This window comes from Oryzias latipes, chromosome 11 (genome assembly GCF_053564925.1).
Source record: "Oryzias latipes strain Hd-rR chromosome 11, Olatipes_Hd-rR_3.1".
Classification (NCBI taxonomy): Eukaryota; Metazoa; Chordata; class Actinopteri; order Beloniformes; family Adrianichthyidae; genus Oryzias; species Oryzias latipes.
In genome coordinates this window covers 27,428,563-27,500,651 of record NC_136247.1, presented here as the reverse complement: position 1 = coordinate 27,500,651, position 72,089 = coordinate 27,428,563, and the positions used below count along the sequence as shown (strand labels likewise).

The 72,089-nt window shown below is 41.8% G+C and overlaps 1 protein-coding gene and 1 long non-coding RNA gene across 5 annotated transcripts; both read left to right on the top strand.

Moving 5' to 3' along the window:
- The first annotated feature begins 36,997 nt into the window (after positions 1-36,997).
- Positions 36,998-42,863, top strand: LOC101173954 (C-type lectin domain family 1 member B). 3 transcript variants are annotated; one of them, XM_020706921.3, is made up of 8 exons: positions 36,998-37,118; positions 37,218-37,328; positions 38,645-38,713; positions 39,202-39,264; positions 39,575-39,637; positions 39,985-40,127; positions 41,870-41,988; positions 42,439-42,863. In XM_020706921.3, exons 1-8 carry the CDS (start codon positions 37,013-37,015, stop codon positions 42,557-42,559), a joined length of 795 nt encoding a protein of 264 aa, XP_020562580.2. In that variant the 5' UTR covers positions 36,998-37,012; the 3' UTR covers positions 42,560-42,863. The 3 variants fall into 3 exon arrangements, with proteins under 3 accessions (XP_020562580.2, XP_078811244.1, XP_078811245.1); XM_078955118.1 differs by having other exon boundaries at positions 36,998-37,328; XM_078955119.1 differs by lacking the exon at positions 39,575-39,637 and having other exon boundaries at positions 36,998-37,328.
- A 13,735-nt stretch (positions 42,864-56,598) lies between these two features.
- Positions 56,599-57,220, top strand: LOC144995688 (uncharacterized). Of its 2 annotated transcripts, none has more exons than XR_013659200.1 (3): positions 56,599-56,730; positions 56,836-56,976; positions 57,086-57,220. It is a non-coding gene; the product is annotated as an uncharacterized LOC144995688 (long non-coding RNA). The 2 variants fall into 2 exon arrangements; XR_013659199.1 differs by having other exon boundaries at positions 56,656-56,787; positions 56,879-56,976.
- Positions 57,221-72,089: the final 14,869 nt, after the last annotated feature.

Sequence of the window (72,089 nt, the reverse complement as noted above, 5' to 3'; positions counted from 1 at the left end):
CCCCTGAGGTTTCTTCGTTTTTTCCGGAATCCGATTTTTTAGGAGTTTTTCCTTACCGCGAAGGGGATGCCAGTATAGCTTAGTCAGTTTGTTACTTCATTTTAGTATTTTAGTATTCTTCTCCTGCTCAGCAGTATCCAGTTCCTGTTAAGAAGTTCTTGAATTACAGAACTACAAGTAAATCTGCTGCATCATTTATTTTGGAGGGAACTTGTATGTTCTGCAGTCAGAGTAAATTAATCTACAAAGACTGGAAAAACTTCAATACTGAGATACAGAGAATAGAGACTGAGACCTTTTTGAACCTCATTAGACCAGTTTTCAGCTTGAGAATGAGAACCTGGAGAACAACCAGGGACCAGAACTGGAGAAAACCCTGAAGGTGAAGGTGATAGTGGAAGTGCACTGCTGAAGTGCAATCAGCCCAAAGTTCAAGTAACTTTGAAAGAATTCAGTCTCTCTGGTCTTCCATAGCTAACTCCGTGACTTAGGGGGTGTCGGGCCTGGTCGTCGCTGTTCCTTGCCCTTCTGCCGTGGTTCGGGGTGGGGGTCGGGCCTCCGGGGGCCGGGGGGGGGCAATGGAGGCTCCGTTGGTCGGGGGGTCGGGTCCAGTGCCTGGGTGGGGCGGGCTGGGGCGCTGCGTGGTCCCTTGTGCTTGGGTGTGCGTGGTGGGGGAGGGTGAAGTGGTGGTCTGGCTTGGCTTGGGGGGTTGGTCCCTCTGCCTTTGCTGGGGGGGGGGTTGGCGGGGGGCCCTGCTCGGGGGGGGGGGGGGGGGGCAGCGGCGCTGGATGGGCTGCCCATCTAAGCCTGGGATCATCCCTTCCCTGGCTCTGGGACGGGACGGGACAACCCTCTTGGGACCCCCGGTCGCTCTTGGTGTCATCTGCTTTGGCTGCGGGGTCTGGGGTGGGGTTGGGTGGGGGGCTTGTCGGCCCTGTCCTGTGGGGGGGCGTTCTTGGGTGGAGGGCCGAGCCTGGTTGGGCCAAGTTTACAACACCCCTTGTGGGCCCCCTTTTTCCCTGGGGTGCTCCCCTCCTGGGCTGGGGCGGCTAGCCCCTGCCTTTCTCCTCCCTGGACCAACCGTGGGCCGGGTGGGTGGCTGTCTGGAGTGCGGTACGGGTCTCCCTTGGGGGGTCCTGGCTCGTACCTGGGGTTTGGGCGGGGGGATGCCCAGAAATCCTGGGTGGTGATGGGGTGCTCGTCTGGGGCTGTGGGCGCCCTTCTCGGGTGGGGCCCTGCGTTGGGCTCTCCCGGCGCGGCGGGGGGGGCTGCTCTCCTGGTTGGGCTGGGGCGGCGCTCTCTTTCCCTCCATGCCTCCCTGCTCTCTGGCTCTGGGGGCCTCGCGGCGGTCCTGCTGGCCCTGGCCTGGGTGGCAGATTTGGTCGCCTGGGGGGCGGTTTTTCCCTGCCTGGCGTTGGGGGGGCTCCGGCTTCCGATGCTGCTGCGGCGGGGGTCTGGGTGTGGGGGTGGCTGGGCGCTCCTCCTCCTTCTTTTCACATTCCACCGTCCATTTTAGAAGAACATAAACACTCACCTGAGCACAGGTGTTAGCTCACCTTTGCACTAACAGGTTGCATGATTGAATGAATGAAATATTTCACACTAGTTGGTTTAAAAGCATAAGTATGCGTGTGTGAACACTATCTGTTTTGTGTACATGTTGACATGTGGACATTTTTTTTACAGCCAGCAGGTGTGTTGACAACATTTGAGTGTGTGTGTGGACAGGCCCCACCCTTTTTTGTACTACATTTGAACCGAACCGCAATGATAAACAACCAGTAAACTTGCTGCTCTATGCTGCTTCATGGTTTTATCCCCCCCCCCCCTCATATTATCACCCTCCCACCCCCTCTCTCTCTCTTTTTTTTTTTTTTTTTTTTAACTTGTCCTGTCCAACAGCTGGGCAGACAGATGAGAGCTGAGGGCCTCTTGTGTTGGACATATTTTACTTTAACAATAGGGGTTATTAATCTTCAGACAAACCAGAGGTATGTCTGAATAAACCCCCTTTATAATTGAGGCCAAACTTTATTAATTTCAACCATGTTTGAAAATCTTGGGTGTTGGACCGGACGGTCCAACACCCAAGATTCTTTCTTGGGTGTAGAAAAGGGAGGGATGTTAGAGAGAGAGGGGGGTAGGAGGGTGCACATTTGAGCAGGAGCAAATTGGGAGCTTTTGATATTTGGAAATCAGCAAATTTAGTAGGTTTGCGTCTGTTCAGCCTGTACGAAATCCCGTACGAAAAACAATATTACTATAGGAACTAATTTTGCGCATTTTAGGATTTTCGGAAACACCAGGAAGGCGGCGACTCTTCACAAATTATTTTTTTTAACGTGTAGAGAAAGCACAGAGAGATTCACAATAAAAATGAAAGGTGCACTAGACAGAAGAAATGAGGAAACCGGTGAATTTTGTTTTGAGGACAGACTTGATGACGCTGACGACTTGCCTTGACAACAGCAGTGAAAATGACTTGAATGAGGATGAATGGAATGAAATGTATGCGATTTTGGAAAGAATGGGATGAAAAAGTGTTTGAAATCTGTGAATTTTAACTGTATTTTCCACATTTCCCTGTGTTATGTCTGCTCTACGGACGCAGCCATCTTGTTCACAGCGTGTTTACGTCACATGAACCAATGACGGGACGTTTTAGTTGCTTCGAATGTGTCGACGACTCTCATTGGGTTTGTCTGTACCACGTGGTAAGCGGGATGGAGTCCTAGCCAAAATGGCGTCGGCGGCTATGATTTGCTTTGTTTGAACCGTGTGGTTGGCAAGACGCGTCCCTGGCGACCAATATGGCGGAACGTGCTGAACTTTTTCACGATTAAATTTGAAGAGTTTGGGATGTAATTTGTGGTAAAATCATGTCGGGGATCGTCGTTATCGAGCGTGGTCATGACCTCGGTTGTAAGACGTCGTTTAAAACAAATTTCAGTGGGTTTTCGGTTCGCCGAAAAAGGTTTTTATGTAGCGCAGCGCCTCCGACGGGAGCCTCTGCCACAACGGCGAGATGGCTGCATGCATGACTGCTGCAACCGTTGTTCGAATAAAACCACTCTCGGGAGGTTCCCCAAAGCTTTTCAAAAAACATGGTAAGGTAGTATCGGTCTAATACATTTTGGGTAAAATAATTTTGCAAATTATTTCGGTTTTCTTATTTTGAATACATGTCTCTAATTTGTTTGTATGTCCTAACCGTGATTAAGTTCAGCTGTGTTCAAAGAAGTATTATTGACATTGATTAGTATTTGTTGGTTTAGATCCCGACTTTCTTAAAAAGAATCTCTACAATGTTTAATTTAGTTTGTCTGTTTGTTTTAATCTTTCCCTGATTATTTTAGGATTGTTGTGATGTTCTGGTTTTCGGTGTGAATGAGAATGAATGGCGGTTCTGTTTGTTTGAATCATAATCAGGAGTTTTTGAAAATTGTTATCAGAATGGGGAAAAGGACGAGGTAAAGAAAAGGGAAACATGGTTTTTGAGGATCTGGAAGGATGTTGCAATGTAGAGACAAGAAATGTAAGGTGAAAGTAAGTGAAGGCAGTGAAGTAAAGGAGATATGAAAGGCATGGGAAGTGAAATGGAGGGTCTGTGGACATGGAAAGGTGTGGTAAGAAGGTGCAGGGTCTGGTAGAACAGAAGAAGGGGGAACATGAATTTTAAAACGCTAGTTATGAACGATTCATTTCAGTGAAATGGTTTATTTTTTGTTTATGTGTAAGGTACCTAATTTGTTGTGTATTGTTTTTTGCAAAAACGGTTAAAAGTTATTGTCTTTGTATTGATTGTCTGTGTTTTAGAGTGTTAATTGTGCTTTTGGTTAAATAAAAAAGGAAAAGCTTAAATTGTGGGATTTTGTTGCTTTTAGCACTTCTCCAAATTCTTTTCAGAAGGGGGCTGAGTCAGGAATGTCTGACCCTCAGGTCAGCACTCCTAGTCAATTGAAGGCATGAATTTACACATGAAGAATGCAGTGGAGCGTCTGGCAGGTGATAAGATTCGATTTTAACATGCATCTGATTCATCACTGCATAGCACATTACAGGGCAGAGGGAGAAGTTGATCAACTGAAAAAAACAATAATTTCTGGATAATAAAAGTGTTACAAATTAAAGGAAAGCAAATAACATGAGAAATTTAACGTTAACACAGACTGGCAAAATTGTGTTTTTTCAGGTGTTCACTTTCCTCCCTCAATAAAAATGTACAGGTTAACTTTGCCTTCAACGACACAGTAGAGAGGAGACGGCTCATGAAGATGCAGAGGTGATGTTTAAAACGCTCTCTGATGCTTCATGGTCCACAGGTTCAGTTGATGTTGGTTCATTCTTCACCGTCCCCCCGGTGGTGATTCAGGTAACTACAGGAGCACAGGGTTTTAGATCTCAGTGCAGCTGAGTGACTGATGCAGATGAAGGGATGAAGGAAACTCAGTCTGGGCTGTGGAACTATGGTGTCATTGAATATTCGTATTCTTCATGGTGTACTTTTTTGAAACCGGTTTTAAAAAGCTGATGGATCGCGTGGCATATGATTTAAGCTAATGTTAATTTAAGTTGACGACGTCACCATTATTATAAAACCTATCCATCCTTGATCCATATTGCATGCTGTCAACTTTAACCCCACAAGGTGTGTTGTTCATTGCTATTGACTTAGCACACGTTTTCTTTTGCATTCCATTACATAAAAATAGCAGACACTTATTCACATTATAGTAAAGAGGGGTTCTTAAAATCCTTCTAGCATTTTTAATCACACATGTTGGTGCGCGCGTCCACGTCACAATCAAACATTTCGCTGTGAAACCATAGTTTCTTACAATTCACCTTTCATTTTTACAGTTTAGACCTCGGGTGCACACTTGGTCATCAGTAGTTTTAAGCATACACATACATAGAACCGCTTACTCACGGCAGCCCAGTAGCAGCTCAGCTGCAGCGGCGTCTTAGCCACGCCCCCTCCGTTGACAGCCAAACCGAGGGATTTGTTTTTTTTTGTTTATATATTGTTGTAAATCTTAGGAAACAGCTGTTCCTAATTAGGGCCCGAGCACGGAGTGCAAGGACCCTATTGTATCTGTTAGAGTTATTATTATTATTAGGGCCCGAGCACGGAGTGCAAGGACCCTATTGTATCTGTTAGAGTTATTATTAGGGCCCGAGCACGGAGTGCAAGGACCCTATTGTATCTGTTAGAGTTATTATTATTATTATTATTATTATTTTTCTTCCGACGGAAGAGTCGCCTTTTTGAGGCCTTTAACATACCCCAAAACTCACCAAATTTTGTATACACATCAGGAGTCGCGAAAAATTTCATATTTTATAGGAGAACGGCATAGGTAAACAAAAATGGCTCGATAGCGCCACCTGCAAAATTTGTTTTCGCGAGCACCTCCATATGCTTTATAGTACAAACCTGATTTTAACAGGGCATGTTCATCGGATAGAAACCTACAAAAAAGTCTCTTGGGACCAAGCTGTCAGTCGCACAGGAAGTCTGATATTTTGATGACAATATGTCATTTTTGCTGTATTTTGGTCATTCGCAGGCCTCGCTCTAGAACGAACTCCTCCTAGAGATTTGAGAGTAATGACTCCAAACTTTGGTTTTGTAAACTAGACACATGTCCGATGTTAAATTGCAAAGCTTTTAAGTTTTTATGGAAGTTTGGGACCATGGCGGCGCGTCAAAATTGGAGGTCGTTTCGAAAACACGCCATGAAAAGAAAAATGGCCATTACTCAGCCATGCATAATCCAATCTGATCCAAAATTGATGTGCATGATTGTAGTCTGACTCTGAACACATCTGCAGTGAAAAAATCTGGAAAAAGTGTAGCGCCACCTGCTGGCAAGAGGAAATGACATGTTTTACTTGGAGCATCACTACTCCGAGTAGGATGAGCCCACACACCTGAAAATGACATCCACCTGTTGAAAAGCCATTGAAGTTTACTCTGACAAAAAACCATAACTTTCAATGCGGGGGTGTGGTCGTGACAGAGCGGCAAAGTTGGGCATCTCGCTATGCACACAAAAGTTGCTCTCACGTGCACATTCCTTGTCCAATCTCACTGAAATTCAATGGATATGATGAAGCTTCTATTCTGAACCCATGGATATGACAATCTTGGACGAGCTCTATAGCGCCACCTAGTTATTGCATTGGGCACATTCTGCCCTGTATTTTCTCTTTGCTTTGTCCGATGTGCATGAAATTAAAACTGGAGATACTCAGAAGGGTCCTCTCTCATCATGTAAAGTTTCATGGGTGTACACCTGACGGTGCCTGCGTAACAGGAAGTGGTCGATTATGTGCACCCAAATAATAGAAATTTATTATAAATCAGCCGTTTGTCTCAGGAAGCTGAGATTTCAGAATTAGATGCCTTTAATAACCTCCAGCTTTGATATGTAACACTATAGGGTCTACGAGAAACTTCATCACTTGATTTTTTTAATGAAATTTTGGACTGAACAAAGATTTTTAGCATAAATTCTGTTTAGGTTATCAGCACCAAGAATTCAACTTTCATAGGCATTTATGTGCTACTGCTTCCTAAAAAAATTCAGAATGATTGAAGTTACAGGTGAACTTTTATTCAACATTTCATCCAAAAAGGTCCGAAAACGTCTTTTTAGGCAAAACTACAAACACCTATTTTTTTTCATAACTTAATCATCATATATCAACACCATTTATTTTTTTAAATGTAGGGATCTGTGTTTGCTGCCTTCCATATTTTTTTCAGAAGTCCAGGTGAAACAGATGATTTTAAAAAAATCCTGATTCATCCCAAAACCTGTGCTTTTTCCGTCTGGACTCCAAACAAGTGTGTTTTAAAATTACTTATGCTTCAAATATCCACACCAAGTTTCACACGCATATAGCTGAACATGTCTAAATGCTTATTGAATATTCTTTACAGATATAAAATGAACTGGTCAACTGTAGGATGTCATTTCCTCTTACATGCTTCAGTCTTTTCCTCATGCTGCAGCTTGTTCCTCAGCCTGCTCTGTTGCTGGAGTCAAATTCCCCCCCCCCCCCCCCCCCCCCACACACACACACACCAGCTGCCTGTTTATATGCTAACTAACCCAGAAGTGAGGTGACAATAGTTTAGACACAAGAGGGAGGGCAGACTGCTTTTTCATTTGTTTTGTATGTCTTTCATAGATTTTTATGAATAATCATTGCTTTTCTAGTCATGTAAAATGCAATTAACTTAATATTTTATCTTTTTTTTTTTACAAACAAAACATATGAATGTGCTCCAAAACAAAACCCAACTCTCAGTACAGTTCTACAGATGTAACATAAGACTTAGACAGTAAATGTCTCTTTTATCCTTTTTTAATCAATGCTGCAACTTCTTTTCCTTAATATAAATCCAATGAAATTAAACTACAAAACCAAAAAACACAACGTATAGCAAATTTCTCTAAATAAATTATGTGTATATACAATATGTAGCACTTTTAAACAAAATAATAACAAATCCTTCCAATACAGGCACAGAAAAATGGAACACAAAATTTAAAACCCAAATTTGAAATGGCAATTTTAAAAAGATAATTTTTTCAGCCTGCTAAAAGTGCACAATTGTAAAAGCTCTTTTATATAGACAACTGTTTGGTTGCTTAGAGCTCTAAATATAAAAACAATGCCTTTATGGACGTGGCACGGATGGCACGGATGTTCAGCAGGGTAAACCCCAGGAAAGCGGCGGGACCTGATGGAGTTCCCGGAAAGGTTCTGCGGGCCTGCGCCGATCAACTCTCCCAGGTCTTCACAAAAATCTTCAACCTGTCGCTAGCTCAGGCTTTCATCCCTGCTTGCCTGAAGTCATCCACTATCATCCCGATACCCAAAAAGTCCTCATCCACAGCCTTCCTCACGGACTTCCGCCCAGTTGCACTCACTGCTGTCATCACAAAGTGTCTGGAGCGGCTGCTCCTGGGACACATCAAAGACTCCCTCCCTCCAATCTTCGTCCCCCACCAGTTTGCTTACAAAGCAAACAGATCAACGGATGATGCCATTTCCATCACCCTCCACACTGCGCTGAGCCACCTGGAACACAGAGACACCTACGCCAGGATGCTCTTTGTGGACTATAGCTCAGCCTTTAACACAATCATTCCTGACATTCTGGTCAACAAACTGTCTGAACTAGGACTCCACCCACTCACCTGCTCGTGGATCAAGGACTTCCTGACAAACAGACCACAGACAGTCAAACTTGACCCCCACCTCTCCTCCACCCGGACGCTGAGCACAGGCTCCACACAGGGATGTGTGCTGAGTCCTCTGCTGTACACACTGTACACAGCAGACTGCAGACCAGCCCACACCAGCAACACCGTGGTGAAGTTTGCAGACGACACTACTGTGGTGGGGCTGATCTCTGGGGACGACGAGACGGCCTACAGAGACGAAGTCCTGAAACTCTCAAGGTGGTGTCAGGCTAATAACCTCATCCTGAACACCACCAAGACCAAGGAGATCATCCTGGACTTCAGAAAAAACAGAACAGATCCACCCCCACTCTACATCGATGGAAACTGTGTGGAGAGGGTCCACAGCTTCACCCTCCTGGGCACCACCATCTCTGCTGACCTCACATGGTCTAACAACACCATGACTGTCATCAGGAAGGCCCAGCAACGCCTGCACTTCCTGAGAAAACTTAGGAGGAACGACGTCAGCCAGGAGCTGCTGGTAACGTTCTACCGCTCAACCATTGAGAGCATTCTGTCCTATGGCATCACAGTGTGGTTTTCCCACTGCACTGAAGCAGAACGGCAGAGTCTCCAGAGAATGGTAAAGACAGCGCAGAGGATCATCGGCTGCCCCCTCCCCTCACTGAAGGACATTTACCAGTCTCGCTGCCTCAGCAGAGTGACTAGCATCACCACTAACTCCACCCATTCTGCTTTCCCTCTGTTTGAACTGCTGCCCTCTGGAAGGAGGTACAGGTCCATCTGAACCAGGACAAACAGACTAAGAAACAGCTTTTTTCCACAGACAATTATCATACGGAATGCACATACGTCCACCAACCACACCTCACTCTAATTTTACTACAATGCGTGCAATATCCTGACTGTCTAACCGGGTCACTGTGCAATAACTTGATATTTATTAAGCTGTGCTCACAGCAACTCATGTAATTCCATTCTATTTTATTCACAAATATTTAATATTTAACAGTTTCTGTCCATATTGTTCATTTTTTGTTAAGAGTTGTAAATACAGTATTTCTTTTTCTATTCTATTTTTATTTTTATTTTATGTAACTCCTTCACTCCAAGGCTGCTGCAATTTCATTGTATCCCCATGTACAATGACAATAAACGATTCTGATTCTGATTTTATCACTTAGACACAGATGGAGAACCATATCAACTGGATTGGTAACAGCAACAACCACCGACCAAGCCGGCAAGCCCTGGCAGAAAAGATCCCCACAAGAAACACTGCAGGCTGTTCCATAAAAAATATAGTTTTACCATTGCCTTGCAGATCACAGTTGAAGTGGTTTAGTTTTCCTAAAAAAATTCAGAATGATTGAAGTTACAGGTGAACTTTTAGACAACATTTGATCCAAAAAGGTCCGAAAACGTCTTTTTAGGCAAAACTGCAAACACCTATTTTTTTGCATAACTTATCTTTCAAATATCAGCACAAAAAAATTAAAAACGGTAGGGATCTGTGTTTGCTGCCTTCCATATTTTTTTCAGACTTAAAAGTGTAACAGATGATTTATAAAAAATCCTTTTTCATCCAAAAACCTGTGTTAAATCTGTCTAGACTCCAAACAAACATTTTTTTATGGTAACTTATGTTTCAACAATCGACACCAATTTTCACACACCTATAGCTGAACATGTCCCATAGCTCCCTGAATATTTTCATAGATATAAAATGAACTGGTCATTCTAACATCTAGCATTCTAACATCTAACATCTTACATGTCAAAGCCTCTCTCAGCCTGGCTCTGCTGAAGGAGTCGTGTTACAACCCCGCCCCCTCCTGCTGGGACCCCTGCTATGTAAATTAGCAAGCAGTGAACAGAGAGATGAGGAGTAAGAATGGCCATTATTCAGGCATGCATAATCCAAAGACAGCCAGTTAAACACTGAAAGACATATTTTTTCGGTATGTCTTTCATACATCTTTAGTATTAAAAACTCTCCAAGATGAATGTGCCTGACTCCAACTGAAGGTGGATCACAGACTTCCTGACGGACAGACAGCAGTATGTGAGGCTGGGGAAGCTCGTCTCAGATACTCGGACCACAAGCACCGGATCCCCCCAGGGCTGTGTCCTTTCACCCCTGTTACTCTCCCTGTACACAAACAGCTGCACAGCTGGTCACCTGTCTGTCAAACTCCTGAAGTTTGCTGACGACACCACACTCATCGGCCTCATCTCTGACGGAGATGAGTCGGCCTACAGGAGTGAAATAGCCAGGCTGGTGTCATAGTGCAGCGCTAACAACCTAGAGCTTAATGCTCTGAAGACAGTGGAGATGACAGTGGACTTCAGGAAGGCCCCAGCCCCCTCCCCCCTGTCATCCTCTGTGACTCCCCGGTGACCTCTGTGGAGTCCTTCTGCTTCCTGGGAACCATCATCAGCCAGGACCTCAAGTGGGAGCAGAACATCAGCTCCATCACTAAGAAGGTCCAGCAGAGGATGTACTTCCTGAGGCAGCTGAAGAAGTTTCACCTCCCTGAAAAGATGCTGGTAGACTTTTACACCGCCATCATCGAATCCACCCTCACGTCCTCCATCACAGTCTGGTTCGCTGCGGCCACGGCCAGAGAAAAGGCCCAGCTGCAACGCGTCATCCACTCAGCAGAGAAGGTGATCGGCTGCCACCTCCCGTCTCTCCAGGAGCTGCACATCTCCAGGACCTGGAGGCGGGCAGCCAGGATTGTAGCCAACCCCTCTCATCCAGGACATAATCTCTTTCGGCCCCTCCCTTCTGGCAAGAGGCTCCGGTCCATCAGGACCAGGACCTCGCGCCACAAGAACAGCTTCTTCCCCACTGCAGCCAGCCTGCTGAACAGAACCCCAACTCCCCCAGGTGACCCCCCCTCCCCCCCCCGCCCACCAAAGGACTGTCGGTGCCACTTACAGGCCCCACCATCCCAGCCCATCTGTGCTCCCACTTTAATTCACCTTACTCTACTGTATATAGTGTGTTGTTGTTGTTAACTTAATTTTTAACTTATTCTTAATTGCACTATACACCAAGTCAAATTCCTTTTTTTGTAAAGTGCGCTCTACTGAACCTGGCAATAAAACTTTTTCTGATTCCTGATTCTGATTCTGATTCTATTAATCATTGTTTTTTATTCATTCAAAATGCAATTAAATCAATATTTTATCTTTTTTCTTTTCCTTTTTCTTTTTTTTTATCTCTTATATCCTTTTTTATAATCAATGTTTGAACTTCTTTTCCTTTCTATTGTCATGGTTTCAGTTTGTTGTCTTGTTTTTCGCTTTAGTTCTTGTTCTGTCTTGTTTGGTTCTGTTTCCTGTTTTATTTTGAAAGGTTTCCTGTCTTGTCATGTTTCTTGAGTTTTACTTCCTTTGGTCCCCATCTGCCCTAATCGTGTTCACCTGTGTCTTGTCTGCCCCGTCTGTATATAAGTCTTGTCTCTGCCTTCCTCCTGTGCTGGTCCATTAACTTCTGCTCATGTTGATCACGTCTTCTTGTCTGGCGTCCATGTCCCTTGCCATGCCACAGTAAGTTTTTGTTTTTAGTTTTGTCATCCTGCTCTGCAGCGCTTTTTGTTAGTTAAATAAACCCACTTGCCCTGAACCCGTTTGCCTCCCGTCTCTGCGCCTGGGTCCTACCTGCTCTCGAGCCTCCCCCCCACACGACATCTATACATCCAATGAAATTAAACTACAAATCAACAAACACAACTGATAACAAATGTCTCTAAAAAATGATGTGTATATTTGCAGAACCTTAAAAACACCAAACAAATAACAAATGCTTCCCAATTAAAGCACAAAAAATGGAACACAAAATGTAAAACCCAAGTTAGAAATTGCAATTTGAAAAAGATACTTTTTTCAGCAGCTTTTCAAAATCAATCACCAATTCTACTCTTCTGTGGATGAAACAAAGAACTCCAGAACAATGAAGCCATTTCTCTAAGTCTCTCTCACCTTCAGTTTTAAACAAGGTCTGTGAAAATCCACCATACATTGGTCACATGAACTCAGAGACCTGCTAAAAGTGCACAATTGTAAAAGCTCTTTTATATAGACAACTGTTTGTTTGCTTAGAGCTCTAAATATAAAAAAAAATGCTTTTCTATCACCTAGACACAGATGGAGAACCATATCAACTGGATTAATAACAGGGTGCCATGTTTAGGTTTAAACTTACATCAATAGACAACATGAAGCTGTCCATCACATTTTTGACCTAAACATGTAAACACATCCTTGGCTCTGCGGTTAGGAAATGGTATTTGGGAATCTCTTTATACCAGGAGCCAGCCTGGCCATTGGAACATCGCCACAGTGCCCATCCAGACTGGGACAGCAACGGGGTCCACTTCAGAGCCGTGAGCTGCTGTGTTTAACTCCAGCTGTCCCAGCAAGGGAGACAACTGCAGCAACATCCACTGACCAAGCTGACAAGCCCTGGCAGAAAAGATCCCCACAAGAAAAACACTGGCTAAGGCAGGCTGGTCAAAAAAAAAATAGTTTTGCCATTGTCTTGCAGCTCGCAGATCAAGTGGTTTAGTTTTCCAGTAATGTCAGTCAAGAATGCAAGTTCAGATTCACAATGTTCATATTCACCATATTCAACAGACATCTCCTCCAATAGCACCTTAAAAATCCTGTGCTGTTTTGCTTTGCAGCTGAGGTTGTTTACGATTTTCAGAATAAGAGTCATTATATGTCCAGAGCCAATCACTTCTGCACATAAGGCCTGCTGGTGAATGACGCAGCAGTAATGCAGACATTTTGGAAAGTCTGGGTCAGCTTTACAGTGAGTGATGAAACCTGTTTGTCTATTGATCATAGCAGGAGTCCCATCTGCAGTCACTGCTACCAGCTTTTCTAATTGTACCTTTTTCTGCACAAAAACTCCTTCACCGTGTTATACATTTCAACTCCTCTTGTAGTTGTCTGTTAGGGCAGATGTGTCAGGAGTTCTTCTCTTGTGGAAACCAAAAGCTATGCTGTACTATTGCCGTCCACAGACTCATCACACTGGACGTTAACCACCTGCACTTTGCAATATCCCGGTCCAGCTAATTGGCCAAGTTATCAGACATAGCTGACACTCATCTAGACATTGTAGTGGAAATTGAATGAGTTCTATTGTTCTCATCCTTAGGGACAGTGATAGCAATTATCATCATTGCTTGAATTTTTTTCATGCTATATGCAAAAGTCTTTGTCCCTTAAGGCAACAGATTACAGCCCCCCCCCCCCCCCCCCCCCAGGCTGCTGTCGTATTAACAATAGCTTGGAGCTCCAGAATGGACAAAAAAAAACGACGAGAATGGCTCGAGCAGGGCGTTGCTCACGGGGCGGTCGCTCGTGCCATGCGGTCGCACGTGCTCGGGCCCGCTAAATGCTACTTGTAGCTTTAATTATTATTATTATTATTCTTTTTCTTCCGACGGAAGAGTCGCCTTTTTGAGGCCTTTAACATACCCCAAAACTCACCAAATTTTGTATACACATCAGGAGTCGCGAAAAATTTCATATTTTATAGGAGAACGGCATAGGTAAACAAAAATGGCTCGATAGCGCCACCTGCAAAATTTGTTTTCGCGAGCACCTCCATATGCTTTATAGTACAAACCTGATTTTAACAGGGCATGTTTATCGGATAGAAACCTACAAAAAAGTCTCTTGGGACCAAGCTGTCAGTCGCACAGGAAGTCTGATATTTTGATGACAATATGTCATTTTTGCTGTATTTTGGTCATTCGCAGGCCTCGCTCTAGAACGAACTCCTCCTAGAGATTTGAGAGTAATGACTCCAAACTTTGGTTTTGTAAACTAGACACATGTCCGATGTTAAATTGCAAAGCTTTTAAGTTTTTATGGAAGTTTGGGACCATGGCGGCGCGTCAAAATTGGAGGTCGTTTCGAAAACACGCCATGAAAAGAAAAATGGCCATTACTCAGCCATGCATAATCCAATCTGATCCAAAATTGATGTGCATGATTGTAGTCTGACTCTGAACACATCTGCAGTGAAAAAATCTGGAAAAAGTGTAGCGCCACCTGCTGGCAAGAGGAAATGACATGTTTTACTTGGAGCATCACTACTCCGAGTAGGATGAGCCCACACACCTGAAAATGACATCCACCTGTTGAAAAGCCATTGAAGTTTACTCTGACAAAAAACCATAACTTTCAATGCGGGGGTGTGGTCGTGACAGAGCGGCAAAGTTGGGCATCTCGCTATGCACACAAAAGTTGCTCTCACGTGCACATTCCTTGTCCAATCTCACTGAAATTCAATGGATATGATGAAGCTTCTATTCTGAACCCATGGATATGACAATCTTGGACGAGCTCTATAGCGCCACCTAGTTATTGCATTGGGCACATTCTGCCCTGTATTTTCTCTTTGCTTTGTCCGATGTGCATGAAATTAAAACTGGAGATACTCAGAAGGGTCCTCTCTCATCATGTAAAGTTTCATGGGTGTACACCTGACGGTGCCTGCGTAACAGGAAGTGGTCGATTATGTGCACCCAAATAATAGAAATTTATTATAAATCAGCCGTTTGTCTCAGGAAGCTGAGATTTCAGAATTAGATGCCTTTAATAACCTCCAGCTTTGATATGTAACACTATAGGGTCTACGAGAAACTTCATCACTTGATTTTTTTAATGAAATTTTGGACTGAACAAAGATTTTTAGCATAAATTCTGTTTAGGTTATCAGCACCAAGAATTCAACTTTCATAGGCATTTATGTGCTACTGCTTCCTAAAAAAATTCAGAATGATTGAAGTTACAGGTGAACTTTTATTCAACATTTCATCCAAAAAGGTCCGAAAACGTCTTTTTAGGCAAAACTACAAACACCTATTTTTTTTCATAACTTAATCATCATATATCAACACCATTTATTTTTTTAAATGTAGGGATCTGTGTTTGCTGCCTTCCATATTTTTTTCAGAAGTCCAGGTGAAACAGATGATTTTAAAAAAATCCTGATTCATCCCAAAACCTGTGCTTTTTCCGTCTGGACTCCAAACAAGTGTGTTTTAAAATTACTTATGCTTCAAATATCCACTGGTCAACTGTAGGATGTCATTTCCTCTTACATGCTTCAGTCTTTTCCTCATGCTGCAGCTTGTTCCTCAGCCTGCTCTGTTGCTGGAGTCAAATTTCCCCCCCCCCCCACACACACACACACACCAGCTGCCTGTTTATATGCTAACTAACCCAGAAGTGAGGTGACAATAGTTTAGACACAAGAGGGAGGGCAGACTGCTTTTTCATTTGTTTTGTATGTCTTTCATAGATTTTTATGAATAATCATTGCTTTTCTAGTCATGTAAAATGCAATTAACTTAATATTTTATCTTTTTTTTTTTACAAACAAAACATATGAATGTGCTCCAAAACAAAACCCAACTCTCAGTACAGTTCTACAGATGTAACATAAGACTTAGACAGTAAATGTCTCTTTTATCCTTTTTTAATCAATGCTGCAACTTCTTTTCCTTAATATAAATCCAATGAAATTAAACTACAAAACCAAAAAACACAACGTATAGCAAATTTCTCTAAATAAATTATGTGTATATACAATATGTAGCACTTTTAAACAAAATAATAACAAATCCTTCCAATACAGGCACAGAAAAATGGAACACAAAATTTAAAACCCAAATTTGAAATGGCAATTTTAAAAAGATAATTTTTTCAGCCTGCTAAAAGTGCACAATTGTAAAAGCTCTTTTATATAGACAACTGTTTGGTTGCTTAGAGCTCTAAATATAAAAACAATGCCTTTATGGACGTGGCACGGATGGCACGGATGTTCAGCAGGGTAAACCCCAGGAAAGCGGCGGGACCTGATGGAGTTCCCGGAAAGGTTCTGCGGGCCTGCGCCGATCAACTCTCCCAGGTCTTCACAAAAATCTTCAACCTGTCGCTAGCTCAGGCTTTCATCCCTGCTTGCCTGAAGTCATCCACTATCATCCCGATACCCAAAAAGTCCTCATCCACAGCCTTCCTCACGGACTTCCGCCCAGTTGCACTCACTGCTGTCATCACAAAGTGTCTGGAGCGGCTGCTCCTGGGACACATCAAAGACTCCCTCCCTCCAATCTTCGTCCCCCACCAGTTTGCTTACAAAGCAAACAGATCAACGGATGATGCCATTTCCATCACCCTCCACACTGCGCTGAGCCACCTGGAACACAGAGACACCTACGCCAGGATGCTCTTTGTGGACTATAGCTCAGCCTTTAACACAATCATTCCTGACATTCTGGTCAACAAACTGTCTGAACTAGGACTCCACCCACTCACCTGCTCGTGGATCAAGGACTTCCTGACAAACAGACCACAGACAGTCAAACTTGACCCCCACCTCTCCTCCACCCGGACGCTGAGCACAGGCTCCACACAGGGATGTGTGCTGAGTCCTCTGCTGTACACACTGTACACAGCAGACTGCAGACCAGCCCACACCAGCAACACCGTGGTGAAGTTTGCAGACGACACTACTGTGGTGGGGCTGATCTCTGGGGACGACGAGACGGCCTACAGAGACGAAGTCCTGAAACTCTCAAGGTGGTGTCAGGCTAATAACCTCATCCTGAACACCACCAAGACCAAGGAGATCATCCTGGACTTCAGAAAAAACAGAACAGATCCACCCCCACTCTACATCGATGGAAACTGTGTGGAGAGGGTCCACAGCTTCACCCTCCTGGGCACCACCATCTCTGCTGACCTCACATGGTCTAACAACACCATGACTGTCATCAGGAAGGCCCAGCAACGCCTGCACTTCCTGAGAAAACTTAGGAGGAACGACGTCAGCCAGGAGCTGCTGGTAACGTTCTACCGCTCAACCATTGAGAGCATTCTGTCCTATGGCATCACAGTGTGGTTTTCCCACTGCACTGAAGCAGAACGGCAGAGTCTCCAGAGAATGGTAAAGACAGCGCAGAGGATCATCGGCTGCCCCCTCCCCTCACTGAAGGACATTTACCAGTCTCGCTGCCTCAGCAGAGTGACTAGCATCACCACTAACTCCACCCATTCTGCTTTCCCTCTGTTTGAACTGCTGCCCTCTGGAAGGAGGTACAGGTCCATCTGAACCAGGACAAACAGACTAAGAAACAGCTTTTTTCCACAGACAATTATCATACGGAATGCACATACGTCCACCAACCACACCTCACTCTAATTTTACTACAATGCGTGCAATATCCTGACTGTCTAACCGGGTCACTGTGCAATAACTTGATATTTATTAAGCTGTGCTCACAGCAACTCATGTAATTCCATTCTATTTTATTCACAAATATTTAATATTTAACAGTTTCTGTCCATATTGTTCATTTTTTGTTAAGAGTTGTAAATACAGTATTTCTTTTTCTATTCTATTTTTATTTTTATTTTATGTAACTCCTTCACTCCAAGGCTGCTGCAATTTCATTGTATCCCCATGTACAATGACAATAAACGATTCTGATTCTGATTTTATCACTTAGACACAGATGGAGAACCATATCAACTGGATTGGTAACAGCAACAACCACCGACCAAGCCGGCAAGCCCTGGCAGAAAAGATCCCCACAAGAAACACTGCAGGCTGTTCCATAAAAAATATAGTTTTACCATTGCCTTGCAGATCACAGTTGAAGTGGTTTAGTTTTCCTAAAAAAATTCAGAATGATTGAAGTTACAGGTGAACTTTTAGACAACATTTGATCCAAAAAGGTCCGAAAACGTCTTTTTAGGCAAAACTGCAAACACCTATTTTTTTGCATAACTTATCTTTCAAATATCAGCACAAAAAAATTAAAAACGGTAGGGATCTGTGTTTGCTGCCTTCCATATTTTTTTCAGACTTAAAAGTGTAACAGATGATTTATAAAAAATCCTTTTTCATCCAAAAACCTGTGTTAAATCTGTCTAAACTTATGTTTCAACAATCGACACCAATTTTCACAGACCTATAGCTAAACATGTCCCATAGCTACCTGAATATTTTCATAGATATAAAATGAACTGGTCATTCTAACATCTGGCATTCTAACATCTAACATCTTACATGTCAAAGCCTCTCTCAGCCTGGCTCTGCTGAAGGAGTCGTGTTACAACCCCGCCCCCTCCTGCTGGGACCCCTGCTATGTAAATTAGCAAGCAGTGAACAGAGAGATGAGGAGTAAGAATGGCCATTATTCAGGCATGCATAATCCAAAGACAGCCAGTTAAACACTGAAAGACATATTTTTTCGGTATGTCTTTCATACATCTTTAGTATTAAAAACTCTCCAAGATGAATGTGCCTGACTCCACCTGCAGGTGGATCACAGACTTCCTGACGGACAGACAGCAGTATGTGAGGCTGGGGAAGCTCGTCTCAGATACTCGGACCACAAGCACCGGATCCCCCCAGGGCTGTGTCCTTTCACCCCTGTTACTCTCCCTGTACACAAACAGCTGCACAGCTGGTCACCTGTCTGTCAAACTCCTGAAGTTTGCTGACGACACCACACTCATCGGCCTCATCTCTGACGGAGATGAGTTGGCCTACAGGAGTGAAATAGCCAGGCTGGTGTCATAGTGCAGCGCTAACAACCTGGATCTTAATGCTCTGAAGACAGTGGAGATGACAGTGGACTTCAGGAAGGCCCCAGCCCCCCTCCCCCCTGTCATCCTCTGTGACTCCCCGGTGACCTCTGTGGAGTCCTTCTGCTTCCTGGGAACCATCATCAGCCAGGACCTCAAGTGGGAGCAGAACATCAGCTCCATCACTAAGAAGGTCCAGCAGAGGATGTACTTCCTGAGGCAGCTGAAGAAGTTTCACCTCCCTGAAAAGATGCTGGTAGACTTTTACACCGCCATCATCGAATCCACCCTCACGTCCTCCATCACAGTCTGGTTCGCTGCGGCCACGGCCAGAGAAAAGGCCCAGCTGCAACGCGTCATCCACTCAGCAGAGAAGGTGATCGGCTGCCACCTCCCGTCTCTCCAGGAGCTGCACATCTCCAGGACCTGGAGGCGGGCAGCCAGGATTGTAGCCAACCCCTCTCATCCAGGACATAATCTCTTTCGGCCCCTCCCTTCTGGCAAGAGGCTCCGGTCCATCAGGACCAGGACCTCGCGCCACAAGAACAGCTTCTTCCCCACTGCAGCCAGCCTGCTGAACAGAACCCCAACTCCCCCAGGTGACCCCCCCTCCCCCCCCCGCCCACCAAAGGACTGTCGGTGCCACTTACAGGCCCCACCATCCCAGCCCATCTGTGCTCCCACTTTAATTCACCTTACTCTACTGTATATAGTGTGTTGTTGTTGTTAACTTAATTTTTAACTTATTCTTAATTGCACTATACACCAAGTCAAATTCCTTTTTTTGTAAAGTGCGCTCTACTGAACCTGGCAATAAAACTTTTTCTGATTCCTGATTCTGATTCTGATTCTATTAATCATTGTTTTTTATTCATTCAAAATGCAATTAAATCAATATTTTATCTTTTTTCTTTTCCTTTTTCTTTTTTTTTATCTCTTATATCCTTTTTTATAATCAATGTTTGAACTTCTTTTCCTTTCTATTGTCATGGTTTCAGTTTGTTGTCTTGTTTTTCGCTTTAGTTCTTGTTCTGTCTTGTTTGGTTCTGTTTCCTGTTTTATTTTGAAAGGTTTCCTGTCTTGTCATGTTTCTTGAGTTTTACTTCCTTTGGTCCCCATCTGCCCTAATCGTGTTCACCTGTGTCTTGTCTGCCCCGTCTGTATATAAGTCTTGTCTCTGCCTTCCTCCTGTGCTGGTCCATTAACTTCTGCTCATGTTGATCACGTCTTCTTGTCTGGCGTCCATGTCCCTTGCCATGCCACAGTAAGTTTTTGTTTTTAGTTTTGTCATCCTGCTCTGCAGCGCTTTTTGTTAGTTAAATAAACCCACTTGCCCTGAACCCGTTTGCCTCCCGTCTCTGCGCCTGGGTCCTACCTGCTCTCGAGCCTCCCCCCCACACGACATCTATACATCCAATGAAATTAAACTACAAATCAACAAACACAACTGATAACAAATGTCTCTAAAAAATGATGTGTATATTTGCAGAACCTTAAAAACACCAAACAAATAACAAATGCTTCCCAATTAAAGCACAAAAAATGGAACACAAAATGTAAAACCCAAGTTAGAAATTGCAATTTGAAAAAGATACTTTTTTCAGCAGCTTTTCAAAATCAATCACCAATTCTACTCTTCTGTGGATGAAACAAAGAACTCCAGAACAATGAAGCCATTTCTCTAAGTCTCTCTCACCTTCAGTTTTAAACAAGGTCTGTGAAAATCCACCATACATTGGTCACATGAACTCAGAGACCTGCTAAAAGTGCACAATTGTAAAAGCTCTTTTATATAGACAACTGTTTGTTTGCTTAGAGCTCTAAATATAAAAAAAAATGCTTTTCTATCACCTAGACACAGATGGAGAACCATATCAACTGGATTAATAACAGGGTGCCATGTTTAGGTTTAAACTTACATCAATAGACAACATGAAGCTGTCCATCACATTTTTGACCTAAACATGTAAACACATCCTTGGCTCTGCGGTTAGGAAATGGTATTTGGGAATCTCTTTATACCAGGAGCCAGCCTGGCCATTGGAACATCGCCACAGTGCCCATCCAGACTGGGACAGCAACGGGGTCCACTTCAGAGCCGTGAGCTGCTGTGTTTAACTCCAGCTGTCCCAGCAAGGGAGACAACTGCAGCAACATCCACTGACCAAGCTGACAAGCCCTGGCAGAAAAGATCCCCACAAGAAAAACACTGGCTAAGGCAGGCTGGTCAAAAAAAAAAATAGTTTTGCCATTGTCTTGCAGCTCGCAGATCAAGTGGTTTAGTTTTCCAGTAATGTCAGTCAAGAATGCAAGTTCAGATTCACAATGTTCATATTCACCATATTCAACAGACATCTCCTCCAATAGCACCTTAAAAATCCTGTGCTGTTTTGCTTTGCAGCTGAGGTTGTTTACGATTTTCAGAATAAGAGTCATTATATGTCCAGAGCCAATCACTTCTGCACATAAGGCCTGCTGGTGAATGACGCAGCAGTAATGCAGACATTTTGGAAAGTCTGGGTCAGCTTTACAGTGAGTGATGAAACCTGTTTGTCTATTGATCATAGCAGGAGTCCCATCTGCAGTCACTGCTACCAGCTTTTCTAATTGTACCTTTTTCTGCACAAAAACTCCTTCACCGTGTTATACATTTCAACTCCTCTTGTAGTTGTCTGTTAGGGCAGATGTGTCAGGAGTTCTTCTCTTGTGGAAACCAAAAGCTATGCTGTACTATTGCCGTCCACAGACTCATCACACTGGACGTTAACCACCTGCACTTTGCAAGATCCCGGTCCAGCTAATTGGCCAAGTTATCAGACATAGCTGACACTCATCTAGACATTGTAGTGGAAATTGAATGAGTTCTATTGTTCTCATCCTTAGGGACAGTGATAGCAATTATCATCATTGCTTGAATTTTTTTCATGCTATATGCAAAAGTCTTTGTCCCTTAAGGCAACAGATTACAGCCCCCCCCCCCCCCCCCCCCAGGCTGCTGTCGTATTAACAATAGCTTGGAGCTCCAGAATGGACAAAAAAAAACGACGAGAATGGCTCGAGCAGGGCATTGCTCACGGGGCGGTCGCTCGTGCCATGCGGTCGCACGTGCTCGGGCCCGCTAAATGCTACTTGTAGCTTTAATTATTATTATTCTTTTTCTTCCGACGGAAGAGTCGCCTTTTTGAGGCCTTTAACATACCCCAAAACTCACCAAATTTGGCACACACATCAGGAGTCGCGAAAAATTTCGTATTTTACAGGAGATTGGCATGGGCGCACAAAAACGGCTCGACAGCGCCACCTACAGTGACATTTGTCCCGAGCCCCCGCATATGCTTTAACATACAAGCTTGATTTTTTCAGGACATGTTCATCAGATGGAAACCTACAAAAAAGTCTCTTGGTACCAAGCTGTCAGTCGCACAGGAAGTCTGCTATATTGGTGTCAATATGTCATTTTTGCTCTATTTTGGACATTTGTAGGCCTCCTTCTAGAACGAACTCCTCCTAGAGATTTATGAATAATGACTCCAAACTTTGGTTTTGTAAACTAGACCCATGTCTGATGTTAAATTGCGAAGCTTTAAAAGTATTACGGATGTTTGTGACCGTGGCGGCGCGTCGAACTTGGAGGTCATTTCGAAAACACGCCATGAAACGGAAAATGGCCATTACTCAGCCATGTATAATCCAATCTGATCCAAAATTGATATGCATGATTTTAGTCTGACTCTGAACACATCTGCAGTGAAAGAATCTGGAAAAAGTGTAGCGCCACCTGCTGGCAAGAGGAAATGACATGTTTGACTTGGAGCATCACTGCTCCAAATAGGATGAGCCGACAAACCTCAAAATGATGTCCACCTGTTGAAAAGCCATTGAAGTTTACTCTGATAAAAAGCCATAACTTTCAATGCGGGGGTGTGGTCGTGACAGAGCGGCGAAGTTGGGCGCCTCGCCGTGCACACAAAAGTTGCTCTCACGTGCACATTCCTTGTCCGATCTCACTGAAATTCGATGGAGGTGATGAGGCTTCCATTCTGAACCAATGGATATGACAATCTTGGACGAGCTCTATAGCGCCACCTAGATATTGACAAATACATTTTATGTCACATTCTGACCTGTCTTTTCTCTGTGCTTTGTCCGATGTTCATAAAATTACAACAGGAGATACTCACAAGGGTTTTCTCTCATTGTGTAAAGTTTCATGGGTGTACACCTGACGGTGCCTGCGCAAGCCACCGCCAAACAGGAAGTGGTTGATTGCGTTGCAGTCAGATAATTAAAAATTCATAAAAAATCAGCCGTTTTTCTGACGAGGCTGAGATTTCAGAATGAAATTCCCCCATACATATCTCCAACTTAGATATACAGCACTCGCACGGGTGCACAAAAACGGCTCAATAGCGCCACCTACAATGTTTGTTTTCGCGAGCCCCGCCATGTTCTTTAACATACAAGCTTGATATTTACAGGACATGTTCATCAGATGAAAACCTACAAAAAAGTCTCTTGGTACCAAGCTGTCAGTTGCACAGGAAGTCTGCTATATTGGTGTCAATATGTCAATTTGGTGTATTTTGGTCATTTGCAGGCCTCCTTCTAGAACGAACTCCTCCTAGAGATTTGTGAATAATGACTCCAAACTTTGGTTTTGTAAACTAAACAAATGTCCGATGTTAAATTGCGAAGCTTTTAAGTTTTTACGGTTGTTTGTGACCGTGGCGGCACGTCAAAATTGGAGGTCGTTTCGAAAACACGCCATGAAAAGAAGAATGGCCATAACTCAGCCATGCATAATCTAATCTGATCCAAAATTTATGTGCATGATTGTAGTCTGACTCTGAACAAATCTGCAGTGGAAAAATATGGAATAAGTGTAGCGCCACCTGTTGGCAACAGGAAATGACATGTCTTACTTGGAGCATCACTGCTCCAAGTAGGATGAGCAAACGCACCTCAAAATGACATCCACCTGTTAAAAATCCATTGAAGTTTACTCTGATAAAAAAACAAATCTTTCAAAGCGGGGGTGTGGTCGTGACAGAGCGGCGAAGTTGGGCGTCTCGCCATGCACACAAATGTTGCTCTCACGTGCACATTCCTTGTCCGATCTCACTGAAAATAAATGGATATGATGAAGCTTCAATTCTGAACCCATGGATATGACAAGTTTGGACGAGCTCTATAGCGCCACCTAGTTATTGCATGGGGCACATTCTGCCCTGTATTTTCTCAGTGCTTTGTCCGATGTTCATAAAATTACAACAGGAGATACTCACAAGGGTCTTCTCTCATCGTTTAAAGTTTCATGGGTTTACACCTGACAATGATTGCGCAAGCCACCACCAAACAGGAAGTGGTTGATTGCGTTGCAGTCAGATAATTAAAAATTCATAAAAAATCAGCCGTTTGTATCACGACGCTGAGATTTCAGAATAAGATGCCTCTTACATACCTCCATTTGAGATATAGCACTCGCATGGGTGCATAAAAACGGCTCAATAGCGCCACCTACAATGTTTGTTTTCGCGAGCCCCGCCATGTTCTTTAACATACAAGCTTGATATTTACAGGACATGTTCATCAGATGCAAAACTACAAAAAAGTCTCCTGGTACCAAGCTGTCAGTTGCACAGGAAGTCTGCTATATTGGTGTCAATATGTCATTTTTTCTGTATTTTGGTCATTTGCAGGTCTCCTTTTAGAACGAACTCCTCCTATAGATTTGTGAATAATGACTCCAAACTTTGGTTTTGTAAACTAAACACATGTCCGATGTTAAATTGCGACGCTTTTAAGTTTTTACGGTTGTTTGTGACCGTGGCGGCACGTCAAAATTGGAGGTTGTTTCGAAAACACGCCATGAAAAGAAAAATAGCCATTACTCAACCATGCATAATCTAATCTGATCCAAAATTGATGTGCATGATTGTAGTCTGACTTTGAACACATTGGCCGTGTAAGAATCCGGAAAAAGTGTAGCCCCACCAGCTGGCAACAGGAAATGACATGTTTTACTTGGAGCATCACTGCTCCAACTAGGATGAGCAAACACACCTCAAAATGACATCCACCTGTTGAAAAGCCATTGAAGTTTACTCTGATAAAAAGCCATATCTTTCAAAGCGGGGCTGTGGTCGTGACAGAGCGGCAAAGTTGGGCGTCTCGCCATGCACACAAATGTTGCTCTCACGTGCACATTCCTTGTCCGATCTCACTGAAAATAAATGGATATGATGAAGCTTCAATTCTGAACCCATGGATATGACAAGTTTGGACGAGCTCTATAGCGCCACCTAGTTATTGCATGGGGCACATTCTGCCCTGTATTTTCTCAGTGCTTTGTCCGATGTTCATAAAATTACAACAGGAGATACTCACAAGGGTCTTCTCTCATCGTTTAAAGTTTCATGGGTGTATATTTGACGGTGCCTGCGCAAGCCACCGCCAAACAGGAAGTTGTTGATTGCGTTACAGTCAGATAATTAAAAATTCATAAAAAATCAGCCGTTTGTATCACAAGGCTGAGATTTCAGAATGAGATGCCTCCTACATATCTCCAACTTAGTGTCCAGAGCCAATCACTTTTACACTTAAGGCCTACTGGTGAATGAAGCAGCAGTAATGCAGACATTTTGGAAAGTCTGGGTCAGCTTTACAGTGAGTGATGAAACCTGTTTGTCTATTGATCATAGCAGGAGCCCCGTCTGCAGTCACTGCTACCAGCTTTTCTAATGGTACCTTTTTCTGCACAAAAACTCCTTTACCGTGTTATACATTTCAACTCCTCCTATATTTGTTTGTAAGGGCAGTTCTGTCAAGAGTTCTTCTCTTGATGTAAAGAAAAACAAAAAAAACAAACAAACACACAGCTGCGCTGCACTGCTGCTGTCTAGAGAATCTTCAAACTGGATGCAAAACAACATGCGCTTTGCAAGATCCCATTCCACCTGATCAGCCAAGTTATCAAACATAGCTGACACATGTCGAGACATTGTAGTGGAAATTAGATCACTTCTATTCTTCACATCTTTAGGTACAGTGTTAGTGATTATCATCATTGCTTGATTGACAACTTTTTAATCTGAAAAGGCCTTCTGGATGAGAAAATGAGCAGGACTAAACAAAGCTTTGTTTGAATTTTTTTTCACAATATATGCAAAAATATCAGTCCTTCAAGGAAACAGATTACAGCCCCCCCCCCACCCCCACCTTCCGCCGAAAGGCTGCTGTCATGTTAAATGTAGCTTGCAACGCCAGAATGCAGAAGGAAGAACGACACAAAACGGCTCGAGCAGGGCATTGTTCATTCACTCACTCGTTCACGCTATATGCAAAAGTCTTTGTCCCTTAAGGCAACAGATTACAGTCCCCCCCTCCCACACCCCCCACAGGCTGCTTTCATATTAACATTAGCTTGGAGCTCCAGAATGGACAAGAAAGAACGACGAGAATGGCTCGAGCAGGGCGTTGCTCACGGGGCGGTCGCTCGTGCCAGGCGGTCGCACGTGCTCGGGCCCGCTAAATGCTACTTGTAGCTTTAATTTATCTTGTTTTTGTTTCTCGTTTTTTCTTTGTATAATTTAAGTTGAATTATTTGTGGCTGAAGTTAATGTGATGAAGGACATTATTTAATTATTGAAGGAAATATGAAATGTTTTGAGAATAACTTTCTTTACAATTTTCTAAGTAGAAGGCCTAATTATGTGGGAGTGGCAAGAGGTACATAAGAAGGCGCCTCACTCTCACAATGGCAGAGGAAGCCTCACTCTCATCATTGCAGAGGGACTGAGAGGTTGAGAGAGAAATGGGCAGAAGGAGTGCCATTCAAATTCACAATTGAAGGTGATATGATCTGAAGTCAGATGAATTTAGGTTGTTTTACTTTCATCCCTGCTTTATTTTTTTGTGTGTCTCCCAAAGACTCTATTAAAAAGGGTAAAAACCCTATGAAATCTCTCCTGGCTTGCCTACCAGTTTTTGTTTTTGCATTTTTTCTGAATTTCTTGAGAGAACCCCGCGACAATCGCCCAGGCCTAATACCCGCCCAAAGCCATTTTTACCCGCGAATTTAGAACCAAAACCGCCTAATTGGCAGAAAACCGCCCAATCTGGAAACACTGGCTCCTCCCTCTCCTTCTCGTGGCACGCGCCCCGCTCAGCACACACACACTCCCCAACACACCTTTCTGTGACCGACTCCATCTAGTATTGAAACTGAGAAGTGCAACAGAGTTGAGCTCAATCGCCATGTGCGGGCAATATTCATTTATATTTTCAAAATTTGCTGCGGGCCAATAAAAACAGACCCGCGGGCCGCAGTTTGCCCACGGGCCATAGTTTGGACACCCCTGCTCTAAACCATCTATACAACACAAGCCAATTTGGATAAGTGGGGGGAACCAAGCCCTTGGAGGAAACCCACGCAGACACAGGTCCGTCAGGAACCAGAACTGACCCAACAAATCAAATCACTCATGCCTCATTTTTCTAGCTTATTTTAAGAAAACAAAATACAAGACGTACAGACATGTCAAATTTAATTAAACTCCAACCCCATTTTTTCTAGACCTTTTACAACCCTGAGGCACAGTTTTTAAAAAGATCATCTACAGTCTATATTAAACAGATTTGTTTGATGTAGATTCCTTACACACACAGCATGCGCGGTCGCCATCATACACGCCCCCACTCCGCAACACAAGCAAAAAAATAAACGGCTTCTGGCCTATTCCATAGCAACGGTGTCCCGCTTGATTAGGTCTGAAGCCTGAGGCTGAAAGGTAACACGCTGACAGCAAAATCAGCACAAAAGCACCTTAATAAGTCATGTGATCTCAGTTGGTGGTGTCCTGAGTTGATGTCACTGAGGTACGACTCACATTTACTAGGGAATATCCGATTTGTCTGCTTACATGGCACACGCAAATGCACGAATCCAATTCGTATCTGATTTATTTCCACATATGAATGAGGCCTGAATCTGATCTGAGAAAATCAGAATCCATGCGCTTTTTGTCCTGCTTACACGTTCACCGGTCATATCCGATCTGTGCCACACGAGAGGGGAAAAAATCGGAATTGGGTCGTTTGAACCATGCAGTGGAAATGGTGCCTTTGACATATGGGAGTTCAAGAATTATAATTCTCAGGTCTGAGTCTTTTTGTTCTCATCTTGGTTGAGCAATACTGCCCACAAGTGAGCAGCGTTTAGAACTACATGCTGGATCCTCTTCAGTCTCGGTTGAACTTCTGAGAGCATCTTAGAAAGGAAAGGAGTCAAAATTCTTGACATCATCCAGCCGTTCAGACATGGACGGTCTGACAATATATATCTATCTATATACCAAGGCTATGTCCCACCAAGGTGGGGTAGCCTAGACAGGGCACACAACGGTCTGACAATTCAGCATGAAAACAGCTGTTTGACTGTTTTCTATTGTTTTAGTGACAAAGCATTGATGCTTTCAATTCTTTTCAAGTCTCAAGTGTCTGGGAACTAGAAAGGAAATAAAATATGAGGAAACAATATCAATCAAATACAAATAATTTTATTTTTGAGCGAGGAGTGAAAGAGGCCATCTTTGTCAAGAAGGATAAACCTTCTCTTAATAAGAATGGCGGTCTCAGGTTTATTCTACCATCTATCTACGGCAGTGTTTTGAATCTTAAACAAACCAAACCAGTTCCACCTGAGTCGTTAACAGCTGAAAGAGATGACCAGTTTGGATAGGGAGTCACTAACTCTCCAACCCCAAGCTGAGGACAAAGGACTCTTAACGACGAAACCATGTAGGCTAAGTTGACAATACCATCCAGTTTCAGGTCTGACTCCTCCCCCATGAGCGCATATATATACCAGCTCTTTTACCAGCTAATTCAGAATTAACAAAGCTTCTTGGATGAGAGGTGAAACGTCATTTAACTTTAAAACCAAGTCCAGATGACAGCCCCTAAACCTACTGCAACACCTCCTGTAATGATGATCCACATTTGTTCTTCCTCCTCTTCTGACCTGTCCTCATTGCAAAGTCTCAGCAGCTTTCAGAATGACAGAGAAGTTTCCAAAAGTACCAAAAGAAGTTGTGCTTTTCTTCACTTAAAGCAGCACAGCAAACACACAAATGAGACCAGGCACATTTCCACCTTCCTGCTTGATGCTTCTACAACACTGCAGACACAAAAATGACTAAACGACACATTTCTGCATCAAACAACGTTAGTAAAAGATGACCACATCGCTTGGAAACATTCAGATAAATGATGCATCTCTGCTGACAGCCTGAAACCCACCATGGTACAAATACATAAGAAAAGAATACATTATCAAATAAAATGTGTTTTTTAAGAAAATAGATAAATGTTTGAGTGTGACAATGAATCTGCAATGCTTTACATCAATCTAACTGCTAAAATTGTTCTTTTGGCTTAAAAGCCTGCAGAAGTTGATCCAAAATATTGACTTTAACTTTGATGGTACATGCATGCTACCCATTATATATTTAATTTTGCAAAAATATAAAACAAAAAAAAAATAAGCAGCTGTGTCAAAGATGATTCGGATGGTTCAGGACGTCCAAAAATGAAATGTGCAGTTTGGGAAATGAAAATACCCACAAGAGTCTGCATGAATTTTCAAACCTTTTGCAAAAGGGGAGAGGTGGAGAAACACGACCTGTTAGGCTCTGTGGCTGTCCACTCTCTCTGTCCTCAAGGCAAAAAGGCTTTTTTATTATTCAGTAAGGAAAGATGAAAACATACAAAATACATCATTAGAATGCTGTGTTTTTGTCTAGTCTGCATTGCAGGCGTCGTGGCTCCACATACATGCATATATATAGAATCCATCAAAAGCATAATAAAAAGAATATAGAAAATATAATAGAACCCCTGTTCACCTCCACAGTATCAGTAATTAAATACATTTTCCAAAAGTAACACAGAGAAAAAATCACGAAAAAATAAAGAAAAAAATGTTCCAAGTTGTCCAGAGTTTTTCCAAAGTTGACTTTGTGGAAGCTGTTTGTTATTTGCTACAGACCAAACCTGAGTCTGAACTGCTGCTCTAAGTTAGCTCGTTTTCATGTCATTTATTACTTTTTCCTTTTTCTCTGAGTCATTTTAACGGATATTTAAATGTGATGAAGTGGTTGATAGATGACAACTTCCTTTCTCTGAACAATTTTCCTTTGAGGTACAATGTTGTGGAAGTAAACAAAAAGCTGCTTGGGTCGAGTGCCGGGGCTGGCATGCGGAGGAGACGGGGCGCCGGCTGGGTGGTGGGCAGCTCATGGATCCTCGGGGCCCTGGCTTTGTCCTTGGCCCGCGTCTCGGTGTCTGGCTTGGGGGTCTCTCCCCCCCTTTTCCTGGTCTGGCTGGGGAGGATCTGGTTCCCCTTATGAACACACGGTTCACATTGGCCGCGTGCATGTATCTCCACCCCCATGTGCACGTGCACACTGCCACACTGCTCCGTGTTTTCATCCCCTCCTCCTAACCCACAGTGTATTGATGGACAGATGTCTTCCACTCATCTTCGTGTCAGAATTTCACCTTTGATGTAATAATTGTCGTCTCAGCAGATCTGGTATAATTGTTACACAGAGTAAAATAATGACGTTTTCAAATCGGTGCTTGATTTCTCCACCTCTCTTCCTTTTATCCCCTACCACCACCACATTTTTTTCTCTCCCCCCCCCCCCCCCCCACACACTAAATGAAATAAATAAATAAAAATAATAAAAAAACAATAAGGGGTTTATACAAATTTACACTGTGGCTTTTCGAAGCTATACAACCTCTTTTTGTGATAGTAAAACCTGTCCAACACAAAAGGCCTTCAGCTCTAATCTGTTTGCTCAGCTGTTGGACAAAACAAAAAAAAACTAAAAAGAATTAAACAAAAAGAAATAAAAGATAAAACATTTTTGTAGTTACATTACTAAACAGTTAAATCAATGCACAGGTCAGAAAAAGAAAGATTCAGAATTTTATTTCTCACAGATCCAGTTTTTGGTGTATGTTTTGTCCTTTTCTGTCCATTTCCCGTCAGCACTTAAGAACACTGCATAGTAGTAGTAGTACGGATCTTTGGAAAACATCTCATCCCAGAACCTGTGATAAAACATTCTGTTTACCTCTGCTCTAAATTCAGTTCATAAAATGGTCTGAATTATGATGTTACAAACATTTTCTGTATTTTTTAAAGGATTTCACACATTTACAATCAGGCTCAGTCATAAAGAATGAATTTAGTAACGTAGTAAAAGAAACAAAGTCTTACGTTTCTGTCAGTGGTGATCCATCCACCCATTTCCATTCATATTTCTGTTTCTGGTATGACCATCCAGCAAACAGACCGATCCAGGATTCTGCTGTTGGTTCCAATGTAGAAAGAAAATCCTAGTGAACAAAAGAAAATGTTCTTTCTTAATACATTCTCTCCATCTTGGTTTCCTTTCACACTAAATGTCCAGTAAAAAAATGTCTGGTCTTTAGGATTCATCTGTTCTGGATAATTGTCCTAAAAACTGAGAGAAAGTTCATCCGATGAACAAAATCTGACTTTCTTTGATGCAGATTTCTGTTCATTTAGTTTTTGCTTCTTGTTTTGTCTTCAGGGCCAACAGTCCATTTCTACTGAATCCCAGTTTAGCTTATTTGGAATTGAAGACATTAGAAGTGGGAAAAAGAGTTTCTGTGTTCCATCACAACGTTTCTTTGAAATGTTGCTGAAAGACAAACATGAAATCTGAGTTGTTGAGGAGAATTTCAGCTGGAATCCATCAGCATCCAGACAACAGCAGCACACATACAGGTGGAGAATCCAAGACACAAGAAGCTGGAAGGAACTAGTGTGAACACACCCACCTGTTCCTCTTTGCTGTTCACCACCACCAGATCAGATCCTACAAACTGACAGAAACTCCTGCTGTCTATCCAAGTTTTCTGCTCAGTAGATTTATAGTAGCAGCTGCTTCCAAATCTCTTCCATCCTTCAGGACACCGTTACTCTTTAAAGGAATGATATACAAAAATCCTGCAGGGTTTACTTTCTGGTTTCATCTGTATTTTCTACTAAAACCTTCAAGTTCAGTTCAAAGGTAAACATGATCCAAACAAACTGATATCATCCATTAGTTTTCAGTCTTTTCCCACCTTCAATCTGATTTTTCAGTTGTTTTATTTCATCCCAAAGAGTTTTGTTGATGCCTGAAAGACAGTAGAAATCCATTTATTATTGATTTGTACTTAAAAGAACAATCACATGGCCTTCAACAGATACCAAGCAATCTTCACTTTAGTAGGGGGGGGGGGGGGGGGGGGGGTTGGTCATGATGCAGAGGGGGAGCAGTTTAGGCAGGTTTGATTCCCAATCTGACTGCAAATGTTTTCAAGTGTCCTTTGCCAAAACACTGAGCCTCATGTTTTGCTGTCATGGTGAAGAGGACCTGGCTGCAGACATCAACGTCCAGAACCAGAAGTCCTGGACCAGAACTGGAATAACCCCCACATCACTCAAAACAACTTGATTGGAACTGGTAACCCTAACCGTTTTTATTTTTTTACCATTTTAAACTTTGCTAAACGTTTTTCTACAATTCTGAACACTTTTGGGTTATCATGAGGGTAAGTTGTATAATTTCTGCTTCCTCAAATGATGTGAGGAACCATCTTGTCTGCAGGTTCCTCTTTCCATGGGTGCTTGGAAGTGTGTGTAAATGGATGAAAGGAGTCAAATCTGTAAAAATTAGTGGTTCTAGAAGGAAACTGGAAAATCACTGACTATTAATCCAAAAAATTAAAGCCAATAATGACTGGATTAGATGAAGATTGTACAACCCACTGTTCCAAAAATGAAAAATAAAAATAAGAAACTTGAAAAAATAATCCTATTTTGTTGCTACATATTATTATGTTATTATTACATATTAAAACACAGAGCACACAAACAACAGTTTCATATAAAATGCTTCATGACTAGATTTGGTCAATAATATTGCCAGTAGTGGTGTAATCCGATTACTTTCAGCCAATCAGTAGAAATGATTCCAGGTCAGTCTGGATTTTTAATGCCTTCATGGATGTCACAGTTGTAGTTCATCTCATTGCATTAATTCAAATCTGATCTAAAAGAGACTTTTGGAAAATGATCAAGTTAGACAGGACGTTTGTATTGCAGAAAGTGTCAGGAAAGTCATTTAAACAGCTGCAGATTTGTATCCAGGCTTTTCTCAATGCATTCTGCATCTTGTCTGCACCGTATTTCATGCTGGACTTAAGCCGGATATCAACCTTAAGTAGTCTGGATAAATTCCACCTCATGCTGGAAATCAGCTAACTTTAACTGTAGTCCATTCAGGAGGATCTATGCAGGGAAAAGTTTAAAACCAAGAGTTTAAATGAAGGAAAAGGGTTCAGTATTGTGGTGTTGATGGTTCTCTAAGATTCTCATCTTAGTTTGTTCTTCAGCTCATTAACAGAATTAATCAGATATTTTTCTAGTTTAAAATAAATATTGAAATTATGTTGTTTCTTATCAAATAAAAACGTTGAAAACAAAGGTGAAACCAGCATTATTTTTGACAGAAAGGTACCCAATACATGCATGACAGTGCTTTAAGGAGTGTTTCTAAGTCCTTGAAAACATCGTATGGTCTATAAATCACCAAAACAGGAAGACTCAAAAAGTGATTTACTCATAATTATTTCTGCCCTCCCGGCCCGTGTTCGGAATTTTCAATGCTCATGTAACAGAGGCCGACGCAGTTTCTACATTTAATGTTAGCCTCAAAACATTCCTTTGTGGACAGGGTTACTGCCAGACTATCCAGTAATCAGACAACATTTAACTTAATGTTAGCATATTTCAATTAAACTTAACACAACAACTAGTTGCTAGTAGGCTGCTCCAGATCCTGCCTGCATCTCCACCCATGTACGACCTGACTCTTTTACGATGTTCTGATCCCACTGCAACCACACAAATATTTTCAAGGAACCTCCAGATCACGCCTCTACCTCTGTGCCGGTCCCAAGCCCGGTTTGAGAAGGTTGCGTCAGGAAGGGCATCCGGCGTAAAACATTGCCAAGTTTCCCATGCGACTTGTTCGCTGTGGCAACCCCTGATGGGAAAAGCCGAAAGAGAAACAAACTCCAGATCACGCCTGCAGCACTATCTGCCCACGACCGTACCCACAGACCACTGCCCCCCCCCCCCCCCCCTTTCTTAAGCCTAGCCCTGACCTAAACCCAAAGCTTGACCCTAACCAATCTGGAGAAAGAAGGGTGCTCTGGGGTTCCTTCCTCTCTCATCCACTTCTCTTCTACCTCTATCCTTGATCATTTATTTATCACTTTGTTCTCCATGCCTCTGTTTGGTGCAATGCGATTCATGTACTCTCCCTCTTTCTCTCTCCCCTCCTGGGTACCTGACCGTGTACCTCGTTTCTGGCTCGCCTCTGCTCCTGCTCCTACACCTGGCTGTAGATCCTGTCTCCGGCTTGTCTCGCGCCCCCAGCCATCCCCAAACTCCATCTGGATGAAGCTCGTCTGCTGGACTTTAAATATGTAGTTGTAGAGTTGGATAAGTTAATTCTTCCCTATGAGTTCTGGTAAATCACCTACCCGTCCTGGGGGAGGATCCCTCCTTCATGTGGGCACCCCTGAGGTTTTTTATTTTTGTTTTTCCGGAATCCATTTTTTTTGTTTTTCCTCACCGAGAAGGAGGATCGAAGGGGAGGGATGCCCAGTTTAGCTTAGTCTGTTCAGTTAAGTTTCGACATTGAATTCTATGACTTCATGTTCTTTATTATTCCGTGTTTATGAAACAGTTACTGGTATGATCCCCATTGGGATGACCATTGTTCTAATTTTGGGATATATAAATAAAAATGAATTGAATTGAATTGTGACTATTTTGGTCATACGTGCAGCTAGATTTTTCAATAAGGTGTCAACAAAAATCCCCAGCCAATCTCTGAGGGAGAAAAAAAGAGTGCACTAAAGACTTAGTTTATACGGTTTTTAAAAGGATTTCTTTGTGTTTCCTTTACTTTGTCTCAGTTTTTAAGTTGACCATTTTAGGTTATTGATGCAGATTTTTACAGCACCTAAAAAGTAGACCAAATAAAACTTCTGCAATGTCAAAAACATAGCTGCTACAGGATTTTGTGTTGGTGCATCTAAGAGGAGCATCGGTGCAACCAGTGAAAACCCGAATCTAGAGCCTGCTGGAGATAAATAAGTCCAGTTGCTACGACTCAACTTCTAGACAATGGATGAATGAGAACCTTCACCCACATATGCAGACAAAGAATCACAAAGAATGGTTACATTTGGTGATGACCACTTTCTAGAACTGTTACTGTTGGAGCAGATATGAAGAAACAGATTGTCAAAGCATCAATCCAATTAATGCAAGAATAGAGTCAAACACTTGTCATCATGTTTGAAAGAAAAATAAACTTCCTGGTTGAATGAACGTCAAAATGAAAAGAAAAAAAAATTGACACAGTGACAGAAAACTGATAATAAAGGTAAAAAAGTGAGCCTGCTATTAATAAATGGGTTATGCAGAGGATAGTGTTATAATGTATCCCTTTAAGCTTAAAGCCTCTATATTTCCACAGTTAGAAACATGTTTAACCCAGTTGGCATTAAATTAAATTAAATTAAATTGCATTATTTGGTTAAATAATGAAATTAACGTTTAGTTTAATGAGCAATAGTTAATTAAATTTGAGTTTACATTGCAGTTTGAGGTTAAACATCAATAAACATCTTTTTAATTTGGAAAATAAAAGTTTCAGCTGCTAGTTTGAAGTTTTTGAGGTGTTAGATTTCATCTTACATGAGGATAGAATGATGGATCCAGCTGACAGGACAGTACAGAGCACCAACAGACGCTATTGTTCACATCTGCAGAACCTTTTCTGGACTTTAGGACACGTCTCTGTTTGTGGAGCTATGAGAGAAAAAAAAAGAGGAATCTTGTCTTCCAGAGAAGAATCCATTGTTCTTTGATCAAACACTCCTGATCAAAATCTAAAGACCAGTTAAGAAAATGCAAAAATGTGCATTTATCACAGCTGGACCTTAACAATGTTCTAGATCGAGCTTCAAAATGCCCCCCCCCCCCCAAAAAAAGAAAAAGGAGCTGACAATTTATCAAAAATAGATTTTTATTTTTTATTTTTTATAAAAAGCTCCTGCTCAAAACGTTCAGCCTCTTGTTCCAATTGCTTCTTTTTCCATTTTTGAAGCTCTTGGGGTGTCAAACTCCAGGCCTCCTGCTGGTTTTCCAGAAATCCTGTCTTATCTGCTCCTGATGACCTGGATCAGGTGGAGGAGCTTTAATGGTAAGTTGGTTGGAAAACATGTTGGATATCGCCCCTCCAGGCCTGGATTCTGACCCCCCCCTGACTCACAACCTTGTTAAAATCTAGCCAGCTAAATGTTCATTCTTGCTGAACTGGTACTGAGATTTTGATCAGCAAGATTGAGTTCATTCTTACCTTGTTCTGGTGACTGAACCCCGGTGGTGTCCTCCACAGATTCAAATGCATCGTTGTAGATTTCCACCTCACACTCCTCCCAGTCTGATGTGTCTTCTTGCTGCTTTCTGTTGTATCTGACCTTCTTGGAATCTGCAATAAGAAAATTTGAAAATCAAAACTATGCATGATAGTCACATATTTTTTAAGACAACATAATACATATATCGCTTTACATTAGTCTAACTAAATGTGTATATTCCACTCTGACCTTTGTTCCTCATAGCCGAACAGTTGGATGTGCTGTTTACACAGAAAGCTCTAGTAAGTCATTTAATGGTTGAAAGTTGTGGTTTCAAAACAGGAAATCTGTTCTCTTGTTCACACATGTTACATCATGTTTTAACAGGTCACTTTCACCCATTTATTTAATGCAACATGTACTAAAACATTGCATCCACTGCAGCTGGTGCTTTCATTAAAGGCAAAAAAATCATGTTGATATCATTCAGAAGATTGAAAGGTAAAGCTCCAAATTGCACTAATGGTTAGCAGTAAGAACAGATGTTTGTTCACAGAAAGCACACACACTACGCCGTAAACCACGTGTTTCCTTGAAGCCGCCACTTCCTTAATCTGTTCTCTCTCAATATTCGTAGAATGTCTTCAAAAGTAGACGGATCAGACTGGGAGGAGAGAAAAGTGGCAATCTATGGGAATTCAAATGATGAGGAAGTTTACTATTCTTGTCAGCCAACAGGAACAGGTAAGAAAATTTATGGCATCTGGAAAGATCAGCATTTTGGTGAACAGCATTCTTTACTGACTGATGCATTTCAAAAACTTAACACGTTTGCTTCTGAAGGACCACAGACTCAGAGCCATTCTGCAGTCCAGAAGGAATGGAGGACTTTGTTGTGTCTGAAGGTGCTGTGTGTTCTGACGGCAGCAGGGATCATCGCCCTCTCCATATGCTGTAAGATGGAACACCTTAAGAATAGAATAAATAAATGTTTCTGAAGCAGAGATCATTTCTATGAATCCATTTTTGAACATGGAAACATGGATGAACAGCTTTTCATCTCATTCTGTAATAAATTATTGCAGAAATTTAAAATTGAAAGCAGACAACGGCAGCAGATTAAGCCGAAATACCCAGATTTCTGACGTCACAGTAACTTTCTTCAGCTCTCTAAAGGAGAGATCCAAATCACTTCCAGGCCATCTAATAGACGTTGTCCTTCAAGCACATCCTGGGACTTCCCCCTGGTCTCCAGCCGGTGGAAAATGCCTAGAATTCCTCTAAGGGAGGGATCCAGGGCGCATAAATGCCCAAACCACCTCAGCTGTTTTTCCTTGATGTGGAGCAGCAGTGGCTCTTCTCTACATGAAATATCATGTAATTGGTCTACATGATATTTCACAATTGTAGACCACTCTCTGACCCAATAAAGCAAAATGTCAATTTTGTTCTAATGGCATGCTGCAGGTGACCGGACATAGAGAACACTTAAACACCAACCAAGAGAAAACTAAGTAGGTGAGATGCAGGCATGTCTTACAGATTTTTTTGATTTTCAACCACCTGAACGCTGACCGAGGGATGCATTAGTGCTGTTCATCAGGCAGACTGTGTGCACTCACCTGTTCTTTATTAGGCACACCTGCAGCTGCTTGTTAATGCAAATTTAGGCACCGAGCATCAGGATTAGGAAGAAAGGTGATTGAATTGACTTTAAACGTGGTTGTTGGTGCCAGACGGGCTGGTCTGAGGATTTCAGAAACTGGTGATCTGCTGGGATTTTCACCCACTTTAAAGTGGAACACTTAACCCATCTCTCTGCAATTAGCTCAGGTAACCCAGACTGCTGCAGTCCCCAGTCTCTGCTTCTGTTACAGAGGAGATCCTTGAAAAATTCCATCCTCCACCCTACAACATCCTCAAATTCAATAGCTCCCCATTTGTACTGAAATCAGTGGGACCAGAAAATGCTTCAACCTCCTGAGGTGTTGCATGGTTTAGCCAAATCTCTTCCAGGTCAACAGGTCATTCTCTTTGGCTCCTAGTCCTTGGCTTCATCAAAGTCCTTCCAGAACTGAATTTTTACCTCCACAACTGCCCAATTTAAAATATATTTAATATTGTTTTGATGTTTTTGTCAAGTCAATTTTCTTTTAGAAACAAAAAGGAAAAAACCCAACGAGTAATTCTATTCTGACCATGACTGTGATGTTTAATAATCATAAAATGTCTTATTTTTCCTGATTCATATGAGTGATTTTATGTTACAGACCTTCTTTTGTCTTTGGAAAACAACAAAATGAACAACAGTTACAACCAACTGCAGACTAAACTTTCAGGTGAGAAAATTTTTTTAATATTTAATCAGTTTGTCAAAAGAACTGTTTACAAAAGGACTTTGGGTTACTTTGTTCCTTATTTATTTAAACGTGAGAGTTTGATTTTAACCTAGCATGAACTGGTTTGAGCAGCCCATGGTGACCATTGTCTTGCAGATCAGCGTGTCATGGTAGATTTTAACCGTCAGATGCTGCTGTTGAAGTTCAACTGAAGCCATCAGTGAGCAGCACATGTCCTCCAATTGCAGCAAAAACAACTCACTTTGTCTGAAAAAGTACAGATTCCTGTTTGATTTTAGGCAACACATTAAAAAGGAAGATAACAATGAAACACTCTCAGTGATAAACAAAAACAACAAAAGACATTTTATGAAGTTTTTTTTATAACACAAAAAATGTGGTGTTGTTTTCAGACTTTGGCTTTTAGATGTTGAGTTTTTGAGTTTTATAACAAAGAATGACAAAAAAGAATTGATGCTGTTTTCAAGTCATGATGGTCAACAACAGTCGTCTGGAGGATGAAATCAAGCAGCTGAGAGATGAAAATGAAGGTAAGAAAAGATCAGAAAACAACAAACAATTAATATTATAGCTGAGGTATCAATATAAAATAAGTACAACAGCTGGACTGTTGCAGGTTCATATTGATGTTAAAACTTCTCCTTTTACAAAAGTTCCGTATTTGTACTGTGTTCATGTTTTATGATGAATTTTCTGACATCCAGACAAGACACCTTTCTCACTCATGAAGACACAAAACATTTGACCCAAAGGAAACACAATTGTGTTGCCTGCCTAAACGATGAGAAAAATCACAAATGTTCAGTACTGTTTTAATGACTAAAAATTGTTGTTTTGAAGTCGTGACAATTGACCACAGACGTCTGCAGGACGACATGAAGAATCTGAAGATCAAGACTGACAGTAAGAAAAGATCAACAGAAATGATCAGAGTTTAGATCTCATTTTTAAATAGATGTTGTTGTTTATCTCTTTTTTGTGTCAAAGTTCAAGTTATAAAACATGAATCAAGTGTAAATGTGGAAAGAGGGCAGAACAGCTGTTTGCTGAAAGATGAGTTGAAGGTTTGATTCCCAATCTCAACAGTTGGTTTATCAACTCTGATGTGTTGGTTAAAAAACAAACAAAAAAAAACTGTTTAAATCTCACGTGTCTGGGAAACAAATACTTAAGGGGGAATAATCATCACATTTAAATAACATGACTGAAGATTTTAAGGTTAATTGACATGAAATGTTCTTGAAATCAAGATAAAAAGTGTCGTAATGGATGGATGAGATTTGGATGCAGCTGCTACCTCAAATCTACTTTCACCACATCTTGGGATAAGAGCAGGAGCGACTGTCAGAATAAAGGATCTGATCTGGTGATCATAGACGACGAAGAGGAACAGGTTTGTGTTTCAACTTTATCCTAAAATGTTTGAGACATTTTGTACCAATATTTTACCTCTGCAGTCTTCAATTAAATCTCTTAAGTCATCATGTTTCAAATATTTTAGTTTTTGCTGATAATGCCTGAAACATCTGAATCAATCAATTTATAAGAATAAAAAATGTACAGTTCTACTTTTCAGTTTTTTTTGTTTTTTTGTTTATTTTGTTACTCATAGAAAAATTAATTAAAGACAAAATATATAGATTTCTGTCTTTTAGTATCAGATACAGTTGTTCTCATAAGTTTTTTTTAGACAATGTTAAAGATGTAAAAAGCTTTAGCCCTTTTTAAATCATAACGACAACAGAAACTTCCCAAATGACCCTTTCTAAAAGTTTACAAACCCCATTTCTTAATACCTTGCGTTACTTCCTTTTGGATCGATACCAGCTTGAGGTCTCTGTGGTCGTTGTGGAAGAGGTTTTTCATTTTCTCTGATGGTAAAGCAGCCCATTCTTCTAGGTAGAAGACCTCCAAATCCTTTAAATTTTTGGCTTGTCTTTGTTCAACGGGCTGTCTGAGATCTCCCCAGAGCGGCTCAAGAACATTGAGGAGACGTAACTGAGATGGTCGCTCCTGAACCTTCACCTCATTCTGTTGGAACCAATGACAGGTGGACTTGGCTTTGCGTTTTCAATCATGTTGAAATTTCCAAGTGCGTGTCATGTGCAGCCTCTGAGCTGAAGAGTGCAAGTTTTCCTCCAGTATCTTCTGATAACGTGCTGCATTCATCCCGCCATCAGTTTGACCAAGTTTCCTGTCCCTACATAGCTTACACATCCCCAAACCATCAGCGACCGCCTCCGTGTTTCACAGTAGGAATGGTGTTCCATCGCGGTTTCACGTATTTGCACATTTTTTTCAGTCTTGTGACTCTTCTTGTTCATCACAAAGACTCAGCTCAAGACACACTTATGAGGCTTTTGCATCTCAAGGAGGTTCTGAGAGGGGCAGAGATAAAACCTCACCGGAAAGCCATATTACTGCAGTATGGTTTTCTTCACAGGCCTTGTTGACTCCTCTCCAAATGCAGTGTTTCTAGTTGTGGCCAAAAAGGTCAGTCTTGGAGTCGTCAAATGACTTTGATCCAGAAGCTTGGAGGCTTGTCTCTGTGCTATTTGGCATTTTGTATTGAGCTATTTTGTGGCATAAGTGCAAAAAAGGCTTTCTCCTGGACACTCGACAATGAAGCATCCACACTGCAGTTTTTAGAGTCCTGGATCCCAGCTGAAGTTACTTGTGGGATTTTCTTTGCATCCCCAGTGTTTTTCTGGCAGTTGTAGCAGACATTTGTGTGACCATGGTTTGGTTTCAACAGAACTCCTCACTTTCCACTTCTTGATCAAAGTTTGAGCACCGCTGACTGGTATTCTCAGTTCCTTGCATCTCTTCTTTTATCTCTTTCCTGTTTTGTACAGTTCAGTTACCTTTTCCCATAGATCTTTTGACAGTTATTTAGGTTTCCCCCATGACTCAGGATCTAGAAGTGTCAGAGCAGCACCGGATTATTGCAGAAATCTGTTTTTGACTTTAAACCTCTGATAATAAAAGGAATCTTGAAATAAAATAAAAAAACAGATGAAAAGTGTCTGGAATGAAAAAAAAATGAACTGCAAGATCATTTGGAATTCAGACCTCTGGGTTTTTAAAATGTTTTAAAATATTTTGCAGACTAAAAAAAAACTTTCTTTCAAATAGGGTTTTATCACAAAGCTGAATCAGAATGGAGAATCCTGGATTGGTCTGGAAGTTGGATGGTCCACACAAAAGGAGAAATATGATTGGAAGTGGGTGGATGGATCACAGCTAACAGAAATGTGAGTCTGTCTTTCTTTGACAATGTTAATGAAATGACTCTATAAAAAAATAAATTATCATGATCAGGCATTTGGATTCTACTGAGCATGTGCAGTGGAAAACCAGGAAGTAGTTGAGAGAAAAGATTTTGAGCTTTTGAATTTTTTTTTTTTATAAAAGGTCACCCCACTAGTTTAAATTAGAATAAAATCATTCATTCATTTTCTGAGGCAAGAGCGCTAACCACTGCGCCACCGTGCAGCCCAGAATAAAATTTAAAAAGAATTTAATAAAATAAAATCATTTGCAGTAAAATACAGAAAAAGTGTTTTCAACTGTGTTGATTTGATTTGAAATAAACTTGTTACTTACTTACAGTCCAACTGAAAGTACATTTTTCCTCAAATAGAATGATGCGTTTGACCAACACTGAAGCTTTTATTTCATTAGTGTGTTTTATTTTTACACAGATTCGAGAAAAAGGAGAAGATAGAATTCACTGACTACAACACTGCAGTCTATTTAAATGCTGAGGGGAAATGGAAAAGTCTGCCCAAAACTCGCCATAAAACCTTCATCTGTGAGATATGAAGTTGATGCTTTTATTGCTGTTGCAGGTTTGTGCAGAGATTGAACGGTTTACATTATAATCATGAAACTTCCATTTCAATTTCTTCACTTTAAGACATTGTTCTTGAGGTAAAATGTACGTATCTCTTGTTTTTGATGTTTTATTGAATGTATTTCTAATCTTAAGAACACTGTTTTTACGTTGTGTCCACAGATGGTCAATGAGTCTGTTCATGTGAAAATATTTGAATGTATTTTCTGCCTTAAGACCAAAGTGTTGCTTTTATGGTTTTATTTGTGCAAAATAAAAACTTGAATAAGTTAATTAGAAGTGTTTATTTTCAATTGATTATAAATTCATTTGTGTGCGTGTGTGTGTGTGGGGGGGGGGTGATAATTGGGCAGGATTTTTTTTACAGACAATGAATTTTAAATGTCAATTTATCAATGGTCAATGTCAAAACTAAATGAAAAAGTGAAATGTAAATAAGTTACAATTTTAAAAAGGAGAGCCATCCATAGGATGGAACCCTAAAGAAGGCTGGCTTTCCTGCAGTCTTCGACACTAAAGGTATTTATATACTCTAGGTTTATAAAGTGTCTTGTTTACTTCAGCAAGTTTTTTTTTTGCTAATTTTCTTATTGTAATCATTTGACAAATTAATTCTTGCACAAGTAAAAAAAATACAAGTTTTTCTGTTTCCTTCTGAGTAAATCTACGTTTTCTTGCTGGATTGGATGGCGAAGGCTTGCTTCATTTCTCCAAGGCTTTAAAGAAAACTACAGTTTGAATAAACAATGTTGGATTTTTTTGTAGCTTTTAAAGAGGAATGGTAAGAAGAGGTTGCAGACCCATGGAAGTGTATTGCATTCTGAGGCAAAGAACTCTAAACAGGCTGGGCACTAACCTCACCTGCTCATGGAAACTTTTCATTGAAAAGTTGAAAAGCCACAATGTGTCCGTGTCATCCGTTACTTTTGTTTCTAAGAAAGACGGCTGCAAATAGCTTTTTAAGCAACTGAAGAGTATTTACATATCACCATCATAGTCATCGGTTTCATAAATGTCCTGTGTCCCCGCATCATTTTGATGGGGAGTGTGGGATAAGTTCTTTGTTCGGCAAGAACATCTGGCAGAAGACCAGTCTTTTTTTTGTATGGAAAGCTAAACCAACTCAAGGATGGCTTTTGGAGCTAATATATCATATCTGATGTGTTTGGTTTCAGCAGGTTATCAGACCCTTTGTGGGAGCCATTCCAAAGGGGATTCAAAGCAGGATACTGCAGAGCAATGCTGGCCTGTCCCCACTCTCTGGCTTGAGTATGAGCTCTCAGGACATGCTGTGTAAGAGCTCTAAGAGTAGGTAGGTAGCTTGTCACTTTCAGCCATATGCTTGCAAAAAAGATACCATCACAGTTCACAGATAGTCTTGATATAGATGCATTTGGGGGACTAGGCTGCACAGACAGAGCTTGCCAGGGTGGTAAGCATAGTTTCGGTCACTTCTTCATCAAAGCATGTTCAGTGAACTGATAACATCTTTGTCTGCCTTCATGCATACTTGCAGCCAGGTTGCTTTGCCTATACCAGAGAACTTTCCATTGTTGTCCGCAAAATTGAATGCATGAAAGGCTGGCGAAGCCTTTGCTTTATCTGGCCCCATTGCTGTCCATATTGGCTCTATTTTCACAATCCCAGAATCCATTGAAATGGCTGGGTTCTTCAGCAGGAGGTCATTGTTTGCTACGACTAACACAAGGACATCTGTGTCTGGGGAGAAGAAAACCATCCGTGCATCTGGTGGGTTTCTTCGTGATGCCAGCACAACCTGGTAGATCAACAGTGTGTCTGCTTCTTCATGACAAAGCAATACTTTGTGGCTCCCCGTACGTCCTAATGAAGAGGTAATGACCAGTTTGTGAAATGCATTGTTGAACTCTATCTTTGCAGCAAGATAGTTGGTCAGGTCAGCCTTTGTCTTTCCATGTGAAAGGAACCTGCTCATTGGAATATGTTGTATGTTTATGTCGTCTCTGACCTGATACTGGATTGGTGTTCTTCCTTGCCTCCTTTTATCTCTGTCAGCACTCTTCAGAGAATGTATGTGTCAAACACAAGGGTGATTTCATTGTTGTCAGGAACATTAGCCTGTCATTAAAGCATTCACTTTGATGTTTGACTGTCACCGTGGTTGCTGGTTTCTTGCCCATCTTCTGTAGATGAACCATTCCATCTACCAGGGGTTTCTTGCGACTTGGAGTATCTGGAATGATGCACATTCCATCTCTTGGCTGCTGCTCTTCCTGTGAAACCTCTGCTGTAGGTTGATGTCTCTGCTTGACCTGGCGAGGACCATCAGTCTACCATACAAGTCCTTGGTCTCTTTTAGATCCACATTTTGGTCTTGCAGTTTTATTGTGGTTTTTAGGGTTTGCACACACGAAGATCTTGTTGTTCTCCCTTTTTACAGGTGCCCATAGGCTGACATTCTCCATCATTCGCTCTGTAACGTAGTCTTCATATAGTTTTTGACCAGTCACAACTACAAACAAGATATTTGTTACATACTCATCAGGGATGTAAGCATGCATGATCACATTGTGCAGCCTTTCAGCTTCAACAGCAAATGGGCTACCATGTTTCAGTACGGCTGCCTTGATCTTGTCAATAGTATCATTCTCCTTCTTGACAGCACATGGCCCAAGGGCATGATGATCTCTTGGTTTGTTATGTCCCAAGTCAAACTGACTCTTAAACTCTTTTACAAAACACAAGAGTTCTGGTGAGACCATGAAGAACCTCTGTCTAGCATTTGCACTGGTAGAGATTCCAATGAGTCCAGAATGAATTTTCGTTGATCTGTACAGATGCTCACACGCATGGTCTGCCCCAATGGATATGAAGGGAATGTTATTCACCCACACCATGGTATAAGTAATATTATATTGAACTATTACACATAAACTAGGGGCCTACATATAAATGTTGGTCACTTTGCATATAATTAGACACATAGCTGCCTAGGGTAGCCAAATGACCAGTTTATCAAATGAATTTAGACACTAAGATATTGATGAAAACCCTTTTGATTACAGCCATTTTGTAAGAGCCAATATGGCCACCATATTGGATTTGGGGCAAATGGAAACATTGTTTTTCTGATTGCTTATGCTGTAAGATTTCAAAGACTGTATAGTTTTCATATTCTCCACAAAATTCCAATGAAAGGAAAAATGCAAACATAGTGAACCTGATTTTTAGTTGGGGTTTGGATCTCCCTTAAAAACTCAGGTCTGAGTCTTTAAACCCAGGTCTGAGTCTTTTTGTTCTCATCTTGGTTGAGCAATACTGCCCACTTGTGGGCAGCGTTTAGAACTACATGCTGGATCCTCATCAGTCTTGTTTGAACTCAGCTGCTGATCTCCTTTCATGAATTCTTGGATTAACAGCAGATGTTTCTGTTATCTTAAAGGGTCTGATCTATTTGTGTTTCAATCCTATAATTTCATGTCTCAATCATTTTATGACGTATGAACATTTTTACTTCTAAATTGGTTTGTTGTTTAAAAAAATCAGTATGAAGTTCTTCTGCTTTCTCCATTTATATTTTTATGCACTTTGTGAATTATTCAAAACAGAAATCTATTAAAAAATTCTCTTCCTGTCTTTTCCTATCAGATTGTGAGGATTTTTATCCTGAATTAGGTTTAGTCGGTTGTATTTCTTGGTCACTATCGTCACACCAGGTTCATGTTGATGATCATCCACAGCTGTTTTCATTTCTGTTCATGACCCCCCCCCCCCCCCCAGTATATTAGTGTCTGGTTTTCAGCTCATCTGCTTCTTCAAACTTTTGTTGCTCCTTTGGTTCTGTTGGGTCAAAGTTTCTGTCAGTTTCTGACTCCAAGGCTGGTCTCCTGCATATTGGGTCCTACAGCAGCAGTTCCTGACATCAGATATGGGGCAGGTGTGGTGCAGCGCCAGGGCGGTCGACCCATGATTGTAATATTGCAGGTTTGACCCCCGTCCTGTGTGCCCGTGTGCTGAAGTGTCTTTGGGCAAGACCCCACCTTGCCTCTGGTGGAAGATTGGTGCCAGTGTTTGGCAGCGGAGCTACCACCAGTGTGTGAATGGGTCAGTGGGACTGGGACTGTAAAGCACTTTGGGCCTTTACCATATCAGGTACTTCTAATCTGGGACTTTTCTTTCTGTGACTCATGTTTTCCACCTGCTGTCAGTCTGGATGCTGATGGATGGAACTGATTTCAGATCCTGATTATTGCAGAAATTTGAATTTACCTTTAAAGTTTTAATACTTTAAAGCCATAATAAATGTGTCCTTCTTTTTCTCTCTTTTATAAAAAACATGTCTAAATAAAATTAAAAAAAACAGTGAAGAGAGCAGTAGTTTAGAAAATGTAGAAGACGGAAGAGATCCAAACAGGCTGAAAAGTGTCCAGAATGGAAAAAAAAAACATCGTGAAGATATTTAATTTAGGACTGTAGGGCTTGTTTAAAAAGTAAAACTAGTTAGTCTTCAGTAAATAAACTCACAAACTAAAGACAGCCTTTTTCTTTTTTCCAAATAGAATTTTTTTCATAAACCTGGACCAGAATGGAGAATCCTGGATTGGTCTGTCTGTGGGATGGTCACCACAAAAAGAAAAACGTGAGTTGATGGATCACCACTGACAGAAATGGAAGTTTGATTTTGTTTTAAAGTCTTACAGAATTTGTATTTATTTACTGGAACTGTGTATAAAGGTAGAAGCAACACATACTAAACTAGAAATTCAGATTCTTTATAGAGATTGGGTACAATTGCTTAAAACGATGCTTTTATGAATCTGTCAAAACTTGCTGCTGCTAGAGTGATGCATGAAGCACTGAAGAGTATTTCACATAGAATACAAGCTGGCTGATGATGTCATAGAGAAGAGGGTATTTGAAATGATTCAGGAAGTTCCTATGAGCAAGAGATAAAAAGGATTTGATTCCAAGACTTACCATCAAAAGAAATGCAATCAATTAGGAGGGGGAGCTACTTGGCAATAGCCCCCATCCCATGGCTGCCGTATGGAATTGGACCTCCCCCTGTCTGTTTAAATTACACCTTACTCATATAGGACCCTTGATTGGGGGGGGGGGGGGGGGGGGGGGGCTGTCTACAATTGCAGCTCCTGCAGGGTGTGGGGTACGGCTGGACACTCTCCCCCTTTTTTTATTCCATCATCCACCTCTGCAGAACATAAAGACCCAGGTGTCAGCTCACCTTTACGTAAATAGTTTGTGTGACAGAATGAAATGCAGACAAAGATGTGTTGGTTTGTGTGCATATGTGTGTGTGAACTGTGGTTGTGTTGAGAACATTCTGTATGTAATATGAATGTGTAGGGGGGTACAGTAGGGGGGGTCAAACTCCAACTTTTTTTAGTCTTTTGGTGAGAGCAGGAAATTCAAGTAGAGTTGGGAATACCTATTTACACACATGATTACACATATAGGTAAATATACCCCTGGAAACAAACCCACATGACGACATCCGACCATTTTTTTTGTCATGTACACTCTTTTGGTTCCATTTTAATCATATTACTCATGCAGCCTCACACAATTTACAGTTAGTTTCAGAAATATTTAGCCTCAGAAAGGAGGAAGAAAGAGTGAAGATACACAGGATACTCAAAATAAACCATGAAACAAATTCATGAGAAAATATGGAAAAAAAACATTAAATGTTTATTTTATTTTTCTTAAATAAATGATTTGTGTGTGACAATGAATCTAGAATGCTTTACATCAATCTAAGTGTTAAAATTGTTCTTTTGGCTTAAAACTTTTGCAGAATTTCATGCAAAAAATTAACTTTAACTTTGATTGGACATGCATGCTACCTCTGATATATTTGATTTTTGAAAACTAATATAGTTAGTTTTGACAAATATAAATAAATACAAATGAACAGCTGTATCAAAGAAAATTCATTAATTAAATACATTTTTCAATAATAATACAAAGACCCAAAACAGAACCAGGAATATATTAAGACAAAAGACACTTTTCCATCATTAATTATTTTAATACTCCATCAAAATCAAGAGAAAATACAGAAAAGATGTTACAAATGTTACCTTTCAGTTGACTTTGTGGAAGCTGTTTGGTATTTGCAATAGAACAGGGATGTCAAACACATTTTGGTCCGGGGGCCACATTCAACTCGTCTGATCTCAAGTGGGCCGGACCAGTAACATAAAGGCAAAATAACAGCTTTGTTTTTGCTTTTTCACTCAATTAGAAAAAAGGCCTCAAACAACATGGTACCCAATCACTTATTATTACACATTTGTTCACAGAGGCCAATGCAGTAAATGACTGGATTCCTTCATTTTGGCCTTCATTTGGCGTCCAAGTCTCCTCAGAGATGTTGTTTCTGCAATCGTAATCCTTGACAGACTCATGCTAGCAAAGGTGGACTGCTTTGTGGGACACAAGACTTCTGCAGCGTTCAGCATTTTTTCAATAAGTTCACCATCTGAAAATGGTTTGTATGTTTGCTCCAACTTGTTTGCAATTAGGTAGCTAGGTGTCACTGCTCCATCATTGACGTCATTGCTGCTGTAAATGCAGATGGTTATTTTGTCCGACCAGCTAATAGTTGGTAAATCTTCTCTTTTTTTAACTCCAAATGGTGAAACTTTTCTTTATGGTGAGTCTCATGGTGGTGCTGAATGTTGTATTCTTTGAGCACCTGTTGATGACATACCAAGCATGCAGGTTTTGCTTTCAACTCCGTGAACAAATGTAACTGTCCATTTTTCCTGGAAAGCTCAGCTCTCCACTTTTTATTCTTTTTGACAGCATTTTGGTCATTAGTATCACTACTGATCATTCTTATAAAAAAAAAGTAACAGTGGTGAGGCTCGCAGGGAACTTAACTCCGGCCTACCCAGATGCAGAACTGTTAGGTTTTGCTTTTGACACTTGCAGAGATGAGCTGTTTCACCTGTTTTGCTTTTCCTTTGCTCCCCCTTGTGGCAGAATTGTGCATTTCGGTTATTTCTTTAAAAAATCATAACTCGCCACAGGAATGGACTAGAAACGTGCTTTCTTTTTTAAACAAACTTTTATTTTTACTTTACATGTGTGGGCTGGACTAAACCTCCTGGCGGGCCACACGAGGCCCGCAGAACGTATGTTTGATACCCCTGAAATAAACCAAATCTGAGTCTGAACTGCTGCTCTAAGTTAGCTCGTTTTCATGTCATTTATTACAGTTTCCTGTTTATCTGAATCATTTTTAACTGATATTTTAAATGTGATGAAAATGTTGATAGATGACAACTTTATTTCTCTGAACAATTCAAATTGAACTAAAAAACAACCTTCCTTTAAGCACTATTTTGTAGATGTAAGCAAAAAGAAATAAAAATAAAAAAGATACATTTTTGTAGTTACATTACTAAACAGTTAAATCAATGCATAAATACCAAAAATATCCAAAATTTTATTTCTCACAGATCCAGTCTCTGTAGTTTGTTTTGTACTGTCGTGTCCATTTCCCGTCATTATTTAAGGACACTGCATAGTCATTGTAGTCTGGATCTTTTGAAATCCTGTCATCCCTGAACCTGTGATAAAAACATTCTGTTTATCTCTGGTCTAAATTCAGTTAATAAACTTCTCTAAATTATGATGTTACAAACATTTTCTGTATTTTTTTAAGGATTTCACACATTTACAATCAGCCTCAGTCATAAAGAATGAATTTAGTAACGTTGTAAAAGAAAAAAAAACCTTACGTTTCTGTCAGTGGTGATCCATCCACCCATTTCCATTCAAGTATCTCTTTCCTTGATGACCATTCAGCAAACAGACCGATCCAGGATTCTGCATTCGGTTCCAATGTAGAAAGAAAATCCTAGTGAACAAAAGAAAATGTTCTTTCTAAATACATTCTCTCCATCTTGGTTTCCTTTCACACTAAATGTCCAGTAAAAAATGTCTGGTCTTCAGGATTCATCTGTTCTGGATAATTGTCCTAAACCCTGAGAGAAAGTTAATCTGAGGAACAAAATCTGCCTTTGATGCAGATTTCTGTTCATTTAGTTTTTGCTTCTTGTTTTGTCTTTAGGGCCAACAGTCCATTTCTACTGAATCCCAGTTTAGCAGTAAAGATGTATTCCATATTTATTTTGGTATGGCAGGAGATTTATTCCATATTTATTTTAGCTTGTCATAGGGCTCCGTTCAGATACATAAAACAAGGCAAGTTTATTTCTATAGAACAATTCGTACAAAAAGTAATTCAGGGTGCTTCACAAAACAGAAAAATGCATTAAAATCAAAATACATCATAGAAATAATCATCGTAAAATTTACTTTAAAAGAAAAGAAAAAATTAGAAAATTGATTTAAAAAATAAAGGAAGGAAAGGAAAGAAAAGTGCAGATAGTGCCTTTCAGTCATATGCACACTAAACAGAAATGTTTTAAGTCTAGATTTGAACATGAACACATAAGAGGCCTGTCTTACGATTTAAAGGAGGCTGTTCCAGATTTTAGCTGCAGAATAACAAAGATCTCCATAGAAAACTATGAGTATTAAAATACCCCTAACGCTTGAGTTTGAAGAGAAAGTGAATGTCAAGATCATCATTATGTGTGTTTAAGTCAGATGAAGTGTGTTTCGGAGACATTCCATATTCAAAAGACTTACAAGTATGACTGCTATGTGTGACCCGGCACCATTGACTGTAGGGCCGCTCCCGTTCAAGTACAGCGCCACGAAGGGAACACACTATCTAATGGAACTCTTGTGTGACCCGGCACCATTGACCGTAGGGTCGCTCCCGTTCGAGTACAGCGCCACGAAGGAAACACACTATCTAATGGAACTGTTATTTGTGACCCGGCACCATTGACCGTAGGGTCGCTCCCGTTCGAGTACAGCGCCACGAAGGGAACACACTATCTAATGGAACTCTTGTGTGACCCGGCACCATTGACCGTAGGGTCGCTCCCGTTCGAGTACAGCGCCACGAAGGGAACACACTATCTAATGGAACTGTTATTTGTGACCCGGCACCATTGACCGTAGGGTCGCTCCCGTTCGAGTACAGCGCCACGAAGGGAACACACTATCTAATGGAACACTTGTGTGACCCGGCACCATTGACCGTAGGGTCGCTCCCGTTCAAGTACAGCGTCACAAAGCGAACATACTATCTAGATAGAAGAGAAAGAAGGCCAGGAAAACTGAACATGGAGCAAATGTCTGCAAAGATGCTGCAGGGAAATATAAATTGAAACCGCCATGAACCACACCTGTAAGACAACACGAAGCTTTACATCCACAAATCCGATGCTGCTACTGGCATACTATGATACAAGCTTAAGTAACATCCATAAATTCAATGCTTTCACGAGGCGCCGACAGGTCTAATATAAGTCGCATCAAACCTGAATAGTCCCGAGTGACCACCCTTAGGGGCTGACTCAAAAACGGGGCCCTGGAAAAGAGCCCGTCACATAGCCCCCACAAACTAGCCAGAAACCCCTAAACCAACCAGAGAGAGAAAATAACAAAATATCTGTTAGGTTGAGAAGACGGGGCCGCGTACAAAGCTGACACATTCACAAGGGTGGCAGATATCAGTTCCCCGAAGGCTAAGGCTGGACTCTCTGGGCAACACAGAGAGGTGCGGCTGTCCACACACCAGCTGGCCCCAAGGGAGGAAGTGTGGAGCAGAACCAGACAGTTGAGCATGCGGTTGTGACGACGCAAGGATCGCCGTTTCTAGATCAAGCGAAATAAAATGAGAAAAGGAGCCACATATGCCACATAAAAGAAACTATTGACAAGTAAAATGTCCACAGATGGGAGACAGGTCCAACGACGGACCAATCCAAATGCTGGCTGAACTTTCGAATGAACACCGCAGCTTTAACAGAAAACAAACAAAACAGAGAGCCGCCATAACAAAGCCAACATCGAATGGTGGCCACGATTCACATCCGGCTCCTAAATAACACAGCAACAGAGAAATACACCAAAAGCCACAACAAATTCAACCAACATGAGAAACCCGTCCAGACGAGGACCGCCAGCCTTCATAGCCATGGAAAAGACCCCACAATGCCCAAAACCATATCCGGACGACGCAGTGCCACACAGCAGAAACCGAACCAGGGCTGCATCATTACTTTTAAGTAAAAGTACTGCAATTTCCAGGGTCCTTAGGGGTGTGACGTCACCGATGACAGAGTTGAGCAGAGAACCAGGAAGAGCCGCAAGCTCGGAAAAGCCTCACCACAGAAAAACACAGGAAGAGTAAAGCATGGCACGCTCACCATAGGGATTCCGGTGATCACTGCATTCAAGAAGGCCCATACAACTCCCGATTGAGCGCCACTGACAACCCGAAGACTGCAGGACGCTCACCCCAGACGAAGGGGGACCATCGAGTCCGAAAAACAATGGCGGGAAGACGTATTACGCTGAAAAAGCCAACAGCTAGCATGGGGAACCGGTCACGAACACAGAGCTCGCGGAAAAGGAAGAAGAGGATTGGACCGCACACCTGGAACTTAAGTAGGACGGAGAACAGGTGAGTTGAATAGAGTGAACCGCCCGCAGGAAGGAGTAAGCACGTAAACGCACTGCTTGAGTTGCCTGCCTGAAACACTCCCAGGGTCGTTCACTTGGAATTGAAGACAGAAGAAAAGAGTTTCTGTGTTCCATCACAACATTTCTTTGAAATGTTGCTGAAAGACAAACATGAAATCTGAGTTGTTGAAGAGAATTTCAGCTGGAATCCATCAGCATTCAGACAACAGCAGCACACATACAGGTGGAGAATCCAAAACACAAGAAGCTGGAAGGAACTAGTGTGAACACACCCACCTGTTCCGCTTTGCTGTCTACCACCACCAAATCAGATCCTTTATCCTGACAGAAACTCCTGCTGTCAGCCCAATATTTCCTCTCAGTAGATTTATAGTAGCAGCTGCATCCAAATCTCCTCCATTCTTCAGGACACCGCCCTTCAAAGGAGTGATTTACAAAGCTACTGCAGGGTTTACTTTCTGGTTTCATCTGTATTTTCTGCTAAAACTTTCAAGTTCAGTTCAAAGGTAAACATGATCCAAACAAACTGATATCATCCATTAGTTTTCAGTCTTTTCCCACCTTGAATCTTATTTTTCAGCTGTTTTATTTCATCCCAAAAAAGTTTTGTTGATGCCTGAAAGACAGTAGAAGTCTATTTATTATTGATTTGTACTTAAATGAACAATCACATGGCCTTCAACAGATACGAAGAAATCTTCACTTTTATGAGTGTGTGTGTGTGTGTGTGTGTGGGGGGGGGGGGGGGGGTTGGTCATGATGCCTCATGTTTTGCTGTCATCAACGTCCAGAACCAGAAGTCCTGGATCAGAACTGGAATTACAACCTGTGACGGTGTAGAACCGTCAGCTGCCGCTGCAGGCGCACACGCATGCACACACGCTCGCACACATACACACGTGCGCATAGACGCGCACGCTCGGACCCGGTAACACGTCATTTACATCAGCTTACCCTGGTGAGCTGATGTAAATGACACGATCACCACCGGACTGCTCCACTCTGAGTTGGACGGCTCGATGACACCTAGCTCCAGCATCTTCCTCACCTCATCGTTCAGCCTTCCCACCAACTTCTGTGGTACCCGATAAGGCCGTTGCCGGATTGGTCGTCCATCTTTGAGCCGTATGGAATGGCTAATGAGTGTAGTTCTTCCTGGCTGTGCAGAAAAAAGAGATGGCGTTTCACGAAATAAGTCCATTATCTGTGTAGTCTGTTCCGGAGGTAAATGTGACAGAGACGGAGGGGTTGAGTGAGTCAGTGCTCCCAGATCAGAGTCCAAGTCTTCCTCAGTCTTCACAGCCCTGACTAGCAAAGACTTCTCTGTTGGATGGTTAGCACCTTCCTTCCACTCTTTAAGTAGATTCACGTGGTATGTCTGCTTTTCTTTCTTTTTGTCAGGATGGTGCACCTCATAGGTGACAGGTCCCATCCTGCGGAGAATGGTGTATGGCCCTTGCCACTTTGCCAGTAGTTTGCTGGTACAAGAGGGAAGAAGTAGCAGAACCTTCTGACCTGGTAGGAGTTCACGGTGACGGGCCTGCTGGTCGTACCACGTCTTCCGACTCCTTTGGGCCTCTCGTTGGTTGACTTCTGCCTCTTCCCTGTACTTTGCCAACCGTTCTCTCATCTCCAGGACAAACTGGATCACACCCCTTTCTGAGGTCTTTGTGGATTTGGCCTCCCAGCTCTTCTTGAGGAGATCCAGTGGGCCTTGGACATCCCAGCCATAGAGGAGTTCGAATGGTGAAAAGCCTGTTGAAGCTTGTGGGACTTCCCTATAAGCAAACAACAGGAATGGTAGCCAACGATCCCAGTCCTTCCCTGTGTCACTCACGAACTTCTGCAGCATCCTCTTCAGGGTCTGGTTGAAACGTTCCACCAAGCCATTGGTCTGTGGGTGGTACGGTGTCGCCTTGATGGCAGTGATGCCAAGCTGCTGTTGGAACAGTTTCATCAACCGAGAGGTGAAGTTGGTTCCTTGGTCTGTCAGAATTTCATCCGGTATTCCTACTCTGGAGAAAAACTGAATTAACGCTCTCATGACTGCAGGAGCTGTAATGGTGCGCAGGGGAAAAGCTTCTGGGAACCGTGTAGCATAATCACAGACCACCAGGATGTATTCGTGACCGCTACTGCTCTTAGGTAAAGGTCCAACAATGTCCATGGCTATTCTCCTGAATGGAGTGGAAATTATAGGAAGTGGGTGTAGTAATGCTCTGTCAGACTTGTGTGTTATTGCAGTTTTCTGGCAGGTAGGACATGTTGCACAGTACGTCTGAATGTCAGTGTACATTGATGGCCAGAAAAAACGTGAACTAACCCGCAGATAGGTTTTGTGACGACCCAGGTGACCCGCCCATGGGAGTGTGTGCGCCAATTGCATGACGAGTGGCCTGCAGGTGGTTGGAAGAACTAACCGTAGGTGTTCACCTTCAGCTGCATACAGAACATCATCAGCAACAATAAACCGCACATTTCCCAAACATTTGTCACTCTCTGTGGTCACCTTGGCAAACAATGGTTTTAAAGTTTGGTCTTCTTTCTGCAAAGCCGAAATGTCAGCTGGTATGTCAAATGTTTCTGCTGTTGTTGTGATCTCAGGATCCAGCAACTTAAGTTTTTTCTCAAACCGTCTTTGACGACGGGATTTCCTGGGCATTTCTTTGCCTCCATCAAAGAAATCGTCATCCAAACGTGGAAGACTTTGCATTCCCGCTTTAGCCTGAGCTCTAGTTAGCACAGGTGCTGAGACAGTAACAGCTAGCTCATCATTAGCTTTAGCTGTTTCAGTAGCCTCATTTAATAAGTCCCCCAACATAGGTAAATCACACCCCAAAATTAAATCAACAGGTAGGTTCTCTACCACCCCGACAGTCAAAAGATAGGATTGTTCATTTATGGTCACTGTTACATCCGCTTTTGGGTACAAATGTTGGTCGCCATGAACACACACAACACTTGTTTGCCTGCTATAATCAAGTCCACCAAAAGGGATTAAACTCTGTTTGACCAGAGAAAAAAAACTGCCCGTGTCCAACATAGCAGTAACCTGCTGTCCGTTCACAGTCACCTGTTTAAGTGGCTGGAAAGTGTCTTTGTCCATGTGCACAGGCCCTGCTCCTGTGACAGTCTCTGGCCTGGGTGCGTAGCAAGCACCTGTGAATTTAGTCTTGCGGATTGGACATACGGAGGCTTTGTGACCAATCTGCTGGCAATAGAAACACACAAGGTCCTTACCCGCCGCTCGCTGGTTAGGTGCTGGGTTGGTACCTTGCGTTGCCTGATGGAAGTCTCTCCGTGCAGGTCTCAGTGGAGCGGTTGAAATGGGAAGACGCTGATCCCCACCCGACGGCCGTGCAGACGCTCCTCGTCGAGCGTTGAGATACTGCAGCGCAAGCCGGGCAGCGGTGAGGCCATCCTCCGGGTTGTGCTCCTTCACCCACGTCCTCACGTCAGCTGGAAGCACACGCAGCAGCTGCTCCAGGATGACGATCTCCCCGATCTGCTCCTTGCTGTGTTGCTCTGGGCGGATCCAGTGACGGTAGAGGCCCTTCAGGCGGTGGTATGTCTCAGTCGGATTCTCCCCAGATGGCACCACAGTAGACCGGAACTGCTGACGGTAAGTCTCTGGCGAGATGTCAAATTTTACCAGGAGTGCGTCTTTCAGGTCCTTGTAGATGTGGGCTTGCTGCTCGTCCATTGCTGTGTAGGCCTCCAACGCCTTTCCGGACAGCAGTGGCACCAGGCGACATGCCCACTCAGTCTCTGGCCATCTCCACGTCCTGGCAATCCGTTCAAAACGTAGCAGGTAATTTTCAATGTCCTCACCTGTCTGATATGGAGGGACCTTTGGCTCCATGTAAGGTCTCCAATCAGGTGGCTGTAAACTGACTCTGCTCTGTGGTTGATCTGACCAGCTGGAGTCCTCCTGTGCCACTGGATGCCGTCGACGGGACGTTGCAGCTGGTGTTGGCAGATCCAACCTTGGGCTACTCACTGCAGCTGAGCTTGGTCCAGCGGCTTTGGGACTGATGTTACGCCGCCGACCAGAATGGTGCTCTGCCCTGGAAAAAGAGGCTTCCAAACCTTGGAGGGCAGCGATGAATCTGTCCTCCCGCTGCTGCTGTCCACGGAGGAAGTCTCTCATCATAGCCGCCAAGTCACCTTCTGGGCCTTTGGTCAGGCCTGGAGAACCACCAGAGGCACCAGGATCTTAAGAATGGACTTGCCATTAAGTGGGCGTTGGATAGCTTGAGGTACTACTTACTTGGCAGAGAATTCGACCTTGAGACAGACCACAGGGCCCTGACATGGATAAATACCATGAAGGACCACCACAACCGGCTTACGCGCTGTTATCTGGCGCTTCAGCCGTACAAATTTAACGTACGTCACTGTCCCGGAAAACAAAACATAGTGGCAGATTTCCTGTCCAGATTGCCGCACATCGCCAATCTCCCAGAGGAGGGGGATGATGTGACGGTGTAGAACCGTCAGCTGCCGCTGCAGGCGCATACGCATGCACACACGCTCGCACACATACACACGTGCGCATAGACGCGCACGCTCGGACCCGGTAACACGTCATTTACATCAGCTTACCCTTTTCATTCCGTCCCTATCCCTCTGCAGGTAGCCCTGGGTGCACACTAGGTTGCCGACTCACCATCCCCATGCATACATTAACACGAAGCACACACGACGCCAACATTAACGTTGGTTTGTTTACCCGGAAGTAACCCGGTAACCCGGAAGTGGTCATGGACACCCTGGGTCATGTGACGCATCGGTCATTGTTTGTATTTATTTTTATTGATGATTATTGTTATTTTTCTGTACACGACACAGAATGTTTAGTTGAATGAAACTGTTTATTCCTGTATGTTTATGTTCTTGAACAATGTAAACACTTGTCCCTATTTTCTCTTTGGACTGATGGAGAGCAACGCCCAGGAGGAGGGGCTTACCACATAAAAGAGAACCAGATACAGCTGTCAGTGTGGGAGTCTGAGTGGAGAAGTTGGAGAGTCTGAGAGGAGAATTTGGAGTGTTGGATTGGAGAAGTCTATGTTGGTTAACCTTTGTGGAGCAATTGGTGTGCTCTGTTCTTGCATTAAAGTCAAGAATACTTTCACCTTGGCGCCTCTGCCCAATCATTCCCTGGTGGGACCCACGACACAACCACATCACTCAAAACAAATTTATTTGAACTGGTAACCATAACAGTTTTTATTTTACCATTTTAAACCTAACTAAAAGTTTTTTCTATGGTTCTGAACACTTTTGGTGTTACCATGATGGTAAATTGTGTAATTTCTGCTTCCTTAAATGGTTTGAGGAACCATCTTGTCTGCAGGTTCCTCTTTCCATGGTTGCTTGAAAGTGTGTGTAAATGGATGAAAGGAGTCAAATCTGTAAAAATTAGTGGTTCTAGAAGGAAACTGGAAAATCACTGACAATCCAACGATTCAAATCAATGATGACCTGATTGGCAGGAAGGTATCAGGAAAGTCATGTAACCCTTGTGCTATCCTAGGCACTTTAACATTGGGAGTTGGGTCATCTAGACCCACTAGACAGTGCTCTGAACCCTTTTTTTTCAATGACTTGTGATCTTCACCGGTGTCCATGGATTACATGAAATCTTTCCACCTTTATCCACCTTTTTCATGGTAGGAATAACATGTCAACGCAAGGGTGGGGTCATCTAAGATAGCACATGGGTTAAACAACTACAGATTTGTATCCAGGCTTTTCTCAATGCATTCTGCATCTTGTCTGCTCCGTATTTCATGCTGGACTTAAGCCGGATATCAACCTTAAGTAGTCTGGATAAATTCCACCACATGCTGGACATCAGCTAACTTTAACTGGAGTCCATTCAGGAGGATCTATGCAAGGAAACAGGTTCAAAACAAGAGTTTAAATGAAGGTAAAGGGTTCAGTATTGTGGTGTTGATGGTTCTCTAAGATTCTCATCTTAGTTTGTTCTTCAGCTCCTTAACAGAATGAATCTGATCATTTGCAGTCGTGCTTTGACTACAGACAGTCTGAAAGTCTGTGTTCGATTTTGGAATGATAATATTGTTTCTGATCAAATTGTTGCTTTACTCATAGACAGGGGTGGAGACACAATTGTGTTTCTGTTGGATCAAAGGTTTTGTGTCTGCATGAATGATAAAGGCGTCTCAGTCATAGTCTGGATGTCAGCAAAGAATATTTGAACTCATTAGAAAACATGAACACAGAACAAACATGCAACATTTGGAAAATGAGAAGTTTAAACATCAATATGAACCCCTGATAAACCTTTTGGCAAACAGCTGTTCTGCTTTCAAGTCCAGCTGTTCCACTGATTTATATTTTAACTTCATATATAAATACATGTTCTCTTTTTTCATTATATAAACAATGACCTAAAACTCAGTTTAAAATTAAAAGTGAAAATGGACTCCCTTTATTGTTAATTTTTCTTGATCTTTTCTGACCTTCATTTTCATCATACTGTAAATATACTGTTACATACTGTTGTTGGTTGTCAAAGATGACATCAATTCTGGAAAAAAAAAAACAGATTTAATTTTCTTTTTTAGTATTTCGTATCAAAAACTGAAAACCTAACTTTTAAAAACAAAACCACAATTAGGTAATAAATGGTTCTACTGGATCAGTTTAGTTCAGAACTGTTATGATAAATGTGTGAAACCATGATCACTGTGGTCTTTTCTCTGTTTCCTGTTTGAAACAGTCCATGTGAGGTTGAACTCAAACAAGTTTAAATAAAAGAGTAACAAACAAAAAAACCCAAAGACATTTTTAGGAATAGTTTGTTCAACATTTTGACAAAATATTTAGAATCTATCTTACCTGAGAGTTCAGTCTGCAGTTGATTGTTACTGGTTTTTAGTCTGTTGTTTTCCAAAGACACCAGAAGATTTATAACAGAATCACTTTGATATGAATTAAGAGAAACAAGTTATTTTATCTTTTTTTTAGTTTAGTTGTCAAGGTAACAATACAAAAACTGACTTGACATAAACAACTATTTTAAAAACCACAAAAAGATAGAATTACACTGTAAAAGAAAAAGTAGTTTTTATGGTAAAACGCTGGGAGCTGTGGTTGCCAGAATGGTATTGTAAAATTATGGTAAAACGATCGCCGATTTCTGGAGTCACCATGGAAACGCGTGGAGAGAGAAAAAAAAAAGCGCGACACTTGAGACGGAAGTGAGACGGAGTCTGAGATTTTAATGAAGGCGGATAAAGATTATAAGTCCATCAAAAAGTAACAAGGCTGAAAAATAATTTAAATAATTTAGTTAAATATATTCAAACTCAATAATTGTTTATACAACTCAAATTTACGTATTTATCTAACCAAATGTCACATTACTCCATTAATCGTTTTTCCATCTTAATTACTTATATTTCTTGAACTTTCATATGTCTAAGTTTGAGCCGGCAGATATGCTCATTTTTATAACAATAAAAAGAACGGAAAAAAAATGCACGGAGTGCAAAATTTCATTAAAGAATTTTCCGTCACTGTCATAACAGAATTTGGTGGTAGGGGGAGTAAGCCCTGGCTGCAGCCTGCAGAATGGGTCAACATAGTGGAATGCTGGAACGCAGAGGAATGTGAACATGCTGTGGAATGTTAACCCCGCCCACATTGAGCCCGTCTGATGTGGAATGTTAACCCCGCCCACGCTGAGCCCGTGCATTTGATTCACCTTTGTCACAGCAGTTGTAATTGCAGGAAAGGGGAAAAATCAGTGGAGCAAATTTTGTGTCATTGTGAATTGTATGAGGAAGAAAGAGAACAGAGGGGAGGAAAATTTGAATGGTGCAATTTTTTTTAACTCAAAAAAATGATTCAAGTCCCTCTTTCAATTAACACAATAAAATTCTGTTGGTTTTATTTAAAAATATTTATTTTAAAAGATTGTATCTACATTTAATTGACCTAACACAAAATGTATTAATAGTTTCCCCTATAACTCCAGTAATCCAAAATAATTGGGTTCAAGTAAGGGGCATGCTGTTGAATGCTGTTTTCCTGTTTCTCTTTATGCTTTTTGCCGTCTCACGGCTACAATTTTTCACCTACTTTAACCATTGAACTATTAAAATGTTCAACTCCTTAATCTAATATAATGCCTGGTATGACTATTAGTCCTTCAAATCGTTCGAGTTTTCAAAAGTGAAAACTTTAGTTCGTTTTTTCCACGTAAAAAACGAAACTGTGGCATGAAATCGTTTCAACTCGGCTTCTCCCAATAACACGATACACGAAGAGCATCAGTCATAGAAGTAAGGAATCTATTTATTTATACCGGCGGCCTTGTTACGTTACTGGAGTGTTAGCTCAGTGGCTTAGTTAGTGGGTTTATAATACAGAGGTTCTGAGTTTGAATCTGGCTTTAGACCTCTGAATGATTTTTTCCCTTTGCCTTTCTTGATAAAATTGAGTTCGACTAACTCGATTATATTTCGTTACATGGAAGAATTTTCTTTGAGGTGGGGTTACTCATATTTATTGGATGGAAATCCTGCCCACAATTAAATTGAGTTCATCCAATGAGTTATTTTTTTGAGTCTGTGAGGCCAGACAGAATTTATTAACTGTCATGACTAGCGGGAAAACAGACCCAAACGCTGGAACCCGGAAGAATACACAGGCGAGTAGATGATGGATAATGAGTTTTAATGTTCGGTTCTAGGTTTAGTAGATGTTTGGGCGGAGTAGTCACGTCCGAGAGATTCCCACGAGGAAGGTTGTAGGTGTCTGCAGCCCGTGGCGTCACTGGTGGATTTGCTTGAATCGGCGGCGGTTCGTGGTGCGGCTTGAATCGGCAGAGGCTCGTTGGTGTGACCGGAAGAATTCTGAGGCTTGGTTCCAGAAGCGAAGATGACTCAGGCGCCCACTCGTAGTAACGGACTCCTGTGGACAGACGGAGAACAGAGACTTAGGCGAGAGCTTGACAGCAGTAGCTGTGAGCGAGGTGACCATACTAAGCACCATAGAGGAGCAATGATCTGGCACTGGAGACTGGTCCTGGATCCCCTTATGAAGGCAGGCGGCTGATGAGGTGAGTGGACGCAGCTGTGATGAGTCAGAAGCCAAGCAGAGAGGGGAGGGGTAGGGGTCTGACAGAGGTACCATGACATTAACTCCCTAATACATGCACGTGGAAACTTGTAAAAGGCATAAGAAGACAGGAATCACTGTATAAATTCTCTAATTCAATTAAATATTTTTTTTAGTGCAATGAAAAACAATAAAAAGGGGATCATGAATACAAAGAATGCATTAGGAAAATACTAAACTTTAACAAAACAGACTAAACTAAACTGTTATTCCTGCCCTTAGACCCCCCCCCCCCTTCACGGTAAGGAAAAACTCCTTAAAAACCGGTAGGTGGCAATATTGCACTTGGAAACTTGTAAAACCAATGAAGAAGACAGGCTCATTGTGGGCGGGGTTAACATTCCACAGCGTGTACACATTCCTCAGCGTTCCAGCATTCCACTATGTTGTGCAGTTCTGCAGGCTGTAGCCAGGGGTAGTTGGGAAGGGGTGCTATATAAACTCATCATCCTCTCCTTTACTCTCACTCATGGTGCAGAGACGTAAGCATAGTAGGACAAAATAGCTCGGAAAAACACGGTGAAACACAGTTAAACAGCTATACACCTAAACACATTTTGTAAAAAACCCACACTTAAACCCAAATCCGTCTAGACAGGCAAAGGGAATGATATCCCAGAATCCCTTGCGGTGCCGATCTAACAGCAGCATCAAAGTTACACCTACTTAATTGAATTAATTGAACGAAAGGAAAACAATTGTCTGAAAACTACGTGTTATTTTTAAGGTGACCTAACAAAAAAATGATTTATCTTAACTGAAGCAAATAATTAAGTTAGATCAAAGTAAAAAGGTTTATCTTTCCAACATCCATATGTGGTCTTATCACCCTCTCCTGGTGGAAAAAATATTTTCTGAGCTTCTTCATCCACTAAATCATCTTCAAATGGACACGCCATGCTGCTTCACCTCTCTGAAAACAAACTAAGCTTCAACTAAACCTGCTCTGGACCAGGTTATGTTCAGAGCATGAGTTGCCATGGTAACTTGACCTACCCTGAAACATACCTCCATTTCTGGAACTGAAAGCTGAGGTTATCAACTTCCTTAGCCTCAAACTTATTGTGGGAGCTAGCATAACCTGCTTTCTGGGATACCCCCCAGGACCTTGAGGAGCATATTTATCCATGCTCTCTTACATCAACGAATGAAATGAAGGGATTGTGTTTAAAAAATGCTTTAGTTTTTCACATTTTTATGCAACCTTTTTGTTCAACCCATGGAATAAAAGCTGAAAGTCTGCACTTAAATGGCATCTTAGTTGTTTTATTTTAAATTCACTGTGGTAATATACAGAAACTAAATTAGAAAGAATGGTCCTCACTGTACACCTGCTGTGCGTGTGTCGGCGTGGGTGTGTGTATATATATACCGTAATTTCCGGACTATAAGCCGCTACTTTTTTCCTGCGGCTTATTCAGTGATGCAGCTAATTTATGGATTTTAATTGGCGGCCGCCATTTACGTATTTTCGGACTCAGTGAATGGTTTGAATTCTTTATCTAACACCAAGCACAAGTCATCTGTTTTTCAACACACCTATGAGCAGCCAAACAGCATGGACGTCACTTCAGGTCTTAGACACTTCAGTCATGGTTCAAAAAAACGAAACACACATGCCCGGCCGCATCCTAGAATCCTTTGGTGCCATTAGACCCAACGTGCACGTGATCGCCGCTACAATATGATGAAGCTTTCAAGTTAAAAACAATCGTTAAAAGCAGCGGGAAAAAATCCACCATCACCAACGGGTTTGGAAAAGCTGGTCAACTGCGTGACGGAGAGAACAGCGCATGCTCGAGGGAATTTACCTCTGAGTCATAGTGACTCGGCTGGCTGCACGTAAATATGTGGGAATAACATCAGCCTTTATTTTGTCGGGACACGACTAAAAACACAAATCCACGTGATCGTTTTAACGGTTTCTAAGGACTGAGCGGAATTTTGCATTGAAAAGCTCACAGCCTCCGTGTGAGCTGGAGACATCATCTGCTGCTCTTATAGAGCTGCGGGGCCGAAGGCAGTCTGATGGCTCCCACACGTAACAACGCATCCGCCCCTCATCCACAAAACGTACAGTATTAAGTCCGATTGCTCTGCACAGACACGTTTTGTTCCTCCCTGGAGCCACCCTGGCCAGAGGTGTCGGAGAAGATAGGAAGGGGAGCGCGCGGGGCGAGCGCGGAGCGCAGAGGCGTCCGCGGAGCAACAGTGTTTGTTCTGGAAGGAAACTTCTGACGCACGCGCCGTACTGAGGCGGTGGTATCGCGCTGAGGCGCTGTATTTTACTGGTGTGTTTTTTTAACCAGCCCTGTTACTCCCATAACGCTGCCGCAACACAAGCGGAAGGAAAGCTGTTCCCGTTCACCCCTCCATGCACTGCTGCTACTTGCTCATTCTTAAACACGTACAACAGTGTGGCGAGCCCGGCGTTGGCCCCGCCTTTAGCCCTTAAGACTCATGGGAAATGGGGAATCGCGGATGTAAATTTCCTCATCATAACTGAGGGATGTAATGTTGATTATATGGTTACTGTTTGTAATTTTATGTATGATACTTAGATTGTCAATAAGTTAAAAAAACTGAAAAATAAATAAATAAATAAACCATAACTGAGGAACTTGTGAACAGAATAGAGGTCCATGATGTTTGGCAGATGTGGGTATTCTCACATGAATGAGCCTGAGGCAGGGCTGTCTCCTCCCACAGCATGGGAGTGAATCACACTTACTCTGGGAGTTGGGACGTGACTTGTCAGGATTAATGTGTTGCCTAATAAATGCATTTTTTTACTTCAACGCGGCTTGTATATGTTAAAAAGTAGTTAAACACGAGAAAATGGGTGGGCGCGGCTTGTAATCGGGTGCGCTTTGTAGTCCGGAATTTACGGTATATATTTTTTAGATACTTTTTTGTATGAAAGATAATTGTAAGCTATTTATATTATGTTGTTTTCTTCTTTCTCTTTGCACCAACGTGGGACAGTGTGCAATTTCGTTGTACAGCTGTACCGCGTGTGACTGTACAATGACAACAAAGCTTTATCTCATCTTATCTTATGTAGAACCCTTGATAGGGGGGCGCTTGGACATCACTGTGAGCAATCAGGACATGTCCTCTCAGTGCCCTACCCGACAATTTTAATGCACCCTTTATTTCACACACACTTTATGCCTCAACAATGTACACTCAACACAAACAACACAAGGAAGGTGTGACCTCTGATCATTGGTCCCCTACCACATCCCTGGTGGGGGAACCAGGCCCAATGTCCATTGGGTGCTGGCTCCCCAGGCTGGGCAGCCCTCTATCCATGCAGGAAATGGAAATCCTGGCCCTCGAGCGCTGGCTCCTTTAAAGATTCATACTGGGGGTGAGCCTGGTCGGGTCATGTTTCCTACGTTTTTCAGAGACCCCCACCTCTCTTAGACTCCTCCTCATAGTCAGAGGTAGGCGGCCCCTGCCTTGGTATCTCCCTTGGGGGAGCCTCCGTTGGGGTCCCGGTTCCCCGGCACAACAGAAAGATATGCTGAATGGGCGTGGGCCTGGACTGGGGCCTGCCTGTCTGTGCTCCTGTGCCCTTCCTGCTCTCTGAATTTTTTTTCTTTTATTTTATTTGTGACCCAACAGCAGCCCACACAACCCACTACTGGTTCAGATATGGTGAAGGTGGGTTGATTTGAGTAGGTGTACCAAAATGACATTTATGGCAACATGGTAAAACGTTCCCTTATAATTCACCACCAGGTGAGGATAGAGAGCTTTTTATTGTTATTACACTGGACCAGTGTTTTTCAACCTTTTCTGAGCCACGGCACACTTTAACCTTAAAAAAAATCCCGCGGCACACCAGCATCCAAAAAAAAAAAAAAAAAAAAAAGAGAAACTCAGTCTGTATTGATCTACAGCCCTTCCCTCCACAGTCTCACATGCATTTTTGAGATAATTGTTGCAGAAAAAGCTGGAAACTGCAGCTGCTTTTTTCTAAAAGATGCAATAAAGGTTAAGTTAGAAGATTTAAAAACAGTTTGAAGTGTGTTTGTTGGTTTCAAGACGTTTAACAGATCTTGTGCGCTGTCACTCTCACAACCCAATGCATCATGGGAGATGTAGTGCATAAAACGGCCGGCGGAGATCGCTTTTCGGAGCTTCATTGTTTTGTTCACTTGTTCCACGGTCTGATACCGGACTCTGTGGAAAGCTACACCGCTAAAGACGAGCTTTAGCTGGTATTTTTGTTAGAACTGAGCGACTTTACGAGCTAAATCGGGACAAGGAAGTGAAGACTTTAACCACTTCTGATTGGTCAGACTGATGACATGTGATTAAGCTCCTCAAGAATGATTGGTGGAGACGGTTAAAGCGACGGGACTTTTCCAAAATACAGCCGAAGGTGCAGCTGAATCGCAGTACTGTACCGTCATTCTTATCAAAATGTCTTTAATAAAATAAAATAAACGCAAAGAAAAGGTATTTTTCGATCTTTTATATTCCTAACTCCTCAGTGTTTTATCAGGGCCTGTTTGGATGAACAGAGAGCTGAAATCCTGGAGATGGGAAATGTTTATAGATCAGTTAATGAGGGCAATTTCCCACGGCACATTTGACCATCTCCCACGGCACACTAGTGTGCCGCGGCACACTGGTTGAAAAACACTGCACTAGACCACTAAACCCTTGTGTTATCTTAGATGACCCTACCCTTACTTTGACGTGTTCTCCCTACCATGACAAAGGTGGATAAAGGTGGAAAGATTTCATGTAATCCATGGACACCAGTGAAGATCATAAATTATTGAAGAAAACAGGTTCAGAGTGTCTAGTGGGTCTAGATGACCCAACTCCCCATTGTAAAGTGCCTAGGATAGCACAAGGGTTACGCAACATAAACACCACATTTTGGCTCTTTAGCTGGAGTAATTTTATAAATATTAGGCAGACGGCAATGACACACTACATAGAATCTTGGACCGGTTTCTTTGAGTTGTAGTTCAAAGAAACCAAAAATTAGAACAGAAACCTGATGCGACAAAAACTGAGGGAAAACTACAGAAAACAGAAACATGACATGAAACAAAACATGACTTCACACTTGTGTGGTTTTTGGGTTCTGTGGGACTCAGTTTCAGTTTTTATCAATAGAAAATGAAAAAAGGTTTTCAGCCTAAAGTCATATGCCTTTCACAAAATGATTCGAAACTCATTTTTAATGCCTGTAGACCAGGGGTGGGCAATTCCAGGCCTCGAGGGCCGGTGTGTCTGCATGATTTCCAGATGGTCTTGCCCTACTCATGGCTGATTACCTGGTTCAGGTGTGTCCAGCCAATTAGAACATGCCAGAGCAGGGTATGCTGGAAAACATGCAGGAATGCGGCCCTCAGTGCCCACGTCTGCTGTAGACTGTACACCAGGGGTGTCAGAATCCTGTCAGAATCCAGAGCCGGTGTCCAACATGTTTTCCAACCAACCTGCCAATAAAACTCATTATCCCTTGTCCTATCCTAGGCATTTTAACGTTGGGAGTTGGGTCATCTAGACCCACTAGACAGTGCGCTGAACCTTTTTTCTTCAATGATTTGTGATCTTCACTGGTGTCCGTGGATTACATGAAATCTTTGCACCTTTATCCACCTTTGTCATGGTAGGGAGAACACGTCAATGTAAGGGTGGGGTCATCTAAGATAGCACAAGGGGTTTACTGGAGCAGCAGATCAACCATTCTGCTTGGTGCTACAACACTGCAGACACAAAAATGACTATACTACACATTTCTGCATCAAACAATGTTAGTAAAAGATGACCTCATCGCTTCGAAAACATTCAAATAAATGACGCATCTCTGCTAACGGCCTGAAACCCACCACAGTACAAATACATAAGAAAAGAATAAATTATGAAAAAAATAAACATTTTATGTTTATTTGTTTGGGGAAAATAAATATTTGAGTATGACAAAGAATCTGCAATGCTTTACACCAATCTAAATGTTAGAATTATTCTTTTGGCTTAAAAGCTTTTGCAGAATTGAATGTAAAAAATAAACTTTTAACTTTGATTGTACATGCATGCTACCTCTCATATATTTAGTTCTGTGTCAAAGAAAAATCAATGATAAATATATTTTTAAAAAATAATACAGAGACCTAAAACAGAACCAGGAATAAATTAAGACAAAGAACACTTTTCCATCATAAATTATTTTAATAAAGACTCAAAATCATTAGAAAATAACGAAAGAATGTTCCAAACATTTACTTCCCATTCTAGATAAAACTTTTCAGTTGAATTTGTGGAAGCTGTTTGTTATTTGCTACAGACCAAACCTGAGTCTGAACTGCTGCTCTAAGTTAGCTCGTTTTCATGTCATTTATTACAGTTTCCTGTATATCTGAGTCATTTTTAACTGAAATGTGATGAAGTTGTTGATAGATGACACCTTCATTTCTCTGAACAATTCACCAGAAACTAAAATACAACCTTCCTTTAGGCACTATTTTGTAGAAGTCAACAAAAAGAAATAAAAAAAAGATAAAACATTTTTGTAGTTACATTACTAAACAGTTAAATTAATGCACAGCTCAGGAACAAATAGATTCAGAATGTTATGTATTTCTCACAGATCCAGTTTTTGTTGAATCCTCTGTTCTGTTGTGTCCATGTCCTATCAGCACATAAGGTCACTGCATAGACATTGTACGGATTTTCTGAAATCCTCTCATCCCAGAACCTGTGATAAAACAATCTGTTTACCTCTGGTCTAAATTCAGTTCATAAACTGGTCTGAATTAGGATGTTACATTTTCTGTAGTTTTTAAAAGATTTCACACATTTACAATCAGGCTCAGTCATAAAGAATGAATTTAGTAACGTAGTAAAAGAAACAAAGTCTTACGTTTCTGTTAGTGGTGATCCATCCACCCATTTCCATTCAGATTTATCTGATGACCATTCAGCAAACAGACCGATCCAGGATTCTGATGTTGGTTCCAATGTAGAAAGAAAATCCTAGTGAACAAAAGAAAATGTTCTTTCTTAATACATTCTCTCCATCTTGGTTTCCTTTCACACTAAATGTCCAGTAAAAAAATGTCTGGTCTTTAGGATTCATCTGTTCTGGATAATTGTCCTAAAAACTGAGAGAAAGTTCATCTGAGGAACAAAATCTGACTTTCTTTGATGCAGATTTCTGTTCATTTAGTTTTTGCTTCTTATTTTGTCTTCAGGGCCAACAGTCCATTTCTACTGAATCCCAGTTTAGCCTATTTGGAATTGAAGACATTAGAAGTGGGAAAAATAGTTTCTGTGTTCCATCACAACGTTTCTTTGAAATGTTGCTGAAAGACAAACATGAAATCTGAGTTGTTGAGGAGAATTTCAGCTGGAATCCATCAGCATCCAGACAACAGCAGCACACATACAGGTGGAGAATCCAAGACACAAGAAGCTGGAAGGAACTAGTGTGAACACACCCACCTGTTCCTCTTTGCTGTTCACCACCACCAGATCAGATCCATTTTCCTGACAGAAATCCCTGCTTTCATTCCAAGTTTTCTTCTCAGTAGATTTATAGTAGCAGCTGCATCCAAATCTCATCCATGAATCAGGACACCGTTTTCCTTCATAGACTGATAAACACAAATACTGCTGGGTTTACTTTCTGGTTTCATCTGTATTTTCTACTAAAACTTTTGAGTTAAGTTCAAAGGTAAACATGATCCAAACAAACTGATATAATCCATTAGTTTTAAGTCTTTTCTCACCTTCAATCTGATTTTTCAGCTGTTTTATTTCATCCCAAAGAGTTTTGTTGATGCCTGAAAGACAGTAGAATAAAATATACAAATAAAACAATATTACGGCCACAGCCGTAACACCCCCCAACCTAAGGGAAAACTCCTGCCCCCCCAGAAGCCATCGCTTAGGTTGAGTGGATGCTGCGCGAAAGAGCATCCGCTACCGAATTCTCAGCTCCCTTTTTGTGTTTAGTATTAAGATTAAAATCCTGAACCGTCAGTGACCATCTCATTAGTCTCTGGTTCAAGTTTTGCATCCTTTTCAAAAAAACTGGAGGGTTGTGGTCAGTGTGAACTGTATTCGGATGGGAATTAGAACCAATGTAAACTTCAAAGTGCTGGAGTGCCAGCAACAAAGAAAGAGCTTCTTTCTCAATTTTACTGTACCGTATTTGATGAATGGTAAACTTCTTAGAAAAATAACAGAGGATGCTCAACACCATGTTCATCTTCCTGCAGCAGAACTGCCCCAGCACCACAATCACTGGCATCGACTTCTAATTGAAGGAACGCTCAAAATCAGGAGCAGCCAGGACAGGGGCACTGCCAAGAAGAGCTTTGACAGAGTTAAATGCATTCTGGCATTCAGGTGACCAAACATAAGGTTTACGGACACTAGTCTGGCTTGTTAAGGGATCCACAACATCTGCAAAGTTACAGCAGAAACCTCGGTAGTACCCCGCCATTCCTAAGAAACGTCGGAGTTCTTTGTGGTTCTGAAGAGCAGGAAAATCGAGGAAAGCCTGAACTTTTGCAATCAGAGGACGAATTTGACACTGACCTACTTCTTTCCCCAAGTAGGTTACAGTAGCCTTACCAAAATCACATTTGGCTAAGTTCAAGGTGAGTGAAGCTCTACTGAGCCGCTCAAAAACATTGGTCAAATGTTTTAAATGTTCTTTCTAGGTTTTAGAATAAACAACAATATCATTAAGGTAGACTTCACAGTTCTTTACTCCTGAAAGAACTTTGTTCATGAGACGTTGGAAAGTGGCAGGTGCATTTCTAAGACCAAAAGGCATGACAGTGTACTGCAAAAAATGATCAGGAGTAACGAAAGCAGATATTTCGGATGCACGAGGAGTCAGTGGAACTTGCCAATAGCCTTTTAGCAGAACTAATTTGGTAACAAAACATGCTGAACCAATGCGGTCAACACAATCTTCCATGCGTGGTAGAGGGTATGAGTCAGGTTTTGTGATTTGATTCACCTTTCTGAAATCTGTGCAAAATCGAACGGTTTTGTCAGGCTTGGGTACAAGCAGACAGGGAGAACTCCAGGAGCTGGAACTAGGTATAGCCAATCTGTTTTCCAACAGGTATTTAACTTCCTGTTGAAGCTGTGAACGTTTGGTTGGGTTAACACAATAGGCATGTTTTTTGATCGGAAAATGTTCACCAACATCAATGTCAAGGGATATTGTGTGTTGGATTTTTAAGAACCACGGAATCGCCTCACACTGGATGCTCGAGGCCACAGAATACTCCCCTGTCCAGGCGATTTCTGCGGACTTTTAGTACAGAAAAAATAAAGACAGAACCTCCCACTGCAGCGGAAAACCAAAGAAAACAGGTACAGAAAAACTCCAAATATACAAATAAAACAATATTAAGGCCACAGCCGTAACAGTGGGGGGTTGGTTAAGATGCAGAGGTGGATCAGTTTAGGCAGGTTTGATTCCCAATCTGCCTGCACATGTGTTCAAGTGTCCTTTGGCAAAACACTGAGCCTCATGTTTTGCTGTCATGGTGAAGAGGACCTGGCTGCAGACATCAACGTCCAGAACCAGAAGTCCTGGACCAGAACTGGAATTACCCCCACATCACTCAAATAACTTTTATTTTTATAACAGTCTATTCGAGGTTGAACTCAAACAAGTTTAAAAAAAAGAGGAACAAAAAAAAACACCCCAAAAACAGAAATTTTTACCTGAAAGTTCAGTCTGCAGGTCATTGTTACTGCTTTTCAGTCTGT

What these genes read in the sequence shown, in the direction of transcription:
- LOC101173954 (XM_078955118.1), top strand. Translation starts at nt 37,013, where the DNA reads ATGTCTTCAAAAGTAGACGGATCAGACTGGGAGGAGAGAAAAGTGGCA. An exon ending in GCTGAGAGATGAAAATGAAG is followed by an intron (nt 39,265 to 39,574) that starts GTAAGAAAAGAT and finishes GTTGTTTTGAAG; the next exon opens with TCGTGACAATTGACCACAGA. An exon ending in GGATCACAGCTAACAGAAAT is followed by an intron (nt 41,989 to 42,438) that starts GTGAGTCTGTCT and finishes ATTTTTACACAG; the next exon opens with ATTCGAGAAAAAGGAGAAGA.